Source organism: Acinonyx jubatus, chromosome A2 (assembly GCF_027475565.1).
Source record: "Acinonyx jubatus isolate Ajub_Pintada_27869175 chromosome A2, VMU_Ajub_asm_v1.0, whole genome shotgun sequence".
NCBI lineage: Eukaryota > Metazoa > Chordata > Mammalia > Carnivora > Felidae > Acinonyx > Acinonyx jubatus.
Window position 1 is genome coordinate 96042272 of NC_069383.1, and position 72089 is coordinate 96114360.

At 41.4% G+C, this 72089-nt stretch overlaps 1 long non-coding RNA gene across 1 annotated transcript; it reads right to left on the reverse strand.

The window, feature by feature from the left end:
* Window positions 1-27004: 27004 nt before the first annotated feature.
* LOC113602978 (uncharacterized) lies at window positions 27005-30530 on the reverse strand. Its single transcript, XR_003424481.2, has 3 exons — window positions 30394-30530; window positions 28563-28666; window positions 27005-28298 (listed from the first exon to the last, which is right to left on the reverse strand). It is a non-coding gene; the product is annotated as an uncharacterized LOC113602978 (long non-coding RNA).
* Window positions 30531-72089: the final 41559 nt, after the last annotated feature.

The following is a 72089-nucleotide window of genomic DNA, read 5'->3' on the forward strand; positions in this document are numbered from 1 at the left end:
TTCCCAAGGTGGTTGTACAAACTCACATTCCTACAAGCAGTAGCTGAGTAACTTTTGCTTCCTATCTTCGCTAACACTTGGCAAGGTCAGTTTTTGAAATTTAGTCATTTTGCTCTTGACTTCGGCTCAGGTCATGATCTCAGGGTTCTTGAGTTTGAGCCCCGCATAGGGCTCTGGGCTGAGAGTGCAGAGCCTGCTTGAGAGAAGTTCTCACTGTGGTTTTAATTGCTTTTCCTTAATGTAAAGTAAGGTCAAGTGCACCTTGTATCTTTATTGGTAATTTGTGTATTTCATTTTGCAATGTGATTATCTAAGTCCAACTTTTTAAATTGGATTATCTGTTTTCTCTTCTTGATTTGTAAAATTTCCTTATATCTCTTGGCAACGCATCATTTGTTAAATGTATGTTTTGCAAATATCTTCTGCAATCTGAGGCTCATATCTTCACTTTCTTAAATACACCTTTTGGTAAATAGAACTTGACTATGTCTGCAAAGGCCTTATCTCCAAGTAAGATTACATTCTGGGGTACTGGGTGTTAAGGCCAATAATGACCCAGAAGGGATTGGACACAGTTTAACTCTGAATGACTTTAAAGATGTCATTCCATTTTCATCCAGGATCCTTTGCTTCTGTTTAGAATTCACTCATCAGTTCTACTGATGCTCCTTTCAAGGTAAAATCACATTTTTTTCCCTCTTTGTGGGGCAGTTGTGTGGCTCAGTCAGTTTAGCATTCAACTTTAGCTCAGGTCATGATCTAATGGTTCATGGGTTCGAGCCCTACGTTGGGCTCTGTGCTGACAGCTCAGACAGACCAAAGCCAGCTTCAATTCTGTCTCTCTCTCTCTCTCAAAAATAAACCTTAAAAAAAATTTTTTAAAAGCTATCTTCTTTGATTTTGCCTTTCAGCAGCTTATTTTAATGTCCATACGTTGTATTTTCTTTCAGTCTTGAGAATTAATAAAACTCTTTGAATCTGTGATGTAAAGTCTGTTGAAACTTTTGGTACATCACCAGCCATCACCTCTTCAATTATTACTTCTGACCTACTCTCTCTTTTCTCTTCCTAAGTCTCTAACCACCCACACATTAGACCTTTTCACCAAATTGCATGTGGCTCTCACACTCTTAACTGTATTTTCCATCTTCGTTTTCTCTTTGTGCTTTAGTATGCTTTCTGTTTACCTACCATCCAATTTACTAATCACCTTCTCTGCTGCATCCAGTCTATAGTTAAACATATCTATTCAGTTCTTCATTTGATTTATTGCATTGTTTCAGTACTAAGGTTTACATTACAGCATTTTTATTGATCTTAGTTGACGGTTAAAATTATCCATGTTTTCAGTCTTTTGTTTCATGTTTTCATCCCGGTTATTTTTAACTTCACATCTGCAAAGTCCAAATACATGAATCACATGGGTGTGTTTCAATTGTCTGCTTTGTCTCTTGGATTTGCCCATTTGGTCCTGCTTCCTCAAAGGTGTGGCAATTTTTTTTTTTATTTTTTTTAACGTTTATTTATTTTTGAGACAGAGAGAGACAGAGCATGAACGGGGGAGGGGCAGAGAGAGAGGGAGACACAGAATCGGAAGCAGGCTCCAGGCTCTGAGCCATCAGCCCAGAGCCCGACGCGGGGCTCGAACTCAGGGACTGCGAGATCGTGACCCGGACTGAAGTCGGACGCTTAACCGACTGAGCCACCCAGGCGCCCCAAAGGTGTGGCAATTTTTGATTCAGTGTCAACTATTTGGAATGAAACACTACAGAGGCTCTGTATAATATCTTCTTTGGATTTTTCTTTTTAAGTTTATTAATTTTGAGAGAGAGAGAGAGCACATGAGTTGGGAAAGGCAGAGAGAGAGAAGGAGAGAATCCCAAGCAGGCTGCATGCTGCCAGCACAGAGCCTGATGCGGGTCTTGAACTCATGAACCGTGGGACCATGACTGATCTGAAATCAAGAATCAGATGCTTAACTGACTGAGCCACCCAGGTGCCCCTAATATCTTCTGTAGAGAATTTAGTTTTTGTTGTTGGGGATATAGTCTGAGGATCTCAACTCAGTCTATTTGATACTGTTCCATTTCTGGCCTTTCTCCTTCTCTGTTATAACTCTTTAAGTAGGTTCAGTATACACCTCATGCTGTGAGCCTAGGCCCTGCCAACTTGGGAGGTTGTGAACTGCAATTTTGTCTTCTCAGCCCCTTGAAAATGCTATTATATTTAGTCATCTTAGCAGTTATATTCTTTTTGGTTTCCAGAGTCTCTCTGTGAATTTGCACAGTATTGGATTTTAGCAAATCTAGAGAAGAGTCGTATGCAGAATATCTGGCTCACTCATCCACAGTGACTTTTTCTCCAGGATCTGGCATCTCACATCCCGGATGTCCTTGTGGTCATCACAGCCCAGTGAGACTGCTGCAAGCTTCAGTCCTGCACTGCCCAATATGGCAGTCATTGGCCATTGGGCACTTTAAATGTGGCTAATCTGAATTGGCCTGTGCTGTAAGAGTAACATACACGCCAGATTTTGCAGTTGTAGTACAAAAAAATTGTAAAATGTTGCATTATTTTTTTTACATCAAATACATGTTGAAATGATCTTTCGAATCTATTGGATTAAGTAAAATATATTATTAAAATTAGTTTGGCCTGTTTCTTTTTACCTCTTTTAATGTGGTTGCTAGATCATTTAAGATTATGTGGCTCACATTATGTTCCTATTGAACAGCACTGTTCTAAATTACTGCTTTCTATTTGGCTTCCATGCCCCATACTACGAATTGGCAGTTGTCCCAAAGGGGTAAAGTGGCTTCACATGTAGAGCTTACTTCAATATGCTTCTCTTTTCTCAAGAATTTTAGACCCTCAGATTCTGACTGCCTTGGTTGCTCTCCAGTGCCATTCAATAAATGTTTTCTTCCTTCCCTCTTCCTTTTCTCCTCCCCCTCTTCCTCCTCCTCTTCCTCCTTCCTCTTTTCATCTTCTACAGTTTTTTTTTATCAGTAGTGCAGTCTAATATCACCCATATATCCCCCTGAAGCCATGCTTCTCCTTGTGATTATTTAAAAATGCTTTTTAGTAGATGCTATCAGTATCCCCACATATCCCTCAGACATTATCATTTAGTGTGGCACAAATGAATTCTAACTCCCAGTATCTGCATTTTTGTGCCTGTGTATTTTTATGGACTCACAGAATATGTATCTCTTCTTATTCAGATGGCATGCTGGGAATGTCCAGAAATTAACAACCTGTGTGAACAGCCTCAACCTAAACCTATTGCGAGTAGGTATGTAAGTACTCATTTCTTTGCCCTCGGGACCACAGTACTGCTGTGTTTTGCACTGTTTCCTAGGTCTCTCCAGGATGTTAAACTCTCATCCAATGTGGAATCCCTTTCAAAACACAGCCATTACTGGCTGACTTCCTTTCCCTGTTTTACTTCCCCACCTTCTCCCAGTGTTCCCTGAACTTGCCACATAAACTACTTATAATTGAATCATCGTCTCAAAATGTCCTTTTGTGGGAACCCAAATTAAAACAAGTTGTAAGTATTCTCCCAAAGTTCGTCCCCTTTCCTTTTAATTCCTTGAACACAACAATTACATGTAACGCTTTACTTTTTCAAAAAACGAAGTCAATTTATGCACCATGCAACACACAGATTTTAAGAGTACATTTTGGGGAGTTGTGGCAAAGGCATGCATCTGTGTAATATACACACCAGTAAAGCTATAGAACAGCTAGCATCGCAGAAAGTGCTCTTATAGCCCAAATTCAGCTATGATGATAGAAATTAGGACAGTACCCGCTCCGGGTAGTATATATTCTCATGTTTCATTTCTTTTTCATAATATGACCCCTGTGAGGTTCATGTAAGATTTGGTGAGAAAAAGTTGCTGTTTTCCCCTTCGTGGCTGAGCAACACTCCTCTGTATAAGTGAATATTCTACACTGTGTATTTACTGTATGAATCTTTTTAAAACATATATCCTCGTTCTGTTGGGGGAATACCTAGGGATGAAATTGCTGGAGCATAGGTAAATGTGTTTAAATTTCTAAAGGAAAGTAGTTTCCAGTTATTCTTCACCAACATTTAGTGTTGTCATTCTTTTTAATATTAGCTATTTCAGAAGATGTGGAATTGTAGCTCATTGTGGTTTTAATTTGCATTTCCTTGCTTACTATGGAGCATCTTTTCACATAGCAATTCACATCTTATGTTGCAAAGTAGTTGTTTAAATTTTTGTCCATTTAATATATATATATATATTTAATATATAAACACATATTTACGTGCATAGTGACACATATATGTATACATAAGTGAATATTTTCTTCAATTTGTAACTTGCATTTTTATATTTTTAATGGTGTCTTCTGTGAGCTTTAGTTTTCGTGAAGTCCAGCTTCTCAATTTTTTCTTTTATTGTTAATGGTTTTGTGTTCTGCATAAGACATCTGGTGAATGTGCTTGTTATTCAAAGCCAGTTGTTGCTCATACAGAAAGCTTAGTTTTTCTTAAAAAGCTCTGATTTGGAATGTTTCTCTATTTCATGATGTTTCATGTTGCTTTAAGTGAAGTCTTCTCTTTTTCCTAGTTCTAGCTTCATGGAACCTGACCTCAGACACTCACCACTTGGCTGGTGGCCTAATCAAGTGCTCCTTACTTCAAAACTAGTTATCTCATCCTCGTAATTAGCAGACATTTCTCCCAGATTCTGGCAATCGGCTGTTTGCAACTTCCAGTTTTCTCTGCTGTTGTGAGTGTTTATGTTTTTCTGGGTCTACAATAGGTCATTTAAAAGGAAGTTGGGAAAGGAGCTGTTTTTTTTTAAATATATATTTTCAATCAAAGTTGTTTACATAAAAATGAAAGAAGATGATTGGATTAAAAAGAAATGATGGCTTGTAACTCAAATTACAGTGTATTTTAATTTAAAAATGCCAGGCTCTTCCAATGAATATTTTCAGGCAGTAAGTGACTTGCCCCAAGTCATAAATTAAATAAGCAATTATCTCTATTTGTTTAGGAAAAAATGGTCACCCCTGGAGAGCAAATAGCTTGCTATTTTCCAGGTTGTGGTGAAGTAGGCTCTGCTGCCCTCTTTAAAATAGTTGGTTGAGAGTTCAGCCTCTAAGGCATTGAGAATGGCTTGTCCGTCCTTTAAAGGTAGAATGCCATCATCAAGATATCCAGTTCTCATCTCCCTCTGGGCACTACCACCTTATGAACTGACTAAAACTCTGTTGCCTTCAAAGTACAAACAAAGGCTCAAGATTCTGTAAACAAAAGATGAATTGGGTAGTTAGGGTAAAAGGAGAGCAGGCCAAGTAAACTATGAAGGCCAGCTCTCAAATGCTCCTTGTTAGCCATTCTGTACCCACTTCTGCCAGTCACCAACAACAGGGCAACTTTTCTAAATCCTACCATAATGCATAGCTGAAAAATACAGGTATTCCTCAGTAAATACATATTTCAGATTTATAGTGTTTCGCAATGGGGCGTTTTCAACCTGTAAGAAATAATTTATGGTGAATTCTAATGGTGTTTTTGTCATGGGAAGAACCTAAGAACCATTTTAGAGAAAGACACGGAGGCAATAATATGCCCGAGGTTACGTAGCCATTAAGTGTAACATCCAGAAGCTGAGCTGTGACCACTGAATCCAAAACAAGTCCCTCACTAACCACCCTCCATCAGCCGTTTCTAGAATTTAACCTTTTGGAATCTTTTGTCCAGCACCGGTTAAAAAAAAAAACTCCCTGGTGACTGAAGCCATAAATTGGAACAGCACTAAGCATGGGTGGTTTCTTCTACGATTTAATGGGCAGATATAGGTCTCCCAAAGATTTGACACAGTGCCTAAAATTAACACATTGCTCAGTATTCTGATTAAGGCACAGAAGGTACCTCTCAAAATGCAAATATTATCTGCCAGAGGATAATATGTTAAATAATGGAGAGCATTAATACTCTAATGAAATGATTTCTCAGAAATTAGATAACAATTCATTTAGCAAAGCCCTGAGGAAATGGGAATATAGCAGGTAGTTTAGATAAGAGAGGAGTGATTGAACAAGATCTGGAATATTGAGGCTATAAGAGGTGATTTAAGCCTGATGTAGAATTTATTTACTGATGTATCTTTGGTCCAGTTTCCCAGCCCTTCCCGTCTATGCCTTTTCTGTTTATGTACTTTTATCTAACCAAGGAGCCACGGGATAAGCCAAAAGCTAGCATACTATAGAATTTAAAATAAAATTAAAAAAAAAAAAATCTGGAAAGGGCAGGCTCAGCAGGAATTGAAAAAGTCTTGTCATTATTTCCCAGAGCCCCAGTGTTGTAAATTACAATACCAAAATAATAATAATAATAATAATAATAATAAAGTGATTATCAGGAATTATTGTCCAGAAATATGGATGGGGAGGAAGCTGAGGATTATTGTGTTGTAGATGTGTTAAGTCTGACATGCACTGGGAGAAATAGAAGTGAAAGTACATAATAGCAGTTCAAATATAGGAGTCCCAAGTTCTAGAGAGAGTTTTACGGTAGAGACAGATTTTAGAACTATCAACTTTGGACTAGAAATTAAAGTCCCACGTGTGAATCGCACTGCCCAGGAAGCCTATGAAAAGTGAGATGATCAGGGACCCAGTGAAGGGTCCCTAGGGAAAGATCAAAGAAAGAGGAATAGCCAAAAGAGTCTAGGAAGGGCTAGTTATAGAACTAAAGAAAAATGTGTCCCCAAAGGAAGCGAAAAAGGAGTTTCCAGCAAAGGAGGGCACAGCTAAAAGTGCCAAATGATCCAAAGAGGCTGGCTGGGTGGTTAACAAGAGGACAGAACTGTCACTAGTATAAGGTACAGGAACTGGATGTGGGTTTTTTCCTGGGGGCCGTGAGGGCCTGGCCATATGGGTAGAAGTAGTAAGTGTGACCAGTGCCCACCTGAGGACTCCGGTTGTGAGAAGGAGCGAGAGAAAGCTGGGAAGCTTGAGAGAGCCTGGGGGCTGAAGTGAGGGCCTTCGGGAATGGACGGGGTTCTTCCCGCCGGGGAGGAGCCAGACGGGGTGGAACAGGGCATAAATGACGGAGAAGGGTAACCGTGATGGAGAAAGGAGGGCGACCGGGGCCTCAGAGGACGGTGGAGGCTAAGGCTCAAGAAGGAGAGAGGCTCGTGTTGTCAGAGGCAGGGACGAGGGAGTGTTTGCCGTGGGGTCTGCGGACCAGGCTGCAGCCCCTCTTTCACTGTGAGTGAGATCAGCTCATGTTCTCGGACACACAGACGCCGAGATGGAATCAGACACGTGAGAGATTTCCCGGAGGGAAATGCTAGCGACGGACGAAGGCAAGAGAGAGCAAGGGCAGGCGGTGAGAGCCTTCCGCTGCCTTCCGGCGCAATCCGGAAGTAGAAAGGATCGGACAGGAAGTGCCTCCCTGCAGTCAGAGCGTGCGGTGCTGATGGAGGCGCTTCTCGGCCAGTTAGGAGTCCTGCATCAGGCCCCAAAGGCCCGTCCCAGGAAACCCTGGGGTGCGGAGGCGCGTGGGGGCCACCACATAGGGCGTTCCCTGGGGCCAGGAGCACACAGCGCCTCACAACCCACAGCCAGGCTGCTCCTGGGCCTGGCTGCTGGCTGGCCTCTGAAGGGCCCTCTGACCTCGAGGTGTGAGCGGCCGCTTCCTGATGCGAACCTCTGACAGCATTGGCTTCCTCTGGCTGGCCTCTCGGCCCTTCTGTTGCTCGTGAAACAGGTGCCATGCGTGAACCCTCTGTGCGACAGACTGAAAGCGTTTCTTCTCTCCTGGGCACACCAGGACTGACCGGAGGCCTGTGTTCACAGCACCTCTCACTCTCGCCCTCCCTTCCCCAAACCCTGAGCTTGGAGTTCTTTATTTTGTTTTGTTTTGTGGTCTCTGGCCCACACTAACTAGGAGCAAACAGTACCAGAAACCTAAGTGGAAGGCCTGGTTCCGGCACAAAGTTAAAATCCCAGGTTTCAGAAGAGGCTCAAACTTTGTAATTATCATGAAAACAGCCACCAGGTTTCTTGGCTCTGTTACTCAATTCCCACAACACAACCCCCACTTAATCCTCATGTCAGGCGAGATGCCCATCTTAACTCCTAGCTTGGCTCTTCAGTCCGGAGGATGCAACATGTCTGTTAAAAAAATACACAGAGGAATAATGACCTCGCGTTCACCACATTATCTTAATAAAACTATATGCATTTGAAAAGCCCTGCCCAGCGTTCCCAGTTTTGTAGTGTGCTGATTTTTCACCGGGCACAGAAAGAAAGGTAATTTTTTTTCTCCTATTATAACCAACATCTAGAAGGAAGAGAAGGCATTCTCCAAATAATGGGTTCATCTGTAAAATGCAGCATCATTCTGGGGCTCACAGTAAGTGCAGGGAAAGGTATATTTTTTTCCTATTACTTTTCATTCATCCCCCCCCCCCAATGGAAAAGCTCTACTAAGTAAAAAGCTCTAATTCCACCCAAGTATAATTTGCGGAGCCGTTCTGGGTTACATCACCTACGAGCTGGCGGTGCAGCAGCTGGCCTTCTCTTTTGCCACTGTCATTTGTAATGAGGGCTCATGGGCCAACAGAGCCTTTTTCTAATTCTTTCTTCAGAGGAAATAAAACAGGAGGGGTGGATATTCATTCGGTGGCTTGCAGGAAAGACCTTGTTGGCTGGGGTAGATTGTTCCAACAGTGGCCCCAATGTGGCATGCCTCCCTGTCTGCATGCCACCGAGCACCATGACTTTGCCCACGAGAGGTTCTCCACCCCTTGGCCAGTGACTTGCTTTGGCAGATGGGACAAGTGCACAAGTGGGGCAAACAGAGCTGGAAGGCAAATGCGAGTCCCTTGCACTCTGGGACTTGCTCTCCTGCCATCAGGCCCCTCTGTCCTCATGAGCAAGCCCAGGCTGGCAGGCTGCAGGGTGAAGGTACCCTGCAGAAAGAGGCCCCGGCCAGCCTTGCACAGGCTCCAGACCAGAGGGACCTGTAGAATCACAAGATAAGCTCTCCAGGGTGTTTCTCGGCCCTTTCAAACTTCTCTTCCTTTCAGTGGATATTTGGGGAAACTTAACAAATACTGTTTAGTATCATTTCTCAGTGAAATCACATTCTTCGTTTCTTGCAGAGAGTTTTCACTTTTCCTTCTTGTGGTTTCTAGCAGAGTTACCAGTTGGGGATGTTTGTGTACAAGCCCATTTGGCCTTCTAATCGCACATAAAATAACAAAAATGATGTTTGTTGTTCCGATTCACTAAGCTCTGGGTGGTTCCTGAGGCTGCAAAAGCGAGATGTCTAAGTGAGATAACCCACACGGAATGCCTAGCATAGACCTGACGCATGCTAGGTATTCAATCCTTGCTTGTTGGATGATTGCAAGATGCCTAACGGACTCCTGAAATAGAAAATGGAATCTTTCTCTAACCTTGAGATCCTCTCTTACAACACTATAGCGCACCCTCATTTACCTCTTCTTATCTTTTTCTTAAGTAAGTTAAATTAATTTTCAATTTGCACGGATATTTAGCTACTTTCCTAAAGGGGAGCTGGAAAAGGGTGGAACTGGGGTGTGGGGGGCGGGTGGAAGAGAAAAGAAGGAAATGGAGCAGAAGGCAAAGTGGGAACGGGAAATTTTATAGTGCAGTCTTGCTCTGCTACAGGAAGTGGACACAAAATAAACGTGGGTCTTAAAACTGTGCTCAGGGACGGGTTGGGGGTGAGGCAGCGGAAAGGCGTTTCAGAAGTGAAGGAATCAGGTACTTCTGCTACCTTCTTGTGTGCACATGAGGTGCAGTGAAGGCTGTATTTATCTTCCATATTTGGGAGAGAAGTTGAGAAATACCTACTCGGCTCTGGCAATCTGACTGAGTTAAATAAACACTTCCCAGACGGTTTGTATCTCGGGCTTCCAAATTAACTCTAGTGCGAGACCTTAAAGGCATGTTTCAGCAGCTCCTCATTACAAAGCGCTGAACATTTTAATGGAAGACCAAACCCAGCGACAACAACAACAACAAAAGAAAATATCAATCAAATGCCTTTTTTCAACATGTGTATCAGGAAAATAAATTACAAGCATTTTATGAACACTTCAGAGAAGGAAGAGTTTGAAATATTTCTATCCCCAAAAATAGAGGATGGCAAGCTACAGCCCCTGGATCAAATCCAGCTTGCCCCGTTTTTCCAAATAAAGTTTTATTGGAACACGGACGTGCCCATTCATTTACGTATTGACTGCTTTGGGGCCTCAAAAGCAGAGTTGAGTAGCTGTGACACAAAGCATATGGCTTGTGAAGACGAAGATATTTACTACTTGCCCTGTTACAGAAAATGATTCCCAATCTCTGACATGGAAGAAGGCAAAAAAATGGTAACTGTGTTACCTAGGACCACCAGTCACCGAAGATGTCTCAGATATCATTGATATATCTTCTTATTTCCTTTGCTGTCTTTGTTTATCATTTTAACGACCTTGTGGTAAGTGTTCCAGCTTGAGTGTGAGCCCCAGACGTATCTAGGCAGGGAAGTGAGAGCTCCAGAAACCCATTTTTATGGGGACTCAGGAACGTCTTTGGAAAACTCCACGTGAAGCAAGACAGAGTTGGGAACGCTGGGCCCCAGTAGGAAGGCAGTGGCTGCCACAGAGGTGCATTCTGAGCACAGCTCAGTTCCAGTGAAGTGAATTTGCCCTCCAGTCACAACTCCCCGAGACTCACCTCTTCATCTGAGTGGAATCTGGGACATAAATGCTTCTCCAGAGTTAGTTTACTACAGTCTGTTTAAGGGTTCAGCCAAATGCAGCGCTGTCCAAGGATCTCTTTGAAGGGGGTGGGCGAGAGCCACCTGAATGAAAGGGAGAGGGGCTTCTCTCCCTTTATCCCCCATTTGTCAGTGTGGGGACTCTGGTCAGGTTTGGGTGTTCGGAGATGTAGCAGCCAAGATACTAGAAGCCAATAGCAGTCAGAGTGCCTGTTTTGTGAGGCTCATTTGAACAGAAAGATTGAGCAGAAGTGCCTGTCCTTGGAAGGTGGTGGAGGCCACAGTCGGAGAAGAGTAGAGGCTATGTGAGTTCTTGTGAATAGCCCCTGGGGCCTGGGGGACCTGGCAGAGCTGGGGGACCGTCACACACCATCACTCAGAAATCCAGCCTTGGCAGACTTTGTACAAGTGACCAAAAGACAACACCCAACGGCCCTGGGGTGGGACATGTGACAATTTTTACTACGTGAATAATTTTCCCATTCATTTTAAAAGGAGCTGACAGAATCAGAGGGAATAGGATTCAGAAGATTACCCTTGGACCAGCAGGGACCTGAGGAGGAGAGGATGTGACTGTGGTTGGTCCTTCCTCCTAACCTCACTCCACATATTTGTTCTTTGACTAAAAAGTGATGCCCTTCGGACCACATGCTGTTTCCGCAGCACAAGCTACCAGGGAGACTTTGAGGCCAAGCTCCAAAACTGCTATCAAAAGGAGAGATCGGCCGTTAAGTAAATACAGGTCTCTTCCCAAATCAAAGAAAGTCTTCTTTTACTCCAAACTTTGATCATACCTCTTAATCCTTCATAGGCAAAGCTAAAAGGGAGTGCTATTTATAGACAGATCCTTCCAGGAAAGGGGCCACATGCCTTTTAATTTCACATAGTATTTGTTCTATAACAGGTGTCATGTGTTTTCTGGAGGAATGGTTTATACATAAGAGTGATACTTCATCTATGGACCGTATAAAATGGCCTGCAATTCATCACAGAAGTAAAACAAAAGCTATGGATGTTGGATAGCAAGTTCCACACACGGACAAAAAAGTCTCTATGATCAAACATATTTGGGAAAGGCTGAGTTACAAAACTTAAATGGTTAATTTGCTTCCAAACTTTTCAGGTTCTTAACTATGCTAATGTGTGAAATGCATTTCCAAGAGAAGAAATAATCTGGAGTATTACCCAAATGTATTTGATCAGTGAGACCCTTTTGTGTCACATAATGTTACACAAAGCATGCCCCGCCCTTGCATGTTTTAAGATCCCAGTTTATTATGGCAGGGGAATTTGTGTAAGATTGTAGACATCTGGGAGTATGCACTGCATTCGGCAGAACCCTTAGGGATAGAGATGGTAAAAAGTCAATGCAAGAGCAGATTAAGTAAAAACAAAATGCACTGGCCGTGTAGCTGGGAAGCAGAAGGGTTAAAAGACAGCTTGGTGAGTTGGTGCTCAGTTGGAGGGCTTTGTCAGGTTCTTCCTTGACCTTCCTCTTTCTCTCTTTCCACCTTTTAGCCCCACTTCTTTTTTGCTCCCTTCCCTGCAAGAAGGCTCTTTCTATGAAGTGGCAAATCTGTGATTTCAGAAGGAAAGAATGCCTCTTTTCTGAGAATCCCAGCACAATCCGCAGAGAGTGCTCATCGGCCAGCTTGGATGCTACATCTATCTGTAATCCAAACACTGTGGACAGGGGAATGTAGAATTATGGCGGGCCAGGTCTAGGGCATGTGTCCACCCCATGAGAGAAGTGAAGGAGGAGGAGTTACTCCCACTTCAACTACATGGGATAAGTTCTTGATAAGAGAATTCTTTTAACACGAGACGGAAGAGGAGATGCCAGGCAGGCAAAAAAATCAACAGACATCTGCTATTTTTGCACGCATATGTAATGTCTGGTGGTGTGCCCCACCCCACCACCCCCGTTTAGGCTCTTTGCATGTTTAGACCTATGTCACAGCCATCATCATCATCGGTCAGTCATCGTACGGACCAGATATCTTCACCTGGAAGGAAACATTTCTCTGACTCCTCTGTTCTCCTTTTCTTTGCGCAAAAGACCAACTGCATAAACCAAACAGTAAAAAGATTCTCGAAAGTGGGGGGATGCTCAAAGTGTTATCCTAGAACAGCAGTGTCGAAATCAGCTGGAAACTTGTGAGAAAGGCAAATTCTTTGACACCACCCTAGGCCGACTATAACATCTCATGGTGGGGCAGGGCAGTCACGTTTTTCCAAATTCTACCGGGGATCCTGAAGCATGCTACAGTTTGAGAACCACTATTCCCTGGAGATCGTTAAAAACCATGTAACCAGAGGTCATTTCAGGGCCTCAGGGGGAAGCGTTTTCTTAATAGACTGCATGAAGAGTCCTTCCCTGATCATTTTGATTCAGCAGGTGTGGGATGGTGCTTATTCATCTATATTCTACCAGAATTCCAAAAGGAGTCCGAATGCATACCAATGCATACTCAAGTTTGAGAACCACTGTCTGAAAAGAGAAAAACATTTAAGGCAAGATTGGTGTTGAGGTTTCAACATTGTGGAGACAGTCACCATAGTTCAAGAGCAGCCCAAGAACTTGAACAGATTGGAAACTGAGTGACCCCAGGATTCGAAAGAAGCTGCTGTTGAAAGAACTCAAGCCAGGCTGGCTAATGAAATGTGACGAGGACCAGGGAAGCCCTTTCAGATAATGTAGCACGACTGAGCGCCGCTTGGAAACCGAGGAAGGCAGAGGCCCTGCAAGTCAGCAAGGTTTTGAGGGTATCGCGAGGGGGACAGGGCAGAGAACAAGAGGAGAGTGTTCGAGCAAAGACACCAGGTAGTCTTGCAAGGTCAGGAGACAGAGCTCTAAGCAGCAAGAGATTCTGCGATCAGGACAAGCATAATATTCATTTGTATGTTGTCCAAGATCACGGTCGGTTGTTTCAGCCCTCCTGACAGACGTGGAAAACAACTCTTCAACAGCGCCATTTCGGAATATAGAAGGCAAAGACACATGCACTCTTCAACAAGTATCTTGGCAGCTTCAGTAACCTCAACATGCCGGCAGTGAGTGCGCGCCTTCCTGAAGGTGACCAGCTGTTGCCCCGCTCTCAGAAGAACTGAGCTTAAGTGGCTACACGGGGGAAGCAGGCCAGTGTCAGAGTATCCCTTCTGACCGGAACGTCCTGAGACACACACACCAGAATGGATTACAGCAGGAGGCTGAAAAAGGCCTTTCCCCAGAGGGGGCTGCCTCTGGGATGGGGCCTGGTGCATTTCGGACTCTTCTCATGTCCTTGAGATAGTCCAGGATATCTACACAAACTCTGTCCAAGAAAGCAGATGTATAATAGTTTCTAAGGCACAGATTGCCACAGCAGTGAGGGCTTGAGGGAACGAGGCCAACAGAGCCTCTAAGGTTTCAGTAATCCTCTCGAGGCTCCCCCCGGGGACTTCCTGACAATCCACATGAGCAAGAAATCCATCTACTCTTGATTGTTTAATAACTAACGTTCTGGTTGGTGGATTTTTCTACCTGCTTTTAATCATTTCATTGCTTCTTAGAACTGCAACCAACTGTTAACTGCAGATGAAAACTAAAGGGAAAAACTCAAGCCAGCTCTGCTATATGTTAGCTCTGCTAGAGGAAGTGGTATCTTAACATTCAGAGGGAACAGAACCTACTTTATAAACCGAAGTCAAGGGAATGTTATCTACCCCAGCGACAGTGTGATGCAGGAAAGACAGTACAGGATTGACAGCTGGACAGACATCATTCTCTTACACTTTGAATCTCTGTTCATAGCTAGTAAGATTGAGATGAAACTGTTACAATATGGGGTCCTGGTGAGAAGCAAATGGGCTACTGAATCCTCAGCATGGAGTGCTATCTCCCTATGTTGTTGGTGTCACTAAAGCATGGAACCCTGGAGCATTATCCAGACGGGCAAGTCTGTTACTTTTATTTTATTTTATTTTATTTTATTTTATTTTATTTATTTTATTTTATTTTATTTTATATTTTATATTTTATTGTTTCATTTTTATCATTTCATTTCATTTCATTTCATTTCATTTCATTTCATTTATTGTATTTTAATACCAGTACAGTTAATACACAGTGTTACATTGGTTTCAGGTGATTCAACAATTCTATACATTACTAAGTGCTCATCACAATAAGTACACTCTTAATTCCCTTTACCTATTTTACCCATCCCCCCCATCCACCTCCCCTCTGGTAATCACCAGTTAGTTCTCTATAGTTAAGAATCTGTTTTCTAGTTTGTCTCTTTTTTTTTCGTTTTGTTTCTTAAAGTCCACATATGAGTGAAATCATATGGCATTTGTTTTTCTCTGACTGACTTAATTTCACTTAGTATTACACCCTATAGATTCATCCATGTTGTTGGAAATGACAAGATCTCATTCTTTTCTATAGCTAAATAATATTCCATTGTATGTATATGTATGTACATACATATACCACATCTTTTTTATTCATCAATTGATGAAAACTTGGACTACTTCCATAATTTGGCTATTGTAAATAATACTGTAATAAATATAGGGTTGCATACATCTTTACAAATTAGTGTTTTTGATTCTTTGGGTAAATACTCAGTAGTGGAATTACTGGATCATATGGTAATTCTTTTTTTTTTTTTTAAGATTGTTATTTTAAGTAATCTGTACACTCAACATGGGGCTTAAACTCACAACCCCGAAATCAAGAGTCACATGCTTTACCCACTGAGCCAGCCAGGTGCCCGGTGGATCATATGGTAATTCTATGTTTAAGTTTTTTGTAGAACCTCCATACTATTTTCCACAGTGGCTGCACCTGTTTGCATTCCCATAAATAGTGCACAAAGGTTCCTTTTTCTCCACATTCTCACCAACACTTGTGGTTTCTTGCATTTTTGATTTTGACCATTTCAACAGGTGTGAGGTGATGTGGTTTTGATTTGCATTTCTCTTATGATGAGTGATGTTGGCCATCTGGATGTCTTCTTTGGAGGTATGTCTGTTCAGGTCCTCTGTCCCATTTAATTAGATTATTTGATTTTTTGGTGTTGAGTTGTATACGTTCTTTATATATTTTCAATACCAACCCTTTATTGGATATGTCATTTGCAAATATCTTCTCCCATTCTGTACATTATCTTTTAGTTTTGTTGACTGTTTCTTTGGCTGTGCAGAAACTTTTTTATTTTGATGTAGTCCTAATAGTTTATTTTTTCTTTTATTTCCTTGCTTCAGGAGACACATCTAGAAAAATGTTATGATAGCCTATGTCAGAGGTATTATTGTCTGTGCCGTCTTCTAGGATTTTTATAATTTCAGGTCTCACAGTTACGCCCTTAATCCATTTTGAGTTTATTTCTCTGCATGGTTTAAGAAAGTAGTCCAATTTCATTCTTGTGCATGTAGCTGTCCAGTTTTCCCAACACCATTTGTTGAACGTGCTATCTTTTTCCCATTGGATATTCTTTCCTGCTTTGTCAAAGATTAATTGACCATATAATCATGGGTTTCTTTCTGGGTTCTCCATTCTGTTTCATTGATCTATGTGTCTATTTTTGTGCCAGTACCATACTGTTTTGATCACTACAGCTTTGTAGTATATCTAGAAATGTGAGATTGTGATACCTCCAGTTTTGTCCTTCTTTTTGAAGATTTCTTTGGCTGCTTGGCGTCTTTTGTGGTTCCACACAAATTTTAGGGTGATTTGTTCTAGTTCTGTGAAAAATGCTGTTGGTATTTTGCTAGAGATTGCATTAAATTTGCAGGTTGTTTTGGGTAATATAGACATTTTAACAATATTTGTTCTTCCAATCCTCAAGCATGGGCTATCTTTCTATTTGTGTCATCCTCAATTTCTTTCATCACTGTTTTATAGATTTTATAGTACAGGTCTTTTACCTCCTTGGTTACATTCATTTATGGGTATTTCATTCTTTTTGGTGCAATTGTAAATGGGATGGTTTTCTTAATTTCTCGGGATGTAGCATATAGAAATGTAGTGGATGTCTGTATATTGATTTTGTATTCTGTATTGAATTCATTTATCAGTTCCAATAACTTTTTGATGAGATCTTTAGGGTTTTCTATATACAGGATCATGTAATCCACACAGATAAGTCTTAATCCAGGATCATGGAAGACTCTGAAGCAAGGTCTAAAGAGAGAGAAATGAAACGATAGAGGAGAAGAAAGAAGCTGTGGGAAGCAGAAATGTAGAAGCTGAGTCAACGACACACAGACCGCAGAGGTGGCGCTGAATCTCAAAGCTGCTATCTGCTATTATTGTCACCACCATCACCACCTACCACCTACTATTTATTGAAGACTAGCTATGCATCAGGGACCGGAGAGTAGTACATCACCTCGGATCATTTAACTAGCAAGTGGCAGATCCTAGATCTTAACTTAAATGTGCCTAAATCCAAAGCTCGTGCATTTGTTATATCCCAAAAGATGATAAACACAGTTCAGTTCCTTGTGAGGCATGTATGTATTTGCTAACAATTTTTTAAAACTGATTTTTGTTTTCTTTTGTATTCCCTGTATAGCTGATCGATAAACTCTTCTTACATGAGGTTCCCTACGCCTGTGCCCAATCCTTGAGACCTGACAGATCCTGAACACACACAGCTTGGAATCCTTCAAGTCTCTCTTCCAGACCTTCTCCATCCAGCTGACCAGTTTTTCAGCCACAAAGGTTCCTAGACATGATGTCCTGGCGTGGTCATTTAATGTGATAAGTTCCCCTCTAAGCACTGTTCTGACTGCATTCCAGAAATTTTCATATGTTATATTTTTCTTTTGGGTCCATTCAAACTATATTCCTAATTTCCCTGAGACTCCTTCTGTAACAAGTTGTTTATTTAGATGTATGTTAATTTTCAAGAGTTTGGATAAAGAGTTTCTATTACCTTCTACTACTTTCCAGTTACTGATTTCTAGTTTAATTCCATTATGGTCAGAAAATATATTTTGAATGACTTTATATCTTGTAAATCATTAATTTTGTGTTATGACTCAGAATATGGTCTATGTTTATGCATATTTTATCCATGTGCACTTAAAAATAATGTGTATTTTGCTGTTGTTGGAAGAACATTCTATAAATGTTAATTGTATTTTTCTCTGTCTCCCATTTTGATTTTGTTTTGACCTGTTCATTGATTACTGAGAGAGAGAGAGAGATTTTGAAATCTCTACCTATAATCCCCTTTTTATTTCAATCACTTTTTCCTCCTGTACTTAGAAATTTTGTTGTTAGGTGTATAAACACTTAGGTTGTTTTGTTTACTTAGGTTTATCATTATGCAATGTCTCTGTTTCTAGCAATTTTCCTTGCTATGAAATCTACTTTATGTGATATTTGTAAGTCCACATAAGTTTACTTTCCATTGCTATTTGCATGGGAAATCTTTTGTATCCTTTTATCTTTATCCTTTCCATATGATTATTTCAAGTGGGCTGGATCTTCTTTTTATCCATTATGACAATCTCTGCCTTTTAATTAATGTACTTAGATCATTTATATTTCTTTTTTTTTACGTTTATTTATTTTTTGAGAGACATAGAGAGACAGAGCACAAGTTGGGGAGGGGCAGAAAGAGAAGGAGACACAGAGTCTGAAGCAGGCTTCAGGCTCCTAGCTGTCAGCACAGAGCCAAACGCGGGGCTCAAACTCACAAACCATGAGATCATGACCTGAGCCAATGTTGGAGGCTTAACCAACAGAGTCACCCAGGTGCCCCGTATATTTCTTTTTTTAAAGCTTATTTATTTTTTGAGAGAGAGACAGAGACAGAGACAGAGAGAGAGAATGAGAAGGAGAGGAAGGACTGGGGGACACAGGATCTGAATTGGGTTCTGTGCTGTCAGGACAGAGCCCGATGTGGGGCTCGAACTCATGACCATGAGATCATGACCTGAGCTAGAGTTGGATGCTTAACTGACTGAGCCACCAGGTGCCCTTAGATCATTTATATTTCATGTAATTATTTTTTATATTTGGATTTAGGTTTACCATTTTGCTTTTTGCATTCTGTTTCCTCTCTTTTTTATTCCTTCTTTTCACCTTTGATATTTTCTTCTGATTATTTGAATTTTTTGAGCAACTCATTTTAAATTTTCAATGAATTTTGACTACGTTTCCTTGTGTAGTTTTTTAATGGTTGCTCTAGGGATTATACAAGCTCAATTTTTCATGCTCTACTTAGGATTGATATTTTACCATTTCGAGTGGAATGTTGAAAACTTCCCACCACATAAGTGTCTTTATTTTCCTCATCCTTGTAGTTGTCATGTATTACCTCTGCATACTTAAAAACCCACTGTTATAGACAATGCTATAAAATTCTCTCTCAACTGCATACATGTTTCAAACAACAAAAGAGAAGACTAGCCCATTGTATTTATCTGTATAGTTACTATTTCTTTCACGCCTTCATTGCTGGTGTTCCCACTTTCCCTTTGATATCATCTCCCTTCTGCCTAAAGAACTCACTTTCATATTTCTTTTATATAGCAAGTCGACTGACTACAGTCTCTTACTTTCCTTTTATCTGAGAATGTCTTTATTTCTTCTTTATTCCTAAAGAATATTTTTGCTACATATGCAATTTTCAATGTATAGTTTTGTTGTTGTTGTTGTTGTTTTTATTTCAGTACTTTTATACTGTTATGGCCCAGCATTTTCACTCAAAGTGCATGGTCATTCCAACGGCTGCTTCCAAGCAGACAATGCATTGTTTTTTCTCTGGCCACTTTCAAATTCTTTCTATTGCGTTCATTGCAATTAATTCTTTCTATTGCATTCATCCTTTCTATTTCTAGTGCAATTAATTAATTGCATTAATAAGGTTGTTATGTATCTGGGTGTGTGTTTCTCTGAGCTGACACTTTTTTAGATTTGCTGTACTTTTTGAATCTGTAAGTTTATGTCTTGTGCCCAATTTGGAGTTTTCAGGTATGTTTTTTCCTCAAACAGGTTTTCTGTGCCATGCTTTCTCTTCTCCTTCGCGAGAGTCTGATGACATAAATGTTAGACCTTTTCCCTTTTCCAGAAGTCTTTTCATTTTTTTTCATTTTTTTCCCATCTTTTCTCTCCACCTTTCACATGGTATAACTTCTTCAAATTCATTGACTCTTTCTTCTGCCATTTTCATTGTTTTTTTTATCCCATCTACTACATTATTTATGTTGATTTGTGTCTATTTTAGTTATGAAATTTTTATGTGATCCTCTTAAAATATTTTTTATATCTGTGCTGACAATTCCTATCTTACTATTTGTTTCAAAAATGTTCAGCCTTGCTTCTTGGACCATGGTCATAATAGCTGTTTTGACTCCCTTTTCCATTATAAATTGAGAGTTTCCTGACATTTCATTTATCGAGCAGTTTTGGATTGCATCCTGGACATTTTGAATATTGTATCATGAGACTGTGAGTCTTGTTTGTATCTTGAGACTGTTGACTTTTTGTTTTTGTTTTTGTCTTCTTTTTGTTTTTGTTCCAGCAGGCAATTTACCTGGTTCGGTTCAGTCCACAACTTCTGATCCACCTTTTTTCAGCTGTGGTTTCATTATCCATGAGATTCCTCTGCCTTTTCAGTGCCACTTAAGTCTGTTCTATATGTACGGCCGTGGTGGCTAATCTGAGACCTGGCTGGTGGTCTGTCCTATAGCAAAGTTCTCAAAGCTTGGGGTATGCTGTTTAAGATTAGATGCACTAGGGGCGCCTGGGTTGCTCAGTCAGTTGAGCAACCGACTTCGGCTCAGGTCATGATCTCACGGTTTGTGAGTTCGAGCCCTGCGTCGGGCTCTGTGCTGACAGCTCAGAGCCTGGAGCCTGTTTCGGATTCTGTGTTTCCTTCTCTCTCTCTGTCCCTCCCCCACTCATGCTCTGTCTGTCTCTCTCTGTCTCAGAAATAAATAAACATTAAAAAATTAAAAAAAAAAGATTAGATGCACTTGTGAACAGCCCTTAGATGAACTTAGGAGTTTATAAGCAACATTATGGGATTGATATCTTCATCTCCCTCCCTCTATAATCTCACTAAAGTTTCCGTGATCCCTCACCCCCTCTGCCTTTTCTAGTACTTCAGCCAGCAAGGCAAACTTTACTTTCTCTGATCTGCTTCACAATTCTCATGACTGCATCTGTTTTGGGACCAAGAAGCACAAGAACTGAGGGGGAAAAAAAAAACAAAACCAAAAAACCAGCAGTAGGAATTGCCCCCATGGTCTTGTCACTACAACTCCTCCGGTCAGAGTGAATCTTCTTCCCTCAGAGTGGTTCCCTTGGAGCCACTGCTCCCATCATCTTTGCTCCTGATGTGCCATAATGATAGTCTCTAGGGGCTGTGGTGGGAAAGGAAAGAAACAAAAGAGGGATTTCATCTCACTCTTTATGACACTTGGAGTCTTGTTTTCTGCTCTTGGACCTGTAAGAGAGGACTCCTATCAGAGTTCCACTCCACCTGCTGTACACTTCTGGGCTTTGGCTGTTTTTGAGTCTGGGTAGAATGATTCTGGAGGGGAAGACATGAGAAACTCCTGTGAGTGTCATATTACATCAGAGTGTGATCTGTTTCCTTAATATGCCTTGTTTACTCTTCAGAATCCTCACATCACGACTTCATCCATTCTGTCCAGAGTTTATAGTTGTGCGTGGTGGGAGAGGGTCACAGGGTAGAGTGTGTTCATTCCATGTAGCCTGGAGTCAAAAAGTTATGGACAGGGTACTTTTTTATAGTTAAGTCGTCTGTTGCATAAGAAAACATCTCAAATTGTATAACCGGATACATCGTTTCAGTTTTTTCTGAGAACATTTTATTTCACCACCAATATAAAGCTATTATGCTTTATATTTGACCTGATCTGATTAAATTCGATCTAAAATCTTTGGTGAGTTTCATTCACTGAAATGACAGCTTTTTTTTTTTCCACCCACCATGACTGACAGATTCAACATCAAATCTTTTGAATTCAAAACTGCCTCAGGACATAAAAAACCTACAGAAAATGTAATATAACCAGATGGCCATAACTGTATCAACATATTCAAAGAGAGGTATCATCCTTAAATACAGTGACAATTTCATTATTTATAGGACCAGATTGAATGAAAAGTGGAAGAAGGGGAGGAGTATTCGTTTTCCACAGAAGCCATTAATAATATGTGGTCCCCATGAGGTCCTCTCTGGGATTCATAGTCTGTGTTACAAAGGACTGATGTAGACTGATCAGGGAGGCCAACAGTAACTTGGGGTTTATCTTCTCATATAGTGAAATACAAGAGTAGATCCTCCATTGAATTAATATTCACATGGTGTCTGTAAATTATTATGTAAAATGATAAGTAATGCATAAGCTTCACGATCCCTTCTGTTACATATAATGAATGTTCCATTTTACATCCAAGATTTTGAGCTCTTTACTAGATTCCAACCAAGTATCAGGATAATTTTCGCATTTATTTGGCTCAAGAATAAGATTGACTGTATTCATAAGCAAGACCTCAGATTTCTTTTCTACCGAGGATATTTGACTGCTTGGATTTTCTTGATACTGTTTACATTATGGTAAACAGATGATCAACCCTCCATGTCTGTATTCGGCTCCACTCCAGAAATCACTGAATATGTATACAAAATTGAAGCAGAAGTTCAGAAGCCTTTTTCTCATGTTAACCCTGTTTGCAAAAATAAACACACAAACACAGAAATGGCAGCATAAGATAAGCATGATAGAGAGGAAGTGTGGTAGGCAGAATAATGGTCCCCCCAGAATGTCTGTATCCTGATCTTTGGTGCTTGTGAATATGTTACCTTACATGACAAAAGAAACTTTGCAGTTGTGTTTAAGGATTTTGAGATGGGGAGATTATCCTGGTGTATCCAAGTGGGCCCAATGTAATTACAAGTTTTCTTATAAGGAAAGAGCAAGTCAGGAGAGTCAGAGAAGGAGATGTGCCAATAGAAGCGGAGGCTGAGTGACGTAGCCCTGAGCTAAGGGATGTGGGCCGCCTAAGGGAGATGGAAAAAACAAAGAATGGATTCTCCCCTAAAGCCTCTAGAAGAAATGTAGGCCCTGATTTTAACATCCTAACACCCTTTTCGGACTCTTGAGCTCCAGAACTATAATATAATTAATTAATTTGTGTTGTTTTAAGCCACTATATTTGTGCCAATTTGTTACAGCATAAATAAGAAACTAATATACTGAGTTTCTGGCTACATGAGGGAACCACGGTGGCCTCTGAAATTGACTATATGCATCACAATTAATTTGCCTGGACAACAGCTCATCAGGAATCTGTGGAAGAAAGAAGAAAGAAGAAAGAGGGAGATGATGGATGGAGAACGCAGGGAGGGGAGGGGGAGGAGAGGAAAGGAAGGGAAAGAAGATCATTTTGTGAAAGTCTCAACGCCAGCTGGAACTTCAGGCCAGCTTTTCAGGTTCCAGCTGGAACATCAGGGAATATAGTTCGCAGGAAGTAATGCACATCAGACTCCATTCCTGAGAAGGAGCAGCTGCCCAGGAAGTAATCAGAGAAGACACTAAGAAAACCCTGTAAGTTCTCCTAATTCAGCTAAATAAGACCTCACGTAAAGACCCCGGGGCTTCTGGAGCCCTCTGCCATCTGGAAGCTGCCAAGACACTGGAACCCACAGTGGTTGGGTGGTTAGGGCATGAAGGGAGACCAAGGGAAATACTGTCTCCTGCCATTGCGTGTTCCTGGAGTTCGGGCTTTGCTCAAAGGAAAGTCCATCACCAGCAGACCTCATGTCTACTCGTGTTTTTTCAAACACAGTGAGGAAATATCAGAATCCAAAAGCTCTGAGATTCTCAAGGGTCTTCCTAGGTTTGCTGGATCTCTATAAACTAATGCAGAAGTACAGCAAATGTCATTTTTTTCTTTCATTTGGATTCAAAAATTTCAGGCAGGTGTTTGTCCCATTTTGAGGATAGCTATAACTTATATCTAACTATAAACCACTATGTAAAGATGAGCAAAAGAGAAAAATGGTCAAATCTCTTAGAAAATATTGCAAGTCAATGAAAAAAAAAGTTTTCTAGAACTGCGGAGAAACTTGCTGCCTGAACAGTAGGAAAATTTAGAGAATCTCTCATGTTCGATTCTAAATGATTGAAGAGGACGTTTTATCTTTGAAACAAATTTGAGTAGTCATGAATAAGGCTCAGGGGAGTCTGCATTAAGAATAAAAATATATACCGGCTGGTTGAAAGGTTATATACAAAACGAGTAGAGTATGATAAATCAGCTTTTGTAAAAATCACTTTGGAAAAATCGTAGACATGTGTGAGGAACTTAGAAGCTACATGGAAAAGATGAGAAGAGGAAAATGATAAATAAAAGTTAACTTTCCCTAGCAATTGCTAATACTACAGTTGGCTGATGTATCTGAATAGTGTCTTCGTTGTCACTGAGGAAACTTTGTCCTGTTGAGTAATTCAACAGCTCATTTTGCAATAAACGGAACAGGAGGGATGAATGTACTTCAACCACAGATGACACTCTGGGCTATCTTCTGAGCACCAGGACCATGGTCTCCGTGAAGGCCTGCATGCTACAGATTAATATCCTTTATCAAGGGTAAGAAAGAGGGTAACTATGGATCACACGCCCAATTTGATAACAATAAATTTGGAGGGGGAAGCAAATTGGGTTGTAACTCCACTTTTCAGTTCACGGGTCAAGTACAACCATAGGTTGCTTCAAATAGAAAAGTTTGGGGTGCCTGGGTGGCTCAGTCAGTTGAGCGTCTGACTTCGGCTCAGGTCATGATCTCACGGTCCATGAGTTCGAGCCCCGCGTTGGGCTCTGTGCTGACAGCTCAGAGCCTGGAGACTGCTTCGGATTCTGTGTCTCCCTCTCTCTCTGACCCTCCCCAGTTCATGCCCTGTCTCTCTCTGTCTCAAAAATAAATAAAACATTAAAAAAAATTTAAAAAAAAGGTTTGGCAAAAATCAGTGAAAGCTGGGCTCGATCCCACCATCCTGGGATCATGACCTGAGCCGAAATCAAAAGCGAGTGTATCACTGACTGAGCCACCCAGGCACTCCAGTGAATTGTTTTTTGTTTTTTGTTTTTTTAATTTTTTAATGTTTGTTTGTTTTACTTTTGAAGGAGAGAGCACAAGTCAGGGAGGGGTAGAGAGAGGGGGACAGAAGATCTATAGCCGGCTTCATGCTGACAGTAGGGAACCTGATGCAGGGCTTTGACTTGTGAACAGCAAGATCGTGTCCTGAGCCAAGGTCAGATGCTTAACCGACAGAGCCACGCAGGCACCCCAATTGTATTTTTTAAATTGTGTGTTACAGTCTTTTATACCAGTAAAATGTATAAGTCTGTGTGTGCATACACACACACACACACACACACACACACACACACGTATACATACATTTTTCAGAGCCAATTATTAAACATTTACTAGTGTGTTACTACTTATAGATGATAATTGTTTCTTAAAAATCAATTAGAATTAATTGAAAAAGATAAGTGTATATAAAATAAGTACAAAATACTGGGGAAATATTTTATTTAATAAAATTGATAGCAGTATTCGATTTGTTCCTTGAAGACAACTTGCTAAAGTGGTGAATCATTAAAATTATACAAATATGCTTGCAAACATGACTTCAACTTAAAAATTCATGACAACTTGTCAACAAGTGTTGGCAAGGATGGAGAAATTCGAACACCCAAACACTATACACACAAATGGCGCAACTGTTGTGGAAAACAGCCTGGCCGTTACTCAGAGGGTTAAATATAGAGTCACCCTGAGACCCAGAAATTCTACTCTTGAGTGTCTACCCAAGAGAACTAAAGACACATGTCTACATGAATACTCCACACCAATGTTAAACCTAACAGCCAAAAAGTGAAAAACAACCTATATGTCCAACAAGTGTTTTAAAAAAAAATCCCAAGAAAAAATATTGAGATACACATGAATACATACGACATGAAATACACTTGTTTTACGTGAAGAAAATATTACAACTTTGATGAGAAATATGAAAGAAGATTTTATTTTATTGAAAGAAAGGAGAGATGTATTTGTGAAAACATAATGTTGGGCTGTGTGGGGGCCTAAGGTGCTGTAGAACTCAGTATTATAAACAGATTAACTCGTCCCAAGTTACTTTTAAATTTTAATTATTTATTTTGGGTAGAAACCTTACCTTTCCCTCTTTTTGTACTTGGTAAGGGGATTCTAAAGTTTTTTTTTTTAATTTTTTAATATTTTTATTTATTTTTGAGAGAGAGAGAGAGAGGGTGGGGGAGGGACAGAGAGAGACAGAGGAGACAGAATCCGAAGCAGGCTCCAGGCTCTGAGCCGTCAGCACAGAGCCCGACACAGGGCTTGAACTCACGAGCTGTGAGATCATGGCCTGAGCCGAAGTCCGACGCTTAACCCACTGAGCCACCCAGGCGTCCCTAAAGTTCATTTTTTCATTATTTTAAATATTTATTTTTGAAAGAGAACCAGAGAGGGGCAAAGAGAGAGGGAAACAGGATCCAAAGCAGGCTCTGTGCTGTCAGTGCAGGGCCAAATGCAGGGATTGAACTCACAAACACCAGGATCATGACCTGATCTTAACCGACTGAGACACCCAGGTGCCCCAGGATTCTAAAGTTTATTGAAAATTTAAACTACTGGGAATTGTCCTGAAATTAAAAAAATAATAAGAAGAGTAAAGAGAAAAGATTTACTGTACCACATATAAGGTATTATCAAGCTTTGGCATACATAAAGTATGAAGAAAGTGATATTTTAACTGAAGAGATCAGGAACACAATTCAATAGATGAGAAAATGTGTATACAAAATAATTGGGGAAGGAAACCATTATTGAATACATTATAACGTGACAACTAGTAAAATATAAAATTCTCTTTCTGTCTCACACCTTACATTGAAATAAATTACAGACTGGTCAAAAGAATTTCAACCTTCCTGAAAAGAAAGCCACAAAAGAACTAAAACAAAATGGTTATAGGTGATAACAGTTAACAAAGAGCATTGTAGGAATGAAAACTATAAAATAAACCACAAATTAATGTGTTGGAATATACACAAATGTAAATTTTCTGTCCATCAAAAGCGTTTAAGCTGAGATGGCAAAGGGGAAAATTATAACGTTTAAGCTGAGATGGCAAAGGGGAAAATTTGTGCCACAGATAAAATGCTTCTTATCTGTAATATGTGAAATGCTTTTATAAGTCACTAAGAAAAAGACAACCAAAAACATATAAATAATATACACAATTAATTTATTTAATTAAAATATCCATGTATGAAAACATGGTTATGCACAAATAAAAAATTAAGTTCAAATTCACAGGAAATGAGATATTATTTTTTACATAGTTGGAAACAATGGAAAGAATGATAACTGATGTTCTAAAAAGTAAAATAAAAGGATATTCCTGAAAATTTTTATTTCCCTATAAATTTCTATAATCATTTCAAAGAGAAGTTATCCTAAGGGGATAATTAGTCATGTCAAAAGACTAACATATAAAGACATTCTTAATTGTATTATTTATTTTTACCAAAAATAACTAAGTAAAACCACCTTAATGGTCCCTGATAGGGTACATGCCCAACAAATTATGGTAAATCTACATGGTTGAAAATTATGTAACCACTAGCAATCATGGTTCCAAAGAATTTAATCATATGAGAAAAAACTCATGATATGTTGCCAAAAACATTACGCACATAAGTTCAGTGATTCTCACGTGTACACACTCATGCATGTGAATGCACACACACGCACACACATGCACCAAACCATTTTTATAAAAACACTCACACATTAACTGAAAAAGTTTATGATGATCATCCATAATTTTTATATTCTCCTTAAGGTTTTAAGTTTTTTCCAAATTTCTATAATGAACTGATTTATTTTATAAGCAGGAACTAAGTATTAAAATAAAAACAAAATTTTCAATTGAAAGCATTGTATAGAACATTCACTGAGCATGTACCGTGTACCTTGCACTGTTCTTGATGCTAGGGCTGTGCCGGGGTCCCATCACATTTCTGCTCTCTAGAACCTTACATCCTAGTGACAGATCACACAAAAACATCTCCCCCAGACTCCGCTGCCAAAAAGAGTGTGTTTTAGGGGCTCAAAAAGCAACCAGCCCTGAGTGGAACCTCTTATTCTAACTCAACTGACTCCGAAGGAGTTTTTTACCTGTGTGAACACTGATTAACCCTGGACCGCTCACAAGGAAGCTGTGTCCAAGGTATCAGGTGTCCGATACCACAACAGAAGATACGGGTGATTTAAATCCAGACTTGTTCTTTTTCCTGAAACGTAGAGGTTGTGATCCTGTTGTTTCCAAAGCTTGGCATTTCGAACATCTGTATCTTTACAGAAGATTCATAGTTTTTCTGCTGTATGGTTTGTGCAAATTCACAAGTAGTCTCAGATCCACAAAGACATGCCTATTTATAGCCAATGGGAGAGAAAATACTTATTCTATCAATTCTGTGTCACTTAAGTAAATTCATTTGTATCCACATTCTTTCATCCACGTTAGGTTCTAAATTTCTGGAGGATGGGAACCCTGGAGGCTATTCTGAAATTTGTATAGGCACTAACTTAAACACATTCATTTTTAATAAAGATTCTAATGCTTTAGGATGATTAACATGAGGTTACTCAGTACATAGTAAAGAACTGTGTACATTACCTGATTGACGACTTACCTGGGGTGGTGTATAAATACGCTCTTACAAACTTGTCCATACATGCTTTGCTAGCCATGCTGAAAATCATGTTTCCACACTATTTACACAAAATAAAGCAGATGCTGCCAAAAAAAAAAATAATAAAAAAAAAGCGCTTTATTCTTAGTTGACAGAATGTATATTTTTGCATTTGAGCCTATGTTACTGCAGGGGCACAACATAGTTATAATGTATGTTTCTCTCTTTCATGACATCGTGTCAAGAAGGAAAGAAGAGGGAGGAAGGAGGAGGAGGGGAAAAAGAAGAAGAGGAAGGAGAAGAAGGAGAAGAAGAAGAAATTGTCAGGGCTAGATTATTTTTACATCAACATATATGTTTAATCTGTGAAGAAATGGCTTATAGTAGCCCCATATTTGCTGTGTTCTACCTTTTTCTCTTTCTGGGAGAACAGATGTTTAACCATTCTAGCACATTCGCCATTTAGGTGATTAGGACCCAGGCTCAGTTATGAGGACATCTAAGAAAGGTCCCCAAATCTACATACAGCTCAAAAGAAAATCATCACTTGACTTCCTAACAGCAGTATTTTAACCTTTTATGAGCAAAATTTTCTGTAGAGCTTCTAAAAACACTTTCTTGGGGCTCGTTTTCAATGATTACAGTTTTAGTAGATTTGGCCAGAACCAAGGATGGCTGTTTAAAACAAACAAACAAAAGCTACTTACACAGGTGATTCTCACATGTCCTGAAGGCAGAGAACCGCTATTTGAGATATGTGAAGACCTCCTCAATGATGTTAAAATCATGTTATGAAATTAACAGTTCACATGATGGAGTTTTCCCATACAATTTAGGTGTATCAATTTGGTTCAAATCAACCAATATTTGCCAAGAATCTATCAGGTACAAATCACCTCCCTCTGACTGGGGAACACAAAGGTATGCTGAAAACAAAAGAAAACAAAAACCTATCGCAGCCCTAAATGATTAACCCCTACTGATTAAACTCCAAGAGAGAATCTGGAAGGCTCTAGAAGGCATGACAAAAATGCTATGGGGGCGGAAAGAGGGAAAGGTCTCATCGCTCTCACAAAATCGTGAAAAGCATTATTAAAGATGTAGTCGAGGCAGGCATTGAAGAATTGAAGGGAATCTGACAGGCTGAAGTTGGAGGGGCCGGCCAGGGCAGGACCCCGAAGGAGGAAGGAAAGGATGGATGGGAGCAAACTGGCTGAAGCTTAAGTAGAAAAAATAAAGCGAGAAAGTCCTTTTGGGAAATTAATTCCATAGGCAAGAACTCAAACCAAGGAAATGAAAGAAATTCCCTTACCACCATAGAACCTAATAAAAACTCATTTTCAAAGAACGAGCTCAGAGAAAGGAATAGTAAAAACAATAGAATGAATGGAAAAAAATGGAGATTGCAGTTAAAGAAACAAAATAAGGAACAAAACAGCAATATTGGAAACACATACATTAAGCATGTAATAAACAGAACACCATGTCTGAAATTTAATTATTGAAATAAAGGCTTTAGATAAGGGTTGGTGCTGAGGGGAAACAGAAAACAATTAAAACATTTAGATAGATGACATCTTATTTCATTAAAGCAAAGTTACCATCAACTGCAAGACGCACGGCTATTTTACGTAGCACTCAAAAAGGAAAAAAGAGCTGCCGATAACACCAGGACACAAGGTTGTCTTAGCATTTTTATATTTCCTGATGGAGCACATTTAATCATAGGCAAGATTGTTTTATATCACGTACGGTTCTGGCGCACACAAAAAGGATACCTTATCAAGATTTATAACAAGATAAATGAGTTAAGACATAACTAGTTTCTCACATTGTGTCCAATTGCCCTCCATCGCTTTCTAGCTCAGAGTTGTTGATGTCTGTGTTTTTCTCCAGCTGATGTCTCAGTAGCACAGCATAACCCAGCATCATCTAATCGTGACCGTTATCGTTTGTGAGAAAATATGCCGTCGATGAATATCTGTTTCAAAGATAATCCAACACACAAATGGCAGATGTACCTGAATAAAAAAAGTCAGAGAGCGGATTCTTGGAAATGTATTCAAATTGTAAGTACAAAAGTTCACTTAATAAGGTACACTCTGTTCCAGAAAAAAATAGAGAGAGAATTTGGACACAGAAGAAATACTGATGAAGGTACCACGTTTCAAGAATGGGCTGTATAGTATATTACTGAAGCATGTGGAGCTGACAGTAAGACTGCCAGCGTTCAGCTCTCAGTTCTTTTTAGTTACAGTCTGTGTCCTCACTGGCAATCTGTGCTACCTCTCTAGGGGGGGCTGGGGGGTCAAAATGCCATATCTCAGAAGGTTGTTGTGAGGATGAAGCAACTGTCAGGAAGCGGGTTGAATATAACTGTTAGGTTAAAAACGATCATTCAGAGGGGTGCCTGGGTGGCTCAGTCAGTTGAGCGTCCGACTTCGGCTGGGGTCACGATCTCGCGGTTCGTAAGTTCGAGCCCCGCGTCAGCACAGGCTCTGTGCTGACAGCTCGGAGTCTGGAGCCTGCTTGGGATTCTGTGTCTCCCTTCTGTGTCTGCCCCTCCCCCACGCATGCTCTGCCTCTCTCTGTCTCTCAAAAATAACAAATAAATGTGAAAAAAACAAAAACAATCATTCAGAGTTCTACACTGGCTGACATGGAGTCACAGAGACTGGACTTACTCTCCCTCCTGAAACTAACACCCATTGGACCAACTGTATGGAACAAGAAGGGTTTTCAAGACATGAGACCCTCCTGCGCCCCACTCCCCACAACACACCACAGTGATCCCTGAGGGACTGGAAAAGAATAAGATGTGCCCCACAGCTGCTCAAATGTGTCTTCTGGGGAGAGGTTCTATGCCCCGGGGGAAATGGGACCGCAGGTGGAGCCAGTGGTTTCCCCGGAGCTGAAGAGATGGAGATGGGCTTCTGGGGAGGCCAGGTGTCCAGCGTATGGGGCAGAAGGCCAGAGAGGGGAGAGCTGTCCAGAGGAACTCAGGAGATCTGTGGGGGGTCCCCATCCACTGTCAGCACACACAAGGGAGGAAGCTTTCTGAGAACCATCGAAAGGATCGGGAAGATAATTGCTGAGGTTCGCGCAGGGCCAGAAATTGTTCTGTTCCCAAGAGCCAGAGTGGAAAGCCTCAGAATTCATGGGCCATCGGGGACAGTGCTCAGATGCCTCAGTCATAGGAAAGAATTAGCTCCAGACCAAATGCTGCTCTGGGCCAGCCTAACAGAGCTTGGAGGCAAGACCCACAATGTCCTCAATGTGTTAAATGTTTCTAAATAACTCTTTTGGTGACATGTCTGATCAAATCTTTTGCCCATTTCTTTTTCAGTTGGATTTTTTGTTTTTTACTATTAAATTAAAAAAAAATTTTTTAATGTTTATTTATTTTTGAAGGAGAGAGAGACAGAGTGTGAGTGGGGGGGGGGGGCGGTGGGTAGAGAGAAAGGGAGACACAGAATCTGAAACAGGCACCAGGCTCTGAGTTGTCAGCACAGAGCCCGACGCAGGGCTCAAACCCACGAACCGGGAGATCATGACCTGAGCCGAAGTCAGACGCTCAACCGACTGAGCCACCCAGGTGCCCCTTTAGTATTAAATTTTTGAAGTTTTTTTTTTATATAGTTTCCAGTTTTATTGAGATATAATCGAAACATAACATTGTATTAGCTTAAAATATACAACATAATTATTTGGTATATGTTATATAAATAATATACATATAGCAAAATGATTAGTTAACATCTGTCACCTCACGTAGCTACAGACTTTTTTTTTTCTTGTGATGAGAAGCTTTACGTTCTGCTCTCTTAGCAACTTTCAAATACACAACACATGTATTCTGGTTACAAGACCTTTTCAGAGGTGTGGTTTGCAAACGCTTTCTCCCAGTGTGTGATTTGTATTTTCATTCTCTAGGCCGTGTCATTTAAAGGGCAGAAGTTCGGGGCCTCTAGGTGGCCCAGTCGGTTAAACGTCGGATTTTGGCTCAGGTCATGATCTCACGGTTCCTGAGTTTGAGCCCCGCGTGGGGCTCTGTGCTGACAGCTCAGCACCTGGGGCCTGCTTCAGGTTCTGTGTCTCCCTCTCTCTCTGCTCCTCCTCTGCTTGCACTCTTGTCTCTTTTTCAAAAATAAATAAAACACTAAAAAAACAACTAAAAAGTTAAAGGGCAGAAGTTCTTATTTTGATAAATTCCAATGTTATCAACACACACACCCACCCACCCACACACACACAGAGCAATATTCATTGCTGCTTTATTTGCAATAGGAAAAACTTGGAAATAATGCAAATGCCATCAACAGGTGCATGGATAAATAAATTTTGGTACATTCATACAGTAGTATACTACCGCTCAGTAATGGACTAAGTAAATATATGAATAAACTATTCACACATTCAACAACTTGCATGAATCTCAAAATAATTATGCTCAGTAAAAGAAGGCAGGCCAAAACAGGAGGTACAAATTGTATGATTCCATTTATAGATACCTCTAGAAAACCCAAGCTAATGTGCAGTGATGCAAACAGAACAGCGGTTGCCTGGAAAGGGCAGATGGAGACAGCCGGAATTACAAGGGGGCACAAGGATACATTTGGAAGCGGCGAACGTGTCTGTTATCTTCATTGTGGTGATTATTTGATGGTTATATACATGCTCTGAAACTTATCAAATCGTACACTATGACCATGTATATTTTATTTTATGTACATTATACTTCAATAAAGCTCTAAAAATTATTCAGTCATCCAAGCAAAAAAGCAACCACGTACTAAGAAAGGTGGGGGAAAAAAGGTGGAAAAATATCAAGCTAACCTCAGATTTCTCCATGGCCATATAACTCGATTTTACTTAGTGATTTTTTTTTTTAAAGTTTTTATTTATTTATTTTGAGAGAGAGGAAGCACAAGTGGGTGGAGGGACAGAGAGAGAGAATCCCAAGCAGGCTCCACACTGTCAGTGCAGAGCCCAACTCAGGGTTCGAATCCACGAGCCGAGCCGAGAAATCATGACCTGAGCTAAGGTCGGAGGCTTAACCCACAGAGCCCCCCAGGTGCCCCTATTTACTTGGTGATTTTATCAAGATAGTTGGCGGACTTTTTCATGTCTGTAAGAGCCCAGAGGCTACGGCACTGACGATCATTTCTTTAAAAGAAAAAGTAAAGGCCGGCAAATCATTACAAGCATGACAACTGGTACAGGCCAGTCCTGGGCTGTTGCAGGGGCTTCTGGAAAGTATCTCAGGGCCCTGATCCTGTCTGAGTACCTGGGTAAAGGCCACTCTGGGCAAAGCACATCTGTGCTAAGATAAAGAGAAGCTTTCTGGGTGAAGAAGAGTCCCAAGAGTGTCTTGGGAAGAAAGAACACGTGCAAATGAGGTCCTCCCTTACTGTGAGCTAATCTGCTTCCCAGGAAATGGTGCCAGGTCTAGGAAATTCGATTCAGATGCTTAAGAGTTTGGCCAAAGTCACCCTAGGAAGTGACCAAGACCAGTGAAAATTTAAACAGCTCTGTTTGACCTATTTGATCCAAGAAGAAAAAAAAAAAAAAAGCAAGCCCAAACCCAGAAAGCTATATAATGTAACCATGAGAGCTGAAAAAGGGAAGAGTAATTCATACTACCGTCCGGAAAATACAAAAGACACATGTGGAAGTTCCCAAATATCTGTCTTGAAAAAAAAAAAAATAGCCACCCTTGTGAAAAAAAAAAAAAAAATTACCCACCCTTGTGACCTGAAACTAATGTAACGCTGTGTGTATCAATCATATATATAAACTTCCACGGGCTTACTGAGCTCTCACTGGATGAAATCCAAGCGCATTTGCACCCCATACCCAAGCCTGCATCATTCGCTCACTGCCTAGCTTTCTGCATGTATTTCATCCGTGTCTCTTCACGTTCCTTCCAGCTGCACTCAACAAGCCCCAACTTTGGAAGGCCTTGCTGGCTTCCGGTGGCTACATTGGCTTCCTTTGCGGGAAAGTTCCACCCCGCCATCCTCCAGGCCCCACCACTCCTCCTCCAAAGGGCGCTCCGTGAGTGGAGAAGTCTGTGCCCAGGCTCAGTGCTATCCATCCGCTCGCCAGCGCAGAGGATGTGCTCCACCCAATAGGCCCCACATCCCTGTCACTTTTTTAAACCTCCAAAGGAGTGATGAAAGATCTAAAAAATGAAGCACCTTAAAGTTGCAGCATTTCCTGGGTGATGCACAATACCCGGGTCCTCCTCGGGAGTGGAAGGACATTTGGGGAGGGTTGGAATCGGGCTGTTAAAGCAGTGGCTTTCAAATGTTTTAAAAGCTTTTTTAAATATTTATTTATTTTTGAGAGAGTGAGAGAGACGGAGAGACAGAGCATGAGGGTGGGGGGGAGGGACAGAAAGAGAGGGAGACACAGAATGGGAAGCAGGTTCCAGGCTTTGGACTGTCAGCACAGAGCCCAATGCGGGCCTGGAACTCACAACCAGCGAGATCATGACCTGGGCTGAAGTCGGGCGCTTAACTGACTGAGCCAGGGAAATATTTTAGACAGTGGAGGCCTTTTTCTCACCCCAAATGTTACCTGGGATTCCAACATACAGTATAGGTTAAAGTAGGACTTCATGAGTAAAAGTTTATTATCTCACATGGGGAAGGGCCATCCGTAAGAACACTGGGGCAGTTTAGGTACCCGGCCTATTTGAGTGTCTGTGCTTTTTAATTACAATTTTATTTAAAGTTTTTAATGTGTCTTTTAAAAAGCCACTCAGACATTTGCAGACCCTGAAGCAGTCCTGAGCCTGGCTTGAAAATGACTGCTTAAAGTCGGGAGGAGCGAGGCTTAGGCAGGAATCAACGGGCATTCAGGGAATTCAATGGTGTTGCTTGATTTAAGCCTGGGTCTTTCCAATTCTGAAAGCCCGCGCTCTTTCCATTGCATCACTGCTCTCCAGGCTTTGTGAATTCGCCCTGAGGAGTTACAGACAGGCATTTGCACCGTCCTGAGTTTCTAATTAACAGACCAGAAAATGCACTGGCGAGAGGTGGGGAGCTGAGAACCCAGCAGCGCAGCGCTCTGCAAAGTGCTCACTGTCCTGTGGGGCATGCCCGGCGCAATCCTGCAACCCTCCGGGAAAAGTACTTTCGCAGAGGCCACCGTGAACTGGGCTCGGGCAGCGGCCTCACCGTGATAAAAACGGAAGGTACCTGACTTCGTCCCAATACTTTCCGGAACGGCCAGTATCAAGTGCAATTTGTGGGGTTCCTTCACCTCAATAGAAGCAGAAGGTTCTGAATGGAGTGGTTGTGCGCCAGCTTGGCAGTAATCTGAGCCACCGCCCAACCCTCCCCGCCCCCCCCCCCCCCCCCGAGGATAATAGGCATCTGGACCCCGCAACCAGAGCTATGTAAAGCTAATACACGCAGACGCTGTGGGCTTCAGCCTGTCGAAAAAGGCAGGGAGGTTGCATGGTATATTAAATTCACTGAATTTTACAGCTCACATCTGGCCTCAAGGACAGCTGTGGTCAGGTTTCCTGAAAGACTTCAGTGAAAAATGGTAAAGTCAAAATATTTGAGCCTCTCTGTTTGCACTGAAGCAACTTGTTCATCAGTGGGTCTGCACTGGGACTTAATAGTTACCAGTTTCACTTTACTTAAGGCAAGAGTAAACTTCTGAAACACAATTAAACAGCATCCTTGGACTCAGGGGAGTCTTACTCATGCAGCGTTGTCCTTCCGTTTGAGAAACATATCTTTATATTGTTAGAAAATTATGAATGGGTCTCTTAACATCCCTTGAGTTTTGCTTACCTTGATACCCATTTGGCACTTAATGATGGATAAGTGGTTTAAACAGAGAGTGTGAAATGATCGGCGTTTAGGCAGCCTCCTTGCATGTCCGAGATTTTGAATAAAAGGGAATTTAGCATAAATAACAACTGTTAATCATAACCATGAAAACGAAACTGGGGTTTTACATTCAACAGAAAAGTTGCATCTCAACACTGTCGGGTACGTTGGGCAGTCTGTTTCTAATCTGTCAGAAAGCACAACATGGATTTAATGTGACCCTGAAGGATATAAGGAAAACAGGGCTTGCCCTCTGATCCTCCATTTGAAGCTTGTTGAATTAGTCCAAGCACATTTGAAATGAATCAAGATGGTTAACATCTGCCTCTCTTTATTAGAAAAACTCTCTTTTTATTATAAATAAACACTTTGTCCGGGTATGATTGTGAATTCCACTAGTCCATGGACTTGGGTTTCCGGAGCAACTTGAGCACCGGACCAGAAGCGCAAAGCATCTTCTAAATCTCTCTAGAATCCATCGGTGAACGCAGAGAAAGGAACCAATAATTAGCCAGTACATTGCAGGCTTTTTACCTCAACCCAGGTAGCAGCGGATTCAGCTACGTCGCAGAACCTTGGACCACTCGGTCACGATTTTCCGGACTTACATCGCAACGGAACGGCACAGAGGTGCCTGGAGCTCTGTAGGAACATGCCTCAGTCAGCCCTTCACTGGTCATCAGAACACGGAAGAGGCCCACCAGACAGTCGATTTGCCTCTCAGCCTCCTCAGTGTGGGTGTTCACTGATACCAGGGGGATAAAGTCGGCCCAGATGAGGTAGTTCTTTAAGGGGCTGTGGGTATTAGAAAACAGGACTTTCAAGAGAGGTTGGGTCTCCTCCCCCCACATCTTCCATCTTCCCCTTTCCTTCTGCTCCCAAGAACATACAGTATGTAGCTTTATGGTTGTTCATCAGAGCAACTGTTCTGCTGTTGCTTATACCCTATTTAATGGCTGAGGCATAATGGGGTGGTCCTATGAATTCAGGAGAGTTGTTTCTCCCCAAAAGCCAGAAAATTTAAAAGCCTGTATTGAGTGTGAACCCTGTTCACTGAAAGAACAACTATACCCTCTCATCCAAAAGAGACTGACTCAGGGGCACCTGGGTGGCTCAGTTGGTTAAGCGTCCGACTTCGGCTCAGGTCATGATCTCACGGTTCGTGAGTTCAAGCTCCGCCTCGGATTCTGTGCTGACAGCTCAGAGCCTGGTGCCTGCTTCAGATTCTGTGTCTCCCTCTCTTTCTGCCCCTCCCTGCTCATGCCCTCTCTCTCTTTCTCTCTCAAAACAAAAATAAACATTAAAAAAAAGAGACTGACTTGAATAGTACCTTATTATGGATGACTTTGGACATGATACTTCACTCCTTGAGGACTATTTCTCTAGTTCAAAAACAACAGAATATTGGCATCTGAAGAATAATCCCCGCAGTGTGCCTTCACTTACATTTACCATTAATGCCTTCTGGTCACCCTGTAGTGGAGACATGATCAACCCATTTAATCCAGGAAGAAAATTAAGGTCTGATATTTGTACTTGCTAAAATGTAAAATGGGATTAACCTTTCATCTTCCCATTTCTCAGTCGTATGCTCATTTCAAAGCACTAAATCCAAGGGACCTAAAAAAGAGAGAGGTAAAGAGATCCCTTGGAAACTGTTACTGTCCTACATTTTACAAGGTCTGATTGAAAGAAAGATATTCTGTTTTTGATATATGTCAGACTAGTGCTAGGTCAACCCACTGAAAACAAACAAATAGAAAAGCTAGATGAAATATTTTTTTTAAAAAAAAATCTTGTTAAAACAACCACTCAGTGATTGTGACATACAAGTCTTAAGGGAAGGAAGCGTTGTCTGTTTCTTACCCTGATGCACCCCCAACACATAGAAGTAGCTGGCATATTGGGAGCACTCCAGAACTATTTGTTGAATGATTGCTTTGGTGAGCTAGCAAGCAAGTGAATACTTGGGTCCAGATCTCAGTGAACCTGAGAACCTAGAGAGGCAAGCATGGCATTTCATCCAGTATTTTCACCTTGAGAACATTTGCAGAAGCTGACCATTTAAGCTTTTATGATCCTGTTCAGTGTGGAGGCCAGAAAGTAAAGTGCAGGTCCCTTCCAAGTAAGAGTCTAATGGGAAACCTTTCCCCATAACGTGGGAACATCAAGAAGCTATATCTTCAGTACGACAGTGAACTAGAGATAAACTCTAGTTTGACCAGAAAATGGTAACAGGGAAAAGAAAAAAAAAGGAGACAAAGAGAAAGAAAATTGCCTCTCTCAAATCTTGGCACTGAGAGGAAGGGGAGACAAGACTGAGAAATTATATTTACAAGCGAGCTCTCCTGTGGATTTGTTGCCCTAATTTCATAGCATCTGGATGGCCCAGAAAATTTCAAATAGAATTGTTTAAATAATCCTAGATTGGTTGTTACCTGGCAGAGGAAAGCAATAATCCTTTTCTTCTTCTTCTTTTTTTTTTTAAATGTTTATTTATTTTTAAAAGAGAGAGAGATAGAGTGCCAGTGAGGGAGGGGCAGAGAGAGAGACACACAGAGTCCAAAGTAGACTCCAGGCTCTGAGCTCTGATCTTTCAGCACAGAGCCAGCTGCGGAGTTCGAACCCATGAGCTGTGAGATCATGACCTGAACTAAAGGCAGATGCTCAAACAACTGACCCACCCAGGCTTAGGTACAAAGGTACTAACCTTTGTCTCAGTACTTATAAAATTTACACGCATAAGCAAACCACACAGGAAAATTAGCAGCTTACATTAGGGTTTTGTTTTGTTTTGGTTTGGTTTGGTTTGGTTTGGTTTGGGTTTTTTGAGAAAAAGAGAGAGAGAGAAGGGGGGGAAGGGTAAGAGAGAGAGAACTCAGGCCGGCTTCGCTCTCAGTGTGGAGCCCAATACAGGGCTTGATCCCATGACACTGGGATAATGACCTGAGCCTAATTCAAGAGTCAGATGCTCAACCAACTAAGCCACCAAGTGCCCCACAGCTCACATTGTTAAAATGACTGAACAGATGAAGAAACAAGATATCTTTGAGTGAGAAACAGCAGAGTTGAACACTCTATGTGAAATTTTAGACACGGAAACAAAACAACTATGTTTGCAAAGTTTAAGTTAGTAGAATATGAGCTACAACTTTGCCTAAACAGAGAATAAAATACTGCAAAATAACAAAGCAAAGAAGAATCAAAACTTTTAGAAAGAAAACACGTAATGATGAAAATTTAAAAACTCAGTTTGTTTGCATTTGAAAACAGATCAGACAAAGCTGGAGATTAAAGAGTAAATTGGAATGCTGAGCTGAAGGATTTATCCAGAATGTAGCACAAAAGACAAAGAAACAGTAATTATAAAAGAGAGTTAAGAGACATGAAGGATAAAATGAAAAGGTCTCACTTATTCTTAGTTGCAGTTCTAGAAGTGGAAAAGATAAAGAATGTGGCAAAGGAAATGTCTGCAGAGAAAATTATGAGAATTTTCAGACCAAGAGATTCAAGAATTGAAATACGACATAGGGGGCGCCTGGATGGCTCGGTCAGTTGAGTGTCCAACTCTTGATTTCAGCTCTGGTCATGATCCCAAGGTTGTGAGATTGAGCCCCATGTCGGGCTCCACACTGAGTGTGGAACCTGCTTGAGATTCTCTCTTCCTCTCCTTTGCCCCTCTCCCCCACTCATGCTATTGAGAAAGAAAGAAAGAAAAAAAGAAAGAAAGAAAGAAAGAAAGAAAGAAAGAAAGAAAGAAAGAAATCAAGAAAGAAAGAAAGAAAGAAATCAAGAAAGAAAAAGAAAGTAAGTATAAGATCATTTTAACACTGGGAAATTTGAATGCCAAAGCAGAGGTACTATAAGGGAAGCAAGAGAGGAAAGGCAATTTGCCTTCAAAAGTATGTCAAACTGACAACAGACTTCTCAAAAGCCACATGGAAACTAGAAGATAGGGCAGTGGAAATTTCGTTGTACTGAGAGGAAAAACAAGCAAACAAGCAAACTAAACCCAGGAACTATTCAACCTAGGAGCCTAAGAAAATATTTTTCAGAAATGAAGTTGGATATTTTTAGAGAAACAAGAATAGATAGGTTTTGTTACCCACAGAACTCACTAAAGAAAATTCTAAGGGTGCCTGGGCAGCACAGTGGATTAAGCATCTGACTCTTGATATTGGCCTAGGTCATGATCTCACTGTCTGTGGGATAGAGCCCCGCATTGGGCTCTGCACTGACAGCATGAAGCCTGCTCGGGATTCTTCCTCTCTCTCCCTATCTCTCTGCCCTTCCTCCACTCACACTCTCTCACTCTCTGAAATAAATAAGCATTTCTTTTAAATATTAAAAATAAAAAAAGATTCTAAAGTATGCCTTCAGCTCAAAGGAAAGTAATTTCCAGGTAACGATTTGGAATGCCAGGAATAACAAAGAGCTAACAAAGAAATGCATATTTGGGTAATATTTAATGACTACTGACTGAATAAATCCACAGTAACTCTTCTGACATTGAGAAATAACGTACAACATAAAAAGAGCATAAAATTTGGGAAGGAAGTGAATGGAGCCAAGGTATTCTAAGATCCTTATATTTCTGGAAAGAGGATAAAGATATTAATGAAATTTAATGTTGATAAATGGGCATGTTATAATTTCTTAGGTAAACACCAAAAGAATAGAAACTGAATGCACAATATCCAAACTAGAGAAGGAAAAAGATGGATAAAAAACCAAGTTCCCAAAAGTCCAAAAATGAACAAATAAGTGCATACAAGACAACTGAAAAACAAAAAACAAGACGACAGATGCAAATTAAAATACAGTACATGAGACATTCATTACAGCAAATGTAAATAGACTCAATAATGCAATTAAAATGCTAAAGTTGTCAGGCTGAATTAAAAAAAATGTTTTTAATGTTTATTTTTGAGAGAGAGAGAGAGAGAGAGAAAGAGAGAGAGACAGTGTGAGCAGGGGAAGGGCAGAGAGGAAGGGAGACACAGAATCCAAAGCAGGCTCCAGACTCTGAGCTGTCAGCACAGAGCCCAATATGGGACTCGAACCGATCATGACCTAAAACAAAGTCGGCCGCTTAACAGACTGAGCCACCCAGTCACCCCTTCAGGATGAATTTTTCAAAAGCCAACTCTATGGACATGTGTTTACACAAGGCAGATTCCCAGCACTAAGGGCACAAGAGACTAAAAGTAAAGGGATAGAAGATAATGTATCAGGAAATATTAATAATAACAAAAGCCACTGTATGTTAATCATCTACAAAAAAGATTCTAAGGTCAAAAGATTTCCTAGATATAAGTGAATTTCAGATTGCAAATGATTCAATTTAGCAGTAAGGTGTAGCAATTGTAAATGTGTATGCACCAAAGAACGTAGTCTTGCTGGAGCAGCCACAGAGCCACAGTGTTATCGCCAGAAGAACAGAGCCATGCCAGACCTTACACCTTTCCAGCAAATATTCACTTCTAGAAAAAAGGGATGAACCCCCCTGAGTGCAGTCTGCTATAAACTAGTTTTAGTTGACAAGAATATATATATATAGTTGACAAGCATATATATAGGAGTTAAATTTTATAGCATATAATTGAAAAGAAATCCATCAACGGTCAAATAATTTACAGTGCGTTTATGCAGTGGACTACCACAGAGTAGTGAAAATCAATGAACATCCTACATCCACATAGAAGAATCGCCAAAACATGAGCAAAACTATCAAGTCAGAGAAAGTACATGCAGTATGATTCCAACTGTAAAACGTTTTAGTAAAACCAATCAGACAAAGCAACGCATTATTGGGATATATGCAAAAGTCTTAAAATCATAAAGAACAGCACAGCAATGATTATCACAAAAGCCAGGATACTGATTACATTTGGTGGAAAGGGAGGAGTGACACACGGAATGGGTATCTAGGAAAATGGCACAATCTATTTGGATGGATTACAACTCTACATGGATGTTTAGTTCTTGGGTATTCTCTGTATTATTATCTTAGCAAACTAAAATATATGCACAAAAGTGCAGAAACAGAAGTATACAGCTCAGTGAAAGGAGCTAAAATTTCCAGCACATCAGAACTCCATCTGAATCACTAGCTATCCTAATGGGGGAGAAAAGAGAGAGAGAGAGAGAGAGACAAAGTAAGCAGAAGTTTACAAAATAAAGAATGGCAGGTCAGCCCCTCAAAGGTAACTCTATTCTGGCTTCCAACACTATCAATCAGTTTTGCCTGTTTTGCACTTTCTCTAAATGGAACTACATAGTACATATTCTTTTTATTTTTAGTCTGGTTGCATTTCCTCAATAATTGGTTTGTGAAATTTACCCATGTTGTTGCATGCATAACGAGGTGTTTTTTTTCATTCCCTGCTTTATCATTTTGAAATCACACATATATATGTGTGTTTTGTGTGCATCTGTTTTATTTCACAATAAAACAAATGAAAATAAAACTTTGAAAGGTCAGATTCAGTAATTAGGTAGTTCCTGCTACTCTTTGCAGATCTCTTAAAAGTTGTAAATCCTAACTATCCAAATATTTTCGACATTAAATATTTCCAGAGAGGCTGGAATGAAAGTCATTTCTCAAACACCTCCCTCTTTCTACTTTTGCTGCCAAGCCCAAGCCAGACACCGGGATAACAGATACAGACTCTGTCAAATACGTTCACCTGAGTCTGTTTACGAGACCAATTTCAAAAAGCAAAAACAAAGATGTGCTTGCTCAGCCGCATTCCCCCCAGGAGATCCGTTCCCAACAGAGCTTTGCAGCAGGTCAACTATCACCAGCTCCACTCTTCCCAGCCCTCACCCCCCTCACACACACATATTCACCTGTTTGCCCTTCTGATCTGTAGCTCCCACCCCTGCACCACAGGCTTAATCCCGATTTCTCCCTCCTTTTCAGGAGTCACAGTAAAATGTGAAAAAGAAGGGATTATTCTCTATTTCCAGGGGCTGTCTACATTTTACAAGGCTAACGGTAAGGGCAAAGTTCAGCCATGGTGATGAAATAGTCGAGGGAGATTTGGGGTGGGTCCTTTACGTTACGTCAGGTGGGCATTACCCTCGTTTGCTTGCAACTGAGCCGACTCCAGACCCTGTGCCCTGGGACGCTCTGTCTCTTCTAAGCAAGAGGACTTCTGACAGCAGGAAGGAGACTTTTTAGCTTTAGCCTTGTGGACTCCAGACCAGAAACCACAATTCAAAGATGAAAGCTAATCTTCCCAGCAGAAAAATCTTTCTGAGCTGCTGCCACCGAAAAGAGCAAGAGGTCAACCCCCGCAGAGGCCATGGTGGGGACACGCAGCGACTGCCCGGCCTCCTCGGCAGTCTCAGCAGTGCCCGGAAACGCCCCCGTCTGAGGGGCTGGAGGCCAGACCTGCGCATGCTCACAGGGCTTCTGAAGCTGTTTCCCCGAGGATGCTGGTTTCCCTGAGCTCCTCTCTGGGGGTGGTCTTCCACCCCAGAGGGACCCAACTTTCCGATTTGCCCTAAAGAGTCCTGATATATGCCTGTTATCTTAGGATCTTGTTGGTCCTGAAAATTTAATTTTCTAACAAGGTGGCAGTGGTAGTAGTCGCATTAAAGTATCTTGGGAAAGGTTGGATACCCTTCTTTTTAGCTCCACCTTCTGCCATAGTCTCATCTAGGAGTGTGGGAAGTGCATGATCAACCAGCAGAGTTGACTTTTTATTGCCTGGTTAGACCAGAAAGACGACCAGGGATCACCTACTCTCTTGTTGCACGTCTTCCCATATGAAACACTTCCTTACACTGGACCTATCCCCCTTCTTAGAAGTCAAGAAAAATTAGAATACATTTTTCCTCTAAATTTTTTCACATCCCATTCTCATCTCACAGCCTCTTTTTTTTTTTAAGTGTATTTATTCATATTTGAGAGAGCACAAGTGGGAGAGGGGCAGAGAGAGAAGGAGACACAGAATCTGAAGCAGGCTCCAGGCTCTGAGCTGTTAGTGCAGAGCCCCACATGGGCTCAAACCTACGAAACATGAGATCGTGACCTGAGCAGAAGTTGGATGCTTAACCAACTGAGCCACCCCAGTGCCCCTCAAAGCCTCTCAATGTAGCTTTTATCTTCACTCTTCCTCTGAAACTGCTCCCGAAAAAGAATCACCAATGTTCTCCCTATTGGCATTTCAAGAAAAAATATTTTTGCTATTATTTCCTTGATCTTCTGCAGAAGTTGATGCATTTACTGTTACACTTCTTGGAATTCTGTATGTGCCTGGATTCTTGTAACCACTTTCTCCTGATTTTTTCTTATCCCTCCAGGTCCACTACTTTTTCTCTCTTTTTTACTTCTCCCTGATACATCCTTCCCAAATCTGAGCATTTCTTCTCAATCTCCTTCATGGGAGCATCGGGGTTCCCAGGATTCCCCAGCTTGGCTCACAATGGTCCTCACTTGACTGCTGTCCCAGGGCAAGCCCACCCATGCTGCTGGTCATCTATCCCTATGGGACAATGACCCCAAACTGTCTTCCTCGCCCCACTTTTCATGAGCATACCAAATTCATATCCCTACTTGCCCCCTAAAATGCATACACTTACTTGCCACATAAATAGCTCACAGCTCAAGGGGCCCAACATACCTCATTATTTTCCTTTCAAACCTATTCCCTGTGATCCCTAACTGTGTTTATCATGGCTCTACCATGCAGTAGTCACTCAGGCCAGAACCTGGAATTTTTCTGAGATGCTGCACCCCCTTGAGTGTCCAGTATCCAATGAATCATCAGAGTTACTTCTTATGCTCCATATTTTTCAAAATGCTTCCCATCTTTTATATCTTCTATTCTCAGGCCCTCAATCCCTAACTTTTCTCCCTTCTTACACCCTCATCACTCCATGCCGACACGAGGCTATTATGAACACATCACTCAAGTTTTTAAAAACAAACGTTTCATGGGTCCCTATTGCCTGCAGGGTGAACTCCAGGCTCCCAAGATGGCAGACACAGCTCTCCCTGCCCCAGTCAGTCTGCTGTCTCTCTGTGAAGCACTCCAGGAGAAACACACAGAAGCGCCTTCTCTTCCCTGCTGACATGAAATTTGAACATGCATAAACCAGCAGCAAGGTGATGTAATCCCATCCAATTTTCACAGATAATATCCAGGGTGGAAATGTTTCCAAACCACAGCTGAAAGACACATGTGGTTTTATTCGGCATGAAATTCAGCAAGTAATTAATACTCAACTCTGTCATGCTTCTGGAAGCAGGGCCACTCTTGGAGCTTTGGAGGGTGGGAGTAAGACCCTCACCCTGCTCTCTCGTGACTCCATTCCACGAGGGAAGGCTAAAGCCTATCATACCCACTGCTGGGTAATCACACACCTGTGTTGGCTGCTTCTTGGGATGCATGGAGGAGTATTGAAGATTCTGGAGGATTACACAGAGAGCATCCTGACTCAAGACCATTTCAGGAGCTATTTCTGGGGCTGATTTCTCTCCTGCACTGTCCAGCAACTATACACAACTAAGGAAATTCTAGAAAAAAAACATGTAATCATACTAAAGGTTTATACTATACTAAAGGTGTCAGATGCTAGAAAACCTCACCTTTAAGATCAGCTGCAGGAAAACCACAGAGTCAAACTACAGGAACGGTCAGGCTTCAGTAAAACTTCATCTGGAAAACTTAACTCAAGGGTGTTGTTATAAACACTTGCCATAACCAATGTGGAGCTTTCCTTGTCATTCTGTCCTTTCTTTTGCCCCTTCTCCTACTGGATATATTCATTTCTTACTTGATCATGCCTTTGACTGGTCTTCAGTTCTGCTGAAGAATATATTTCAGTGGTTTGAATAAATTTTTGGTTTTCAATCATATTTAGGTTTTTAATATTTTGGAGCTCTCTTTGAGAAACAAAATAAAGCTATGGACTTTCTCTCCAGGAAGTAAAATGTGCATACAGGTAAAGTTTTGCTTATAATTCATGGAGTTCATGGACCAGCTCCCTCCCAACAAAGCACATCCATGACCCTCATATGGCCTGCTTTTCAAATATTTGAAGAGAGGGGCGCCTGGGTGGCTCAGTCGGTTAATCGTCCGACTTCAGCTCAGGTCACGATCTCGCGGTCTGTGAGTTCGAGCCCTGCGTCGGGCTCAGAGCCTGGAGCCTGCTTCCGATTCTGCGTCTTCCTCTCTCTCTGCCCCTCCCCCGTTCATGCTCTGTCTCTCTCTGTCTCAAAAATAAATAAACGTTAAAAAAAATTTTTTTTTTAAATATTTGAAGAGAGCGCTCACATATCACTTCCTCTCTCCTCTCCACCTCCAACTTGACCTATACAATCTTTGCTTGCTTGTCATGTTTCTCTCCCAAATTAAATCTGTTCATTTTCCTCTTCAGGGATGAACTGAGTTTGGTTCAGTGAGTTTGGTATGACACATGTCCCTTAGGATAGGCCACTGCCTCCCATTATCAGGACAGTAGTGGAGGAAATGTAGTCTGCCAGCACTGTCTTCCTCTGCAACTCCATGGCAGACTCCCACAGAATGTGCTGGAAACTTAAATTCTAAGGCTGTTTCCTAACATATCGGTACTGAGTTGCATCTCTATCCAGCTCCAGTTGTTGGGTCTACAGGAACCACGTGGAAAGATCTAGTCAACTGTAACCAAAGGGAGCAGGTTAGGAGAGAGCAGGACCTGGTGTCAGAGTTCCCTATGGGAAGGGGGGGAGCGGTGTTGTGTTGGAGCCGGTTGACAATGCAGAAGGAAGTCCTGTGTTCCTGTCCACACATGGCACCCGTGAATAGAGCATCCATGGGTACAGACAGGTAGCAGATGCTGACACTATGACGTAATCCGGGCCAACCAATGCAAGAAAGCAATGGGAAAGCACATTCCTTCCTTCTTTCTTTCATTTAATGAACCAGACTACTGTGCTCCTACTAAGTTCTTGGCTCTGTGCTAGGTGCCTAGGAGGAAAAAAAAACCCAGATATGGCCCTACCTTCGTGGAACTTCTGTCTAGTGGGTGATACAGACACGATGGCGTGACCATTGAACTATGAAGGTAAGAACAAGATTTTAGAGAGGACTTCAGAAAACATCTAACACACTTTGGTTGGGGGGTGATGTCAGGGAGGGCTTTCTCGGGGCGGTGACATCCATGTTAATTTGTAAAGGGTGAAGAGATGCTAGCCGGGGAGTGTGTGTGGGGGGGAGGGGGGTGGAGGTGGAGGGGCGCCAGTGTGGACAGGGCCAGAGTGGAGTGGAGACCTGGAGGTGACTTGGTGGTGAAGGAGCCGTGGGAGAGGCTGGGGGAGCCATACTTCTCTGCAGGTGCTACAAGAAAGGCGGAAAGGGTCCAGAAGGGCCCAGACACCACTTGAAGAACTTCACACTTTCCTTTGAAGGGTTCTAATCAGGGCATGATCAGAGCAGAGGTGGGTCTCAGAGCCGTGCCAGGGGAAGTCTGGAAGGTTTGTCAGCTTGCAGCCACCCCACAGAGCTGGCTGGGGAACAGAACTTTGTTCCTGTGACTGGGGGCTAGGGGACGCAGAGAACCACCAAGGTCCAGGCCTGCCCCGGCAGCCTGCTGGCAGAGTCCAGAGTACCTCGTGTTGTAAACATCCTCCATCTTGTCTCTCATAGACACATGTGCCCCTCGTAACAAAGAATGTCAACCTGTTTATCCTCCTTTACTTTTCCTGCCTGTCCTTAGGGGACGGGCAGTGGGGGAACCCAGAACTCACTAAAGGCCATGGGGAATGACCCAGGAATGTGTCTTTTGTGCTCTTTGCAAATCTCACCCATGCCTACGCATGTCCAGCTCTCCTTGGGGTTTCTGAAACCTACCCAGACTGGGCCTGATACCAGAACTCTTACTGGAATATCCTGGTTCCAGGGCCCAGAGCAGAGAGGCCACACTGAGCTCCTGGGGACCCTGCCTATAACAGCCCACCTCCTCCCTGCCCTGTCTGGTGAGTGGCGCTCCCAGGGGCTGATTCTGTCTCTCTGATTATCCTCCCAGGGAGGCGACTGAGTTGTTAAGTAAAGAAACAGTCCCTTGGGAGCAGAAGAAACAGGTGGGGCTTGTCTCTTAAGAAAACTTCTTGGGGCACCTGGGTGGCTCAGTCGGTTGAGCGTCCGACATCGGCTCAGGTCATGATCTCATGGATCATGAGTTCGAGCCCCGCATCGGGCTCTGTGCTGACAGCTCAGAGCCTGGAGCCTGCTTCGGATTCTGTGTCTCCCTCTCTCTCCCTGCCCCTCCCCTGCTTGCACTCTGTTCTATCTCTCAAAAATAAAATAAAACGTTCAAAAAATTAAAAAAAAAAGAAAACTTCTTAAAACAACAAGCTTTTTGGTGTCCGTTTAAATATGGCTTCGACTTGATGCACAGAAAGAAAAAGTCATTTACACTTCTTGTGTTTGACTGAGATCCAAGGAGGCGGGACATGTGGCCTGCTGGTCCGGGACACCACCCTAACCCTGCTGGGACCAAGCTAGCAAGGAGTCCCTTTTGTCCAGGAAAGGACCTGCTTACCTGGGCACCCAGGCCCGGCTGTGCCCCAGGCCAGCGCCCAAGGTCTCAGCAGTTTGCTGGATTGACCTTCTGCTGATCCCGGCCCCTTGGGGCAAAATCCAGACGAGGCAGCTGCCTGTTAATTTGCAGTAGTAATAGGACCCCTTCTAAATGCTTATCAAAGTGCCGGGCGTTGAACGTGAGCTCTGGAAATTACTTTCACTGTAAGATCCCCGGTGCCTGCCCTTGCATTCGGTTTCCAGGAGCTCTGCAGCCCCTGGGTGTTTTACTGAGCTCTGTCTCTATTTTTGCAGCCAGCTTGTAAGTCCTGGATGACACTCGTTAAATGGGTTTCTGAGGACTTGTGTACTGCTTGTTTATGAGCCAAGCTGGAAAACTCAGCCTTTCCTGGGGAAGATTCCGGCCTGCAATGTGTGGGTGGGTGTTGGAGGGCATCCGGGATTAGCTTGGCCTGAAACCCGGAGGAGTGTTTGTTCTGGTGTTGAAAGTACTAATGTAACGCAGTCCGAGAATGGGAATAAAACCCGTTCTGCTCCTCAAGGCCAAGGTTAAAAAGAACTGAAGCCAAACTTTGCGTTGAGTCCAGTAACCCCTGAGTATTTCACACCACAAAGCCCCACGCTCGGGCAGCCCACCTCCCTCTGCTTGGAGAATTTATTTTTCTTTGTCTCATATATCAAAGCAATTTGCAAACTCTAGTAGGTTCACTCACTAGTAAATATTCATGGAACATTTACGGTGAGAGATAGAATCGTGAAACAGATACCTCCCGTGTCTTCAGGAAGCCTGATTGTAAGGGAAGGAAAACAGACTCTCAGGATTGGGAAAGGATTAAGGGCCATCTAGGCCAGCCGTCCCAGGGAGCCCAGGTGTCCTGGATTGTCTTCTTATCAGGCAGATTTAGAGCCCAGGAAGAACGCCCCTGTGACTCCCCGTGCCCTAAAGGCGTGGGTTCCTTTTCCAGGGAGCAGCTCATCTAAAATCCCAAACCTGAAGTCTTCTGTCCTTTGCACTGTCTCCAGAGTCTTCAACAACCATTCCTCTGGGGTGTGGTCCACGGAGGAATGTTTTAAAGCCGCCAAATCTCATTCTATACCTAAGCCTGGTCTCTCCTCCCGTATGTGGGAGGCTGATTCTTTAGGTCTGATGTCATCATCTTGTTTTTAATCTAGAATAACTTCATCTTTTTATATTCACTCCAATATTTCCTCTGAGATCAGGGGTTGACACGTGGCAGCCTGTGGGCCAAATCTGGCCTATCACCTGCATTAGCACCATCTAAGTCTACCATCTAAGAATTGTTCTTACATTCATATTTCAGTGGGAAAAATCAAGACAAGAGTATGCTAATGACACATGAAAATTACATGAAAGTACTTACATGTTATCCTCAACTTCACCTCTCGGCCTGTAAAGCCTAAGATATTTACTGTGTGGCCATGTACAGGAAAGTGTGCCAAACGCTGGTCTCAATTTTAAATCTGTTGTTGACCATAGAGTAATCCATCCCTTTTTTCTTGCAAGGGCTCCAATCTGATAACGATGACATTTTATATTTTTTAGAAAATCTCAAAAAATGTATACAGACCAGGACACGACAGCATACAGTCTTATCACCTACCTATAAGGAGGAGAGCCGTCCTCCAGATAATATCAATCTAATCCCCAATGTAGCGCAGCTCCCCTAGCTCAGTTGTTCGTAAATTTGCCTTGTGTCTGAGGATATTAACAAAGCTATGTCAATCGTCTTGCTTACATCCAAATATGCCAGATGTACTGACGTGCCTCGCTGTTAATTCTTGCTTAGCAGTTGCTTCAGGAAAAGCTCAGGTCTGTCTGACATAACTTATTCTTGGGTGCTAGTCTCCTTTTCTAACATCCAAGATTCGGCACAGAATCTTTCCAGGACTCAGTTGTTGCTCTCCGGCCTGAGCGTGAGAAACCCATCTGTACTGGTGGCGTACAACTGCTGCAACAGGTAAGCTCCCCAGTCGTAGTGAGATTAATGCAGTGAAAACCCCAGAGTAGTTCACGATTCTTACAACTTCCATATGGCGGTTTCGGGACTTAATTACTCATGGGTCTGTCATCCCAAAGTCTTTGGGAGGAAGAGAAGGTGGAGAAGGTACACCTGGCTCTTAGCCAGTCACATGACTCTCTACCAAGTGGAAACTTGATCTAGTCTCTCCCCGGCTGACTCTAAGCTATGGAAGGGGAACATAACCTTGGTGGATAGCTGACCATCTCTGCCATAACCATTCCTTTTTTCCTTTGGAATGTTGTACCTGTCTTTGCAAATGTCTATACCTCTTTTTTCCTCTCGTTTTGCCTCTTTAAGCACTGACAATAGGCATATGTGCTGAGGCCAGGGCAGAAAAACTATTTTTAAAAAGCAAGACATTCTAGGGGCACTTGGGTGGCTCAGCCGGTTAAGCATCTGACTTCAGCTCAGGTCACAATCTCTCGGTTCGTGAGTTCGAGCCACACATTGGGCTCTGTGCTGACAGCTCAGAGCCTGCAGCCTGCTTCAGATTCCGTGCCTCCCTCTCTCTCTGCCCCTCCCTCTCTCTCTGCCTCTCCCCTGCTCATGCTCTGTCTCTCTCAAAAATAAATAAACATTAAATTAAAAAAAAAAAAGCAAGACTTTCTGTTAGAATTACTTCATCTACTAAGTGATTATATTTTGGCTCTTTAAAAAAATTTCATTATTCTACCCATTTGGGTTTTAAGATCATTTCCTTTAACTGACGTCACTTTAGCAAAGGCATTTGGTTGCAAGCAATAGAAACCCGACTTAAATGAGCTAACAGAAAAGAAGGTAGTGTATACACAGGCACAAAAGACCTAAGAAACCATAAGCTTGGGGACTGGAACTAGCTTCTCTCCCTCCATCTCTTCCTCGCTCATGTGTCTATCTGACTTCATTCTCTCTCACTGGGGACAAACACCAGCAGCCCCACTCATAGCCCCAAATGCTCCTCATCTAATATTTTAGATGAAGAGATCTTGGGCAAGCATTCTGATTGGCTGGACTTGAGACACCCTCCAGCGCTTAGACCAATCACTGTGTCCGCACAAGTGGGAGTAAAATAAGGGGCCGAGCCCAGGCCTCTCCACACCACCCCTCCCCACCACTCCCAACTCCACCGGGACTCTGGATGGCCACGGGCCAGGTGGTGGGAATGCTCGCTGGCAAACATACAGAACCAACCCCCTTCTCTCTGGAAGCGATCTAGGACACGGGGATTCCTTGGTTATGTCATCCATTTATATCCTCCTGCAGGCACCCACAGCCCACCAAGGCCTAACACCTTCTTGTTTTTCTTTTTGTTTTTAATTTTTCGCTTTTGTCTTTTTTGCCTGAAAAAAATATGTGGGCCAGTAGCAAAGTGAAACATACTACGTGCTATGGTTGCGAGCAGAGTGCTATACAAGTTAGGGGGTGAGAGAGATCCTATGTGACAGTCAGATTAGGATGTGAGGGATGGGCAGGATTACAACCAAGCAAGGGGCGGGGGTGGGGGGGGCAGGTATTAGCCAACTAAGGTTCTGAGAGAATCCTCCTTGGGGATGATCACAGTAGAAAGAGCGTCAGGGTGACGGGCAGAGTGGAAGGGTTCCAACGAGTGTCCTGGGGAACAAGGAATCTCGGGCTTTGGCTGAGGCCTGTGAAGGCCAGAGTGTCAGGATACATAAATTCTGGTATGTCTGTGTGAGAAACAGTCTCATTTCCTTATCGTCTCTCATTGTAGATTCCGTTTCCCTCATTAAATTCCAAGCTCCTTGAATCCCCGGGGAAGGGAGCTCCTTTATAGAAAGTCAGCTGTGTGCTGATGTTTTTTTAAGTCTTCATAAATCATGTGAGCCCTTTCATAAATCACGTAGAGCTGCCTTGCTGTCTCAGCTGCTCTCCACAGATACTTCAGGGTAATGCTTCTATTTGTCCCGGGCAAAACTACCAAGACTTTGGCAGTCCCAGACCCCCTTGTTTCTAGATGCTACCTCTCCCCCACCCCTGCAGGTGCCCAAGGCCTCTTACTGTCTTTACTCCCCCTCTCCCGCCCACTGCACCTATGAAAACAGGAAAGACTCTGTTATCAGTCACTTATGCTTGATGATGGATTGATTAATTGCACTTTAACTGAAATCCAGTCACTCAAGTAGAACCTGTGCTTTCAACCCTTCATTTGCATTTTAATCCTTTTATCTTCCAATGTGGAATGCAAGGCTATTTGCTATGCTAAAAGAAATTCCAGGCTTTCACCTGCTTACAGCGATGTTTTAGATGATGGTGGTGGTGATGAGGAGAGAGAAAAGGAGGAAGAAATCAGAAATCAGGAGAGGAAAAGGGAAGAGCTGTAAAAGAAGGAGAAAATGTAAGAGAGGTAACAGAGGAAAGTGGAGTACAGACATAGAGTATGTCTAATAAATAAGATGTTCGTTAAATATTTATTGAGTAAGTGCTCATGGAATGCAGAGACAGATGGATGCTCGGTTCAGAAAAATAGATTTAAAAACTTTTCTTCTCCAAACTAGACTACAAGTTCCTTGGGGGTGAGAAATGTGACTTTTTTTTAATCCCCTGGCACCAGGGATATATCGCCCTTCTCGGTAAATAACCAGAGATGTAATAAATATATGCTGATCGAGGGGTTATATGTGTATTTAGCAAGTATTGCCCGAATTTCTTTCTGGTTTGGAGTGTGTTGAAAAATTCTTTCAAAGCTCAAAAACCTCAATCTTTACTTCTAGACACCTGGCTTTTCAGTCAACCAGCTGGGCCCCTTAGGTCCATGACTGACCTCGCTGTACCTCGGTTGCCTCATCTGTGAAGTGGGTGGTTGAGCCTGTGCTCCGTGGAGACCCAGAGATTTCTGTAAGTGCCCCAAAGCCATCCCGAGTAGGGAGAAACAAAGGAAAATCCAAACAGTCGGGGCAGAAAGCCCTCCACCACAGTGCTGCCTCAACATTCCCCACCCCACTGCCTGCAGCTGCTTTGTGTTCAGGAAAGCAGACCTGCTTTTACCTTTTGGTATTTTAATGTCTTAAGTAAATTTTAGGGGCGCCTGGGTGGCTCAGCCAGTCAAGTGTCCAACTTGGATTTCAGCTCAAGTTATGATCTCAGGTTGCCAGATCGAGCCCCACACCTGGCTGTGTGCTGAGTGGGGAGCCTGCTTAAGATTCTCCCCCTCCCTCTGCTCACTCCAGCATGTGCCCAGGCTCGCTCTCTCTCTCTCTCTCTCTCTCTCAAAAACCAAAACAAAACAAAACAAAAAAGCCTGGGGCTCCTGTGTAACTCAAGTGCATCTGACTGTTGGTTTCCACTAGGGTCACAATCTTGTAGTTTGGTGAGTTCAAGTCCTGCATTGGACTCCGAGCTAACAGAATCCTTCTTAGGATTCTCTCTCTCCCTCTCTCTCTCTCTGCCCCTCCCCTGCTCATGCTCTCTCTTATTTTGTCTCTCTCTCTCAAAATAAATAAATAAACTTAAAAAAAAGGTCTTGGGTAAATTTTTATTTGGAGGAGTGCAAAGTTTCAGGACCACTGCATTTGATCTCTCAACTCAGAATTTCTTTAACTCCTTTATTTATTATTTTAGGACATTTTTCCTAGGGTAGTATCTCATTATAGCAGCTTCTCAATTTTTCATGATTAATATCTTTTAATTAGGGATTCAAAACAATATAATTTCAAAGCATTTGCCACATGTCTTCACATACTAGATGCTAGATGGAAAATAGATTTAGTCATAATCTTACAATTGCTCTTAACATATTTGATGTCCTTTCCAAAATAGTTGCAAAATCCTCAAGCCATATTCGAAATATTCCTTGAATGGCAACTATTAAAATTAATTTTTGAAAACATCACTGTTTTCCTAATCAGAACGCTGAGTCACATAGTCTTTGGATTCCCAGAGGAGAAGCAGTTTCTAATTAGTGATTTCTCTGCCGTGTTGTAATAGAAAAAGAGAGAATCTCATATTAATGAAGACGAGAATACAACTAAATTCTCAGTTGGGTGGTAAATGGTGAAGTATCTGGCTTATGAAAGCATGGGAAATCTATATGTTCAACTTCTAGCTGGATGATAACTGTAGTCAAAATAGTCGCTATGGTTTACCTAGACAGTTATTGGCTGAGGTGAGAGGAGCTAGGACAACTTAGATTCATGAGTTGCAAGTCATTTTAGAATTCATGGACACCTCCATGCCAGGAAGGAACCATTGGAGGCCAAGCTCCAAATAATTAACGTTGGTGTGCAATGACATGTGTGGTTGTGTTTAAGGCGGTCCATCCAATATTTCTGACAAACACAAAGATTGTGCTTCTGGCTCCCCTGTGGTGGGGTGGTGTCACGTGACTAGTTCTCGTCATATCTCGAATGGGTCTACTCTGAGCTAAGCACTGAATTGCTGAGGCAAGACCTTCCAGAGCCCTCCTTCCATCTGGCATGACGCTCAGCAACTGGGTCCCTGAGGCCCCACAGACGCGTGGTCGCATAGTGTCACTGAGAAATAAACCACTGTGGCTTTTGTCACGGAGATGCAAGCAAGGCTTTATCGCTGGAGCATAATCTGGAAAAATATGTGAAAAAGAAATTTGTTTCCACCAGGTGGTAAGTAGCCTTTTCTCTTCTAAGCAAATTGGGAAATTTGCTCAAGACGGGACCACAGGCAGGGGTTTCGGAGATAATGCAGCACACCCCTTCTGAAAAAGACGAAAGTGCCTTTATTCCTCAGGCTCCCATGGAATACTTAAATCCTCTTGGGGAACGCTCAAAGAACCTACTTTAATTGGAAGCGTATGACTTTTCTTCTCCCATCTTGAAGTTTTTAAATGGCATGTGTCATATTTTTTGAAAACAAGACCGATTGGGGTAAAAAAATAAATAAATAATTCCCCGTAATGTTTTTCATTTGAACAGGACTCAGACATTTTTCCACAAAACTTTATTTTTCCAACTCATTTTTTTTTTTTTTCACTTTACAAGAGAGGCTATAAAACGAAGGAAAGAAAGAACAAGTCCCCAGAGCGTCTCATCTCTCACAATCCTGGTCACTGTCCTCAAAGCACATGGACGATGTACTGCATACACCTTTTGAAGGCAACTTTGGGTCTTAATCGTCTTAATTTACAGAGCTGAGCTAATGGCTGCTGGAAGTGGTGGTGTCTCCATCCGAGAGCGGCAGAGGGGAGCTCTTTCCCGGAATGAGTCACGCCGTCCACATGGCTGCTGAGTTCAGTGGTTCCTATTAGCCAGAGTTCCAGACTTTATTCCCCCCACTCTTGTTTTTACAGCAATATTAATTCCATTCCTATGAACTGAGGTTTGGACAAGTTCCTCCTTGATTTTTAAAAACATATTAGTAGTGAATCAGGATGGGCCCCAAAACGAGAAAACACACACACACACACACACACACACACACACACACACAACTTCTGCATGATTCCACTCATGTTAGACCATAAATCCATCAATTCTTACCCTTTATACTTCTTTTCCATCATTTAGTTTACTGAAAAAATAAAATGAGTGGAATATTCTACCTATCCTGTGATTAACCACTTAGTCACTGAAAGTTTCATTGGTAAAACAAGATGGAAGGTAAATTTATTTTGGGGGTGCCCCTTGGGAATTTTTTAAAGTACTCTGCCCCCCCCCCACAAATGCCAAGAGCTCTCTGTATTTTAAAGTCTCACTCAAAAAGCATGGAAGCAAGGCATTCAATACCCATGGCTACTTCACTAACTTTAGTCATTATTCAATTTATCTCTTTAAAATATAACACTTTAGGGCGCCTGGGTGGCTCAGTTGGTTAAGCGTCCGACTTCAGCCCGGGTCACGATCTCGCGGTTCGTGAGTTCGAGCCCTGCGTCGGGCTCTGGGCTGATGGCTCAGAACCTGGAGCCTGCATCTGATTCTGTGTCTCCCTCTCTCTCTGCCCCTCCCCCGTTCATGCTCTGTCTCTCTCTGTCTCAAAAATAAATAAACGTTAAAAAAAATTTTTTTTAAATATAACACTTTGGGGTCACCTGGGTGGCTCAGTCGGTTGAGCGTCCAACCTGGGCTCAGGTCATGTTCTCATAGTTAGTGGGTTTCCACCCTGCATCGGGTTCTGTGCTGACAGCTCAGAGCCTGGAGCCTGCTTTGGATTTTGTGTCTCCCTCGCTCTCTGCCCCTCCCCTGCTTGCCTGCTTTCTTTCAAAAATAAATAAATATTTTAAAAATTAAAAAAAAAAAAACCATATATATATATATATATATATATAACACTTGAAACCACAGTGCCCAAATGGAGCTTGATTTGCAAACTGAGATATATTTTTCACATTTAACTGTGGAACTTTATAAATTTCTTTTTGGCAATTGAGCCTCAGAAGGCTCTGAAAGTGCAGATTGAGGAACACAATACCTAACATAGTCCATTTATAGTAATCGCTGGTAAGTGCTCATCAGTTGGGAAACTTCGCATTAAGGGTCATGATAACATCCTACATCACTTGGGCTTCCATAGAAGAGCCTGCTCAAACCAGTGACTCTTGTATACTGGTAGCCAGGCCAATGTACTGGCCAAGGGTGCTTTTCCAACCACATTCTGACACCAGACAGCTGCTCTGAACTATTTGAAAGTATTGTTAACAAGATAGACTATCACCTCTACTTCTTCGGCCACCAATTAGGACAACATATGTGAATAACATCTTTAACTTAAACTTCCCTTTTGTGACTTTCCCCCTTGAAACCACACAGTTTGTTGAGGGTTTGCTTCTGAAGACAGTGTTAACTGGAGACAGGCTTATGTGAAGAAGCAAGTGAACATTATCAACAACAACAAAATTTACAGAAAAGCCCTTTATGTGTGATGAGCCCTCTACATTCAGGATTATCTACAACATTTATAGAGAGTGCCGTGCTGTACCAAGTGTGTGAAGACATGACATGACCTTCGGTCTGTTCACGAAGCAAGACAAAAAAAAATCAGGCTGCATAGAGTTACGGCACACAGAGAGAGCGGCAGAAACATTAAGCAAGTGTAGGAATAAAAAATAATGCAGGCATTTTATGTATAAACAAGGGGCTAAGTAAGGACCATGGGCTAATAACTCTGACTCAGCAGGGAAGGGTTCACTTAGTGAATTTTCCACGTCAACACCCCAGATATACTTTTCAGGATGCCCGAGGCTACGTCAGGCATATCTACACAAGCACATATATTTGGGGGAAAAAATCCGCCTGAATTTGAACTGCTTAATGATTCATTAACATCATCAAGCATCTGTTAATATTAACGATGATGGTTTTAACCTTTTATTGAGCATTTTGCATGGATCTGGCCCTAGGTTATAAGCTTCTATTTTGAATTGGTTAATTACGAATCCCCATTTCGTAGAGAAGGAAACGGTGGTGCAGATTAATTAAATGCTGGCAGATTGTGAAGCTGGGATTAGAACCTGCATCTCTCCGAATTCACATGGTTGCTTTGAAACTTGATGCTTTGATAACTTGACTGCTTGCTTGTTTGTTTTCCTTAAATATACACTTTTAATGCAGTCAGAGAGCCCAGTAAGCAAATTGGGGGGAAAAGAGAGCCCAAGAAATCAGGGAATAATCCTCTGCAGAAGAAAGTATTTTGTTGGAGAAAAGGGCGGGTGATGTGACCCAGGTGAAATAGTCAAGTTTTCTTTTCCTTTCCCCCGCTTCCCGGACGCAGAAGGAGCCTGGACACTGACCTGGAGCCACAAGTGAAAAAATCAAACACAGAGTGAAGGCTGAGGGCGAGACCATTCATTCCCTGAAGGTGGCTCTCAGAGCAGCTCCAGCTCCCACATTCAGGGGGTGCTGGGGGTACAGGAACAGACATGGAGGCCCACCAGCTCCTGCAGGTCAAGTGCACACATTAGACTGAATTCCACCACATCAAAACTATCTGATAGAAGGTTGCCCATGCCTCGGGCTTTCTTCTTGTTCTAATTCTTTTTTAACCATTATTCATTTTTGAGGGGGAGAGAGAGAGACAGACAGAGCATGAGTTGGGGAGGGGCAGAGAGAGACGGAGACACAGAAACCGAAGCAGGATCCAGGCTCCAAGCTGTCAGCACAGAGCCCGACGCGGGGCTGGAACCCACTAACCGTGCCATAATGACCTGAGTGGAAGTCAGACACTTAACCAACTGAGCCACCCAGGCACCCTGCCTTGAGCTTTCTTAAAGAAAGGGGAATGGATTTTCCAGACCAAAGTTATCCTGGAATTCTGTCTGTGAAATATGTACATACATTAAAATTACACACACATATATACCTACACATATATTCCACATATGCATCATTTGATATATGTACACAAATTTTCTAATTAAACTTTTTAATATAATCTCATATTGAGTTCCAGCTGTGTAATTTAAATATTCTGTGAATGCCTGAAGACAGAAATATGCCACATGGCAATATTCCACGAAACTACCTGGGGAAATTCACGACAGGGAAACATGGAAGAGATTCAGTCTTATTCCTAGTCATTGGTGTAAATGAATTTTCCTTAAGACTTCCAGCATCCCAAACAATCTGTTTTAGATGTTGCAGCCGGGATCACAGAGAGTGGTTTTTGGCATTTTTAGACTAAAATATACACTTTGTTCTCAGCAACAAACATGACTTCAAGATCCAGTATCTTCTTCCCTCCCTTTGCATCCCTAAGGCATAATAATTCTGTGCAGCTCAGTGCAAAGTTCAGCCTTCTGGACTAGCACAACAGCAGCACCCCTCAGGGAAGGGGGGCCGTGGGTGCCGGTCCATAGTGGATTCGGCCTTTTGGAAGGGGAGTGAATGCTCTGCTCTCCTCAGGACAGGAAGTCCTGAGGAGAGCAGAGTGAGCTGGGAGTGAATGACTCTTCTCAGGGAAAACCTTCCTCCTTTAGCTGCTGAAGCCCAACGGGTATGTTTTTCTTTCTTTAAGATTTCCAGCCTCCCTACTTGGTCTCATTACTGCCAAGTTGCACACAAACATACCCTTGAATCTAGACATTTTCCGGGCCCTCTGGCCACATCTTGATTTCTTCTCCTGGTTAGGGTTCCATGCTGGGCCTGGTGCTCACACAGAATTGCACGTGGGGAAATTGCCTAATAAATCATAGTGGTCCTGGGCTCCTTATATAAATAGGGTTTTTCTTCATATATCTTCTACCTGGTGCAAAATGCATTGAGGACTGATTTTCTGTGAGTAATTGTGCAATTTTATGCATTTGCAAGAACTCAGGTCTTTAATAAATCAGACCTTTGGAGTCTTGGGAGTATTTTTCTTTATACCACAGACCTGAACGTTTTGTATGGTTTGTGGTCATTTGTTTTTTTTTAATATTCTGGTTGGTTTTCAGTTTGCTTGGTGGTGTTGGCTGCAGACTTGTAATTTCTGCTAGAGTTGAATTTTCCACTCAGAGCAATTTTATAGCTCTCCAGGGTTCATGGAGACCAGAACGAACATTTTTGCCAATTTTGACCAACTTCATTGACAGACTCGGAATCTTAAGTGTGGGCCAGATAATGGACGTGATTCATATCTTACAAGCACCCCCGTTGATTTGCCCAGAATCTGATGCTGGCCTCATGTGAATAACATTCTCCAGCCTTCCTAACAGGGTGTCTTGGTGTATACATGCAAGGCCCTATCCCACCCAGAACACAACTGTTATCCCTCGTTTCTAGCACATGCTCTCAGGGTCAATAAAATCCTTTGGGAGACATATAGTGTCTGTACCACCCTGAATGTCTTTTATTATCATTATTATTATTATTATTATTATTGTGTATGAAGTGAGAGAACATTTAGTGTTCAGAGCTGAAGCAGAGTTATCACTCATCAAACCATCAGACTGGTTTGATGAAGAAAACCTATATTATAGTAGTCTACCACAGGGGAAGGCAACAAGATTTTAGAGAGGCTCTTTCATTCTGTTTTACAAGAATGAGCTCAGGAGAATGACAGATAGCTCAGATGTCACTTAAGGATAGCTGACATAAGACAATACCTGCCTAATGTCATATATCAAGGTGACGAAAATTCAACACACGAATCCATTGTATATAATCTAGCTGTAGCTAAAATTAATGGTAATTATTATGTATGAGCAGGAGCTCTAAGTGAGTTTTAATTCCACACGGGAAACAACACCTTCAAGAAATTAGAGGAGGGGAATTAGCAACATGTAGGCATCTGCTCTATAGCCCATGCCTTGCCTTTATCAAACCTCATTAAATCTGGAAGGAATCATGGATCACATTTTACAGAGTAACCACTCCAAACAGGAAAATTAAGGAACATACCCAAGATTGCACAGCTGATAACTGGCGGAGTTGAAGTAGAACCCTGGTTCCCCTGACGACACAGTTATCTCCTTAAACTTACATAAAGCCTTGAGTTTCAGTTTTGAGATTTCAAGCGAAAGTTGGCAAAGCCTACTGAGATCATTCACTTCCAACTGTCCTGCCATTGCTCCGGAGGGTGTCCCCACTTACACATATTACCTTGCAAGTGTTTGCTTCGTGCCTACCATCCAACATATCGCCAAGGGCCAAGGAATATAACATGAAATGCAGGGTAATTCCTGTCTTCTAGAAGCCTGTGATCTGGGAGGAAAGGGAACCACCTCTAACAGTTCAATAACAATGTGAACTTGCACTGATCATTGCCTCCATTCATTGATTCCTTCTGTCATTTGCAGTCAGCCAGACCTCACTTTTCAAAAGCGTGATTTATTAAAACATGCTTCCGAAACACTTGAGGTAGCTTACAGTGTTACAACACATGTGACACAAAACATTTAATGTAAGACTGGAAGACCAAAACCAGTTCAGACAGATGAGAACTTTCAGCCAGGAGTCTTACAGTACCGTGCCAACCTCTTAATATCGAAGCACAGTGTAAGATCCAAAAGGACTCTGTTGTCTTCCCAAGTTCCACCCAAGGAAGGCACTCTTTCTAGATATGAAATGCAGAGAGAATTTATTCAAATAGATGCATATGCATCAGAGCTTCAGAGGGTCACCTAGAAATTGGCTGTAAGTAACAGAGATTATTTGAGGAAATACTGCAGAGAACCAATTTAGGGCAAATGTAGTGGGTGGTAGTGTGGGTGATTCTAAGAATTAAGAGTATCCAAAATTAGATCCAGTCAATCACAGGGTAAGAAAGTCACTTCCTTTTCAGTGGTCTTTCAATCAGACTAAGTCATTGACTCTAATATTCTCCAATACCTGCTAGCTTTCCCTTTTAATAAAGGGAACAGTGACCTGGTGTTGAATGCATTCAGTAGGTGAGAGTATCTAGCAACAATTTATTTTATTTTATTTTATTTTATTTTATTTTATTTTATTTAAAAACTTTTAAATGTTTGTTTATTTTTGAGAGAGAGATACAGCACGAGTGGGGGAGGGGCAGAGAGAGAGAGTGGGGAGGCACAGAATCCCAAGCAGGCTCCAGGCTCTGAGCTGTCAGCACAGAGCCTGCTGTAGGGCTCAAACTCATGAACCACAAGATCATGACCTGAGCTGAAGTCAGATGCTTAACCAATGAGCCACCCAGGCACCCCTCTAGCAACAATTTAAAATGTGATTTTTTTTCATGGTTTCCTTCTCCCTATAACAAGTGATACTAGTGTTTAACTATTCATCTTTAAAATAAATCTATTTTTTTTCAGTGAGACTTTTTACCTATCCTATTGTTATAAACCCAGATGTCTAACAATAGCAAGAATTGAGGAGGGTGTGGATTTATGAGATACCTGTATGTGACTGGAGGCAAAATAAGTTGGTGTGACCACTTTAGAAAACAATTGAACATCTGCCTGCCCTCATGAGCTGCTGTTCCACTGATATGTCCTTACCCAAGATACATTTTTGCACTTGAATTGCAGGCCATATGCAGAAAAAGGTTCATTGGAGGCTTCTGAACAATAGCATGGAAATCACCACTGTATCTAACATAGGTATGAGGGTAGATGAAAAACCGGTGACTTCAAATAAGAAAATATTGCACAATTGTCAAAATGAATGAATTACAGCCATGCAGAACAAGGACAGATCTAAATAAAATAAAGTGTGATATAGAATGAAAAAAGGAAGACTCAAAATAATACACACAGATTCTCTTCATAAGGTTAAAAGCAACAAAAGTGAAAATGCACATTTTTAGATATACATATTGATGAAATGAGACTACTTAGAAAAGGAAGCAACAGAATGATAAGCATAAGCTTCAGGATGATTTTGATGTGGGAGGATGCAGGAGAGAGCTTGCAGGAGGGACCACATGGCTGGGATTTAGGTGAGTGTCCTGTCCTGAGGGGGTGGGTTACAGACACGTGCTACCTTGTTCAAAGTAAATAAGTAACTAACAAAAAGAGGAAAAGTAAGCCTTGAATGGGGCAATGATGACAGTCTATCAGCAACCAAATACGCTGAACTCAATTCCATGGATTTGAGGTCAAATAGGAAAAACGAGGGCATCAAAAGGAAGGTTCTAAGCAAAATAACGATACAGGTGTACAGAAGAATACAACAGACTGAATTCGGAAAAGCACCGCATTGAGGAAAGGCCCCTCCCTTTTGATGGTTCAAACAAAAGCTTGGACGTCAGGTTGAGCAGGTATTCGAAAAGCGCCTGAAATTAACCTGAAATTAGAATAAGCTAGGAATTTGGAGAAGTATGGGAACCACGTGGAAAATGTGGACAAAAGAGGGCACACAGCTCCGTATTAGGCAAAAAAGCTCAGAGCATCAGGGCGGTACTGCAGTTGGGGAGGCAGCAGCTCTGATTGATGCTCACTGAGCAATTTTTTCACATTTGGGGGCTTGCCTTTCGATCTCTTGACGTTCTCAGCCCACAGTCAGTCTGGAGTACACGAGTAACCTACTTTTTTTCAGAAAGAATTTAAGACGGCTTACAATAATATTTAAAGCACATCAGGGTAACTAGGTGAGAAGTAGGTGAAGAATAAATGAGTACAAGCAGGGGGAAGAAGCCAAACCAGAGTCAGCAGCACTCTTCATACAGAAAAAGCCTGTGTCAGGAAGTTGTCCAACACACTTGCTCTGTAACAGATGCGGAAGAACAGTGGGCACTGTCTTCAGCTGCACCTTTGCAGAATTCCCAAGCATGCTCGTCAAATACTGATTTCACAGTGGTTGTTCAGCCGAATGCAAATATAACAATGTTTCTCTGAGAAAGCCTTCTTGAGAGAACTAGACAGGTCTACTGGCTTTTGGGAGCTTAACTTACCAAAGGGTAGGTAGAGAACCTGCAAAAACAAGTAAGTTTGTTATGTTTATAAGAGGGTGTAAGTCTTAGATGATTAAATAATAGTAGTTCCCGTAATATTTTTGGCAGGAGCACTTGGAAGTCGATTTCCTGAATTGTTCCTGAAATGGGTATTCGCCTCTAAACAGAGAGATCCATGTGCTTCAGATTCTCGATGGACAAGTGAAACAGTTGACCTTTGGATATAATACGGAAAAATGTGGCCTATGTTCCAGCCCAGGCTTGGGCCATCCATTCTCCACGTGCAGGGAAGGCAGGATGTACAGAATTTAAGTGGAGACTTGGGGCTGGGGCCTCAGGGCATTAAAACATTCTCTGTAGTGGATCTTGCAGGATAGAAGATATGGAGTCTAGAATAAGCCGGTGATGAGGGATGGCCCAAGCTGGCAAAAGTGGAGAGAAAAAAAGAATAGACAGGCAGTTAGAAGATGAAACATCCACAGGAATGTTCATTTCTAGGAGGCACATTAGTATTCTTTCCCATTTGGAAAGGGGAGTCAGTACAGGGCTGTAGGCTGTGGAGTAAGAAGAAATACACATCCCCAAGAAGATCAACCAAGGAGAAAGCTCCAGGAGGCTTGGGCTTGGGCATCTGAGGGTACAGCCGGGTAGGGAGGCAGAGTAGTAGTTCAGGCTTCAAGGCTCTGAGCATCACGTTTCAGGTGATAGCCCATCCTTTCATGCCTTTCTTCTGAGTGAGTCCCCCGGCTCCGTGTGGGCACCTGTTTTGCTATGTATAATTTCAGCTGGTTTTATTCCCCAAAGTAACTAACTCTTTTTAGTTGCTAGGGAAATACTTCTTGTTTAAAATCAACCCTTTCAAGAAGCACTGATCCGGAAACTAGAGTACACAGGATGTGGCAGGAACAAAAAAGAAACCAGTAACGGGATTACACTCAAAATTCCATATTTTTTTTGTTTTTAACAGTTGGAACAGACTTGAGCAACATAAGAGTTGAGATTCCCGGTTGAAATATTCCAAGGATGTCACACCATTCCTCTTGAAATGCCAGTGAAGTTGAGATACTAATAAATCAGTCTAAGGCATTCCTTAAAATCCTGTAGCTGAAGAACAACTCCAAGAGGAATCTCTGAAAAACACAGTGTACCCTTCCCAGTGTCCAAAACCGTGGGTCCCACTTGGCTTTGATACCTTATATCCCCTGGTAGTTGTATCAGGCACTCATCCCCACACCCGATATGATGGCCCCTACTTTCCTCTTTTTTAGATCACAACAAACTTCAAAACAACTCCTTCTGGCAGAAGGGAAGGGAGCTAAGAAAGCTAAGGAGGGTGCCATGCACACACCTCAGTTCACCAGGGCACATGCATCGTGGTGAAGACATGAAGAGAGGGAGAAACAGACGGTCAGCAAAAGAGAGAGTTGAACCTAATGCTATTACAATTTTTGGTCAGTTCCTGATTTTTCATGCTAAAGTGGTATGACTTCTGAAAAAAGAAAAGTATGAGTATTTCCACTGGTTGAACTTTCATGCGAAAGAAAAGTCATATAAAGTTCCATGCACCTGTAAGCCAGTTATTGACTGACTTCCCCAGGCTTGGGAGATCTTTTAGGCCATTAGCTCAAGCTAGAGATGCTGGGAGCTGGTTTCCCAGAAGTGAAGAAAGATGGAAAGGAAGGAAAAGAAATACATCACTTTCCTTCTCACAAAGACATTTCTTTGACATTAAATTAATTAGACGCTAAAAAACTTAGATCCTAACAGATCATGCCCTGTATAAAACCTGGTTTTACAGTATTCAGTAACAAAATTTAAGTCAACTTAAAATGTGGCTTTTATTATCTCTACTAGGATATATTAGGTTGAACCATAGCAAATATTCAGCCATTTTTGACCTATGAAAGCCAATTTCATATGGTTCAATCTGATACAATTATGAATACCCCATTATAAACTACAGAGAATAGTCATTAAAAAAAACTAAAATTGGATCCATAATCAGTGATATAAGGCTCAAATCCATGCATTTTTTTTCTCATAGGAAAATTTTGAAGAACCAAAGAACATTTTTCTTTAATATCACCTAGCCCAGCCCCTTGATTTCTGTGCTTGAGAAATAATGCCTCAAGAAGTTGATACTTGTGTAAGACCATACATTTCTGTAAATCTAATGGATGTGAAATTAAACAAAGGTTGCCTTCAGGATATTTATGAATCAATCTATAATCTGCCCATGTCACTGATGAAAAAGCCTTAGCAACAACATGGTTCTTATCAGAGGACAAGTATGCTCATGGGGCCACCTGAAACATTTGAGAGAGCAAATAACTCCGTTCTCACCTGAAGATGTCGTGTGCTTGATGGTGGAGATAAGGGAGGGAAAGGATGCCAACAACCCAGGTGTGATTTTCCCGCCCTTCTCCATTCTGGAACTATTGCAGCTGGTTAGAGCCTAGCTAGTAGGCAATATGGAGAAGTAACTTACACATGTAGGTAGAGGCTTCAAAAACAACAGCATGAAGCTATCTTTGGGGTTTTAAATACTTAGGGTGGTTTCCATTTTCTAGTGAGCTCAATGCAGTTTGAGACCTAAGAGAAGGCATGGGAGTGTGGGAGTTGGGAGGAAGGGAAGATGATCCAGAATCCCAAGTAGTCACAGGTAAGAGGTCCAGGCAAAGTCCCCCTCTGACAAAGCAGCAGTTAAAAGCTGCTGGCTGGGCCTTTACCTGAAAGATACTGAAACCAGCAGTGGGAGCTTTGAAGAGATGCTGAGTAAGGAAGCCGAGTACAGGAGCAGACACATCTTCAGAATAGCAGTTGTGAAATAGAAGCAAATGCAAGAATGCACCATACAGGACTGCCATTCCGTGTGAATGTAAAACCCAATGCAGTCCATACTGAACAATTGAATCATAAATTTGGGAATCTTTGGGGCACCTGGGTGGCTCAGTCAGTTAAGCATCTGACATCAGCTCAGGTCATGATCTTGTGGTTTGTGAGTTCGAGCCCTTCATCGGGCTCTCTGCTGTCAGCACAGAGCCTGCTTCTGATCCTCTGCCCCCCTCTCTCTCTGCCCCTCCCCTGCTTTGTTTTTTTCTCTCTCTCTCTCAAAACAAATAAATAAACTTTAAAGAATAAATAAGTAAAGCTGGGAATCTTTCAGTGTCAGTCACACAAGTTTCATAATGCTACTGTAGCCTAGAAACTGAGAGATCAAGTATATCAACCATTTCACCACAAAATATACCTTTTATTAATCCTAAATGTCAACTACCCCCTGCCTAGCTGGTATTTCCCAAACCCAGTGATTTACATTGACAAATATTACCTCATTCTTTACAATGAAGGACTGTATTTTGAAGGTGATATAAAATATTTTATATTTGTGTAGCACTTGATAACTTATACAGAGATATGCACATGCATTATCTATGCCTGTGGGCTTTATAATAAACCTATGAAGTGAATGGCACAGGCATTTTACTGATAATTATCTTCATTTTCTTTATCTTTGTATCCTGTGCATTTTCACATATGGATTCACTACTGTGCACTATTCCACTGACTCTCCAAGTGTGATCTCTGGACCAGCAACATCAGCGTCACTTGGGCACTTGTTAGAAAGGCCAATTCTTATTCCCCACACAGACCTACTGAATCAAAAACCCAAGGTGTTTTAGGTGACTCTGATGCATGTTCAAATTGGAGAATCACTGCACAGTTCTTAGTCTTACTCCACTTCCGAAGCCAGTCGTGAGTACTACAGGATATATGTCCAATGGCTCAGGTATCCATGTGCTGAGATTTAGAATACTCGCCTCACCAGCTCCAGAATCTAAAGACCTCAGCGCCAACGTGTTATCCCAGAACTGACCCACTTGGGCTTTGTTTTTTGTTTTTTTCCTCTACTTTGAATTTCTAGAACTAGCTTAGATCTGGGTCCTGTGAAAGACAGAATGTACCAGCCACCTAAGGAAATGCTTTTATGGCAAAATGTTCACTCATGAAGGCCACCTCAAACAGAAGGAAGGTGTCCGTTGGCAAAACAACAGGCTCATTAATTATTGCATCGTAATGGCCACCCCCAGGGCTGCTGTCATGATTCATTTTGATGCAATCTCTTTGCCAATATTACACTCTCTTGATTCCTGTACCTTTACAGTAAATCTTAAAATCTTATAATTTCTGGAACCTTATCTTCTTTTTCAAAATTGTTTTAGCTGTTCTAAGTTCTTTTGCCTTTACATAAATTTTAGAATTAGTTTGTCTATGTCTGCAAAACAAAATCCTGCTGAGATTTTAACTGGGCATATTGAATCAATTTGGGGAGGATTAACATTTTTACTATGTTGAGTCTTCCAATTCATACACACGATGTGTTCTCTCCAATTACCTTGTTCTTACTTGATTTCATTAGCGTTTTATAGTTTTCAGACTACAGAATCCACATATGTTTTCTTAAATTTATCTCTATTTCATTTCTGAACCTATTACATAAATACATATATTTATTAAAATTTTTGGTTTGTATGTACCTTGCTAATGTATAGAAATATATTTCTATGTAACACAATACATTGTTTTGTGTGTTATGCTTATATCCTGCAACCTTGCTAAACTCACTTTTATTATAGGTTTTTTGTTTTTGTTTTTTTTTTTTCCTATTCCTTGGGATTGTCTATGAAGCAAATCTGCTATGTGTGAATAGGAACAGATTTATTTTTTCATTTCCCTTCTGTATGCCTTTTCTTTCCTTCTTTTTTTGTTTTTTGCCTTAATGCTCTAACATTTCTAGGACAATGCTAAACAGGAGAGTTGATACTGGATAACTAACAATATGGCAATTGTAAGCCCTGACATCAATGAAATAATTACTTTAAATGTAAGGAGATTAAATTATCCAATCAAGAACAGAGTGGCTGAATAAATTAAAAATAGAAAGAGAGAATTCAAAGATATGCTGCCTATGAGAAATTCATTTTAACTTTAAGGACACACAGGACTGAAAGTAAAGAGATAGAAAAAGATACTCCATGTTAATGGTAATCCAAAAAGAACAGAGGTGGTTATATTTATATCAGAAAAAAACTTACTATTAGTCAAAACTGGTCACAAGAGACTATCTAACTATAATGATAAAGAGATCAATTCACCAAAAGGATAAAATAAATGTAAATATATATATGCCCAACACTGGAGCACCTAAATATATATAGCAAATATTAATGGAACTGAAGGGAAACCCAGACAGCAATACAATAATAGTAGGGGACTTCAATACCCCATTTTCATAACTGGATAGATCATCCAGACAAAAAAATCAATATGGAAACAGCTGATTTGAATAATATTATAGAACAAATGGACCTAACAGACATTTACAGAACATATCACCCAATAGCAGCAGAATACACTTTCTTCTCAAGTGCACATGTAACATTTTCCAAAATAGATCATGTGTTGGGCCGCAAAATAAGTCCTGACAAATTTAAGACTGGAATATCAATCTTTATACAAATATCTTCTCCTAGCACAATGATATGAAAGTAGGAATCAATAATAGGAGTAAAATCGGAAAATTAATAAATATGTGGAAATTATACAACTCACTCCTTAACAAGATCAAAAGATACCAAAAGTATCTTGAGACAAATGAAAATGAAAATACAATATACCGTATTTTATGGAATGCAACAAAAGCGTTTGAAGAGGGAGGGTTGTAACAATAAATGCCTACGTTAAGAAAAAGGAAAAATCTCAAATAAACAACATGGCTTTACATCAAAAAGACAATAAAAAAGATCAAACTAAGCCTAAAGTTAGCAGAAAAAGAGAAATAATAAAGATCAAAGCAGAAATAAATGAAATAAAGACTAGACCTACAGACAATAGAAAAATCAATGAAACTGAGTTGTTTCTTTTTTAAAGATAAACAAAACTGACAAACATTTAGCTTAACTAACCGACAACAGAAGAGACAGATCGCCAGTAAATGAAACCATTAATGACAAAGGAAACATAAACACAAAAGATTATGAGACTGCTATTAATAATTACATTCCAGAAAAAAACCTCAGTAATCTAGAAGAAATGAATAAATACCTAGAAACATAAAACCTAACAAAAATGAATCAGAAAGAAATAGAAAATCTGAACAGAGGTGCCTGGGTGGCTCAATTAGTTAAGTGTCTGACTCTTGATTTCAGCTCGGGCCATGATCTCATGGTTCATGGGTTTGAGCCCTGCATTGGGCTCTACACTGACACTGAGGATCGTGCTTGGGATTCTCTTTCTGTCCCTCTTTCTCAACCCCTATCCTCACTCATGCTTACTCTCTCTCTTTCTCTCTTCCTCAAGATAAAAACATAAACTTAAAAAAAAAAAAGAAAATGTGAACAGAACGATAATAAATAAGGAGATCAAAGCAATAGTAAAAAGCTTCCCAACAAAGAAAATTCCAGAATCAGATGGATTTACAGGTGAATTCTATCAAACATTTAAAGAAGACTTAAGGTCAATTTTTCTCAGAGTCTTCCAAAAAAATGAAGAAGAGAGAATATTCTCAAACTCATTTGGCAGTCAGGAATTAACCTCATAACAAAGCTAGATAACAACACTACAAGAAAATAAAATTATAGTCAATGTCCCTGATGAACATGGATACAAAAATTCTTCAAAAAATATTAGCAAACCAAATCCAGCGGCGCATTAAAAGGATCATACACCGTTATCAGTTGAGATTTATGCCTGGGATGCAAGAATGATTCAAATCAATAAATGTGATTCACCACATTAACAAAATGAAGGATAAAAACCATATAATATAACCTTATGAAAAAGTGACAAAATTCAACATCCTTTCATGATAAAAACTCTCAGCAAATTAAGTATAGAGGAAAGGTACCACCACATATTAATGGTCATATAAAACACGCCCACAGCTAACATCCTGCCCAGTGGTGAAAAGCTGAAAGCTTTTTCTCTAAGATCAGGTACAAAACAAGGGTTTACACTCTCACAACTTCTTTTCCACATAATATTGGATGTCCTAGCCAGAGCAATCAGACAAGACAAAGAAATGAAAGACATCTAAATCAGAAAAGAAGAATTAAAACTATGTTGTAATAAAAACTCTTAGAACTAATAACAAAACTCAGTAAAGTTTCAGCATACAAAATTAATATACAGAAATTAGTGGTATATCATACACTAACAACAAACTATCAGAAAAGGAACTTAAGAAACAATCCCATATACAAGAGCATCAAAATTTTTTAATATTTAGGAGTAAACTTAAGCAAGGAGGTGAAAGGTCTGTACCTTTATAGTTTTATAAACATATAAACACTGATTAAATATAAACATTGATTAAATAAATAGAACAAGGCACAATAAATGAAAAGATATCCCAAGTTCATGGGTTGGAAGAATTAATATTGTTAAAACATCCATACTAACCAAAACTATCTATAGATTTAATACAACCCTTATCAAAATGCCAATGGCATTTTTCACAAAAATAGAACAAGGCTTAAATTTGTATGCAACCATAAAAGACTCTGGATCACCAAAGCAATGCTAAGAAGAAGAAAGTTAGAGGCATCAAACTTCCTGATTTCAAACTATATTACAAAGCTTTAGAAATGAAAACAGTATGACACCAGCATAAAAATATAGACATTCAGACCAATGGAGCAGAATAGAGAGTTCAGACATAAATCCACACATATCCAGTTAACTAATCTGCCAAGAATACACAACAAAGACATATAGTCTCTTCAATAAATGATGTTAGGTAAGCTACATATCCACACGCAAAAGAATGAAATTAGACCCTTATCTTGCACCACACATAAAAATTAC